This window comes from Bombina bombina, chromosome 8 (assembly GCF_027579735.1).
Source record: "Bombina bombina isolate aBomBom1 chromosome 8, aBomBom1.pri, whole genome shotgun sequence".
NCBI lineage: Eukaryota > Metazoa > Chordata > Amphibia > Anura > Bombinatoridae > Bombina > Bombina bombina.
In genome coordinates this window covers 320,078,916-320,151,004 of record NC_069506.1, presented here as the reverse complement: position 1 = coordinate 320,151,004, position 72,089 = coordinate 320,078,916, and the positions used below count along the sequence as shown (strand labels likewise).

The 72,089-nt window shown below is 40.2% G+C and overlaps 1 protein-coding gene and 5 non-coding genes across 6 annotated transcripts; all 6 read left to right on the top strand.

Annotated features, from left to right (window-relative positions):
- The first annotated feature begins 44,800 nt into the window (after nucleotides 1-44,800).
- Nucleotides 44,801-53,036, top strand: HSPA8 (heat shock protein family A (Hsp70) member 8). Its single transcript, XM_053691527.1, has 9 exons — nucleotides 44,801-44,947; nucleotides 47,226-47,435; nucleotides 47,520-47,725; nucleotides 47,939-48,091; nucleotides 49,848-50,403; nucleotides 50,706-50,908; nucleotides 50,990-51,188; nucleotides 52,085-52,317; nucleotides 52,629-53,036. The coding sequence occupies exons 2-9, from the start codon at nucleotides 47,231-47,233 to the stop codon at nucleotides 52,812-52,814; spliced, it is 1,941 nt and encodes a 646-aa protein (XP_053547502.1). The 5' UTR covers nucleotides 44,801-44,947; nucleotides 47,226-47,230; the 3' UTR covers nucleotides 52,815-53,036.
- LOC128639287 (small nucleolar RNA SNORD14) lies at nucleotides 47,044-47,138 on the top strand. Its single transcript, XR_008399157.1, has one exon. It is a non-coding gene; the product is annotated as a small nucleolar RNA SNORD14 (small nucleolar RNA).
- LOC128639353 (small nucleolar RNA SNORD14) lies at nucleotides 48,121-48,216 on the top strand. Its single transcript, XR_008399201.1, has one exon. It is a non-coding gene; the product is annotated as a small nucleolar RNA SNORD14 (small nucleolar RNA).
- LOC128639288 (small nucleolar RNA SNORD14) lies at nucleotides 50,535-50,627 on the top strand. The gene has a single exon (XR_008399158.1). It is a non-coding gene; the product is annotated as a small nucleolar RNA SNORD14 (small nucleolar RNA).
- On the top strand, nucleotides 51,220-51,315 carry LOC128639284 (small nucleolar RNA SNORD14). The gene has a single exon (XR_008399155.1). It is a non-coding gene; the product is annotated as a small nucleolar RNA SNORD14 (small nucleolar RNA).
- LOC128639286 (small nucleolar RNA SNORD14) lies at nucleotides 52,341-52,436 on the top strand. Its single transcript, XR_008399156.1, has one exon. It is a non-coding gene; the product is annotated as a small nucleolar RNA SNORD14 (small nucleolar RNA).
- Nucleotides 53,037-72,089: the final 19,053 nt, after the last annotated feature.

Sequence of the window (72,089 nt, the reverse complement as noted above, 5' to 3'; positions counted from 1 at the left end):
CAATGGTGTGAAAGGGATGTGTTTACTAATCAGGATGCTCACCCCATTTTTTTTTCAGATCTGATGAGCTGTGGAAATGTTGTGTGTATAAGGGGCCCATGTATTTGGGTTCTTTTGATTTTTGAAAATGAGTCTCTTGTAAAAAGAGAACATCCCCCCTTTTTTTATGCAGGTCTGTAAGGGCCAAAGATCTTTTCTGAGGCGAATTAAAGCCCTTTACATTTTGGGTTATGAAAAATAAATGTTTATCCTTAGTGTTTGGATCCATTTATTTGTTGCTTATTGGGTTTGCAGGCATAGTTTAAGGCTCTTTTTGATCTTAGGATAGTAAACAAGTGTACTTCATAACATTTCAACAGTAAATAAAACATTAACAATAACAAAGACAACAAAGAAAAACTGACCATCCGGCCGATCAAACTTCCCAAACAGCTTTCGGGAGCACAAAGTGCGTGCATTGTGACCTGAGTATTAAGAAAAGTCACAATCAGCTTGACCAGACAGGTGGTGAGATGTGGTAACCGGCTCGTCAAATTATATAATTTAAAGCATTTTTCCTATCGCTGGTATCCCTGCCTCCCTCCTAAACAATACTCAAAAAGGTAAAAGTCTTTCATTATCTTACCATCCTGTGCCAATTGGAGTGTCGGGATGATAACAAGACCTTAAGCAGAGGTATGAGTGTTCTAAAGTAGGTAACTAAGGTCAGGCTCTAGTGAGAAAAAGTTATCAATTTTCCATCTGTAATTTCTGCTTCGCCTGAGTTGCTGAGTAGGTCGTGGCTGCCTTTTTCCTTGGCGGCAATGAGTGCTGTGCTTGAGTTTGATCTTTTTTGGCTTGTTGTATCCGTTGCCACTTTTCTTTTGGCTGTGAGGGCAGTCTCTTGTCCGTGCCATTTGGCATTGATGTTTGTGTCTCGCAGTTAGGGGGGTCCATATCCAATGCCCTGCAGAAATTAGGGATATCTTCCAATGTTCTACAAGAAAGTTTCTGATTCTCGTGCAGGACATATAAATGGAATGGGAATCCCCATCTGTATAAAATCCTCTTTTGTCTCAGGAGTGTTGTAAGAGGGCCAAGTTCACGGCGTCTTTGGAGCGTGCGTGAGGAGAGGTCAGTGTAAAATTGCAGGACGGTACCCCTAAAGCGTACCGGTTGATTCTTTCTAGAACAATTCAGCAATTCTTCTTTCTCTCTGAATTGGCGAAATTTTATAATTATGTCCCGTGGCGGGGCTGCCTCTGGTGGCTTAGGCCTCAATGCCCTGTGAGCCCTGTCCCATTGTATGTTTTCAGCAGCCGGAGTCCCAGTAAGACGTTGAAATAGGGCCGGTAAAAAAGTGGGGAGATCCTTTGGGAGGACAGATTCAGGGACACCCCTTATCCGTAGGTTTTTCCTTCGGCTGCGATTTTCAAGATCCTCAATTTTATCATTCAAGGTGTCAATGAGTGTTGAATGCAGAGAAGATTGATCTTGAAGAGCATTCACATCTTCTTTAATTAGGTCTGAGTTGTCCTCAAGTGCTTCAATACAAAATCCTAAGGTGTGTATTTCTTGCTTGAGTTCAGCCATTTCTTCTTTCATACAGGTTTTAATTATCTCAGCAATGTCTTGCTTTGAGGCGAGGGATGACAATAGGGAGGTTGGTATTTGCGTGGTTGAATCTTGCGGAGGTGTGATGGAGCTGGAATAATTAAGCTCCCTATCAGGAGTGTCTGGGAGACCGGGGTCTGAAGATTGTGATAACCTGGCCTGTGCGTTAAAAAAGTTACTGACTGTAGAATCTTTTGCAGACATATGCTTAGTGATTTTAAGTGGCTTGATCTGTTTCTTTGCAGCCATCATTGAGTGCTATAAATGTATGCTGTGGCGCCAGCTGTCAGCCTTAGTTATCTCCACAGAGTGTGTATTCTCAATTATCTCCAATGTGCACTGTCTTTAAGTGACAGGTGTAAGTGTTTATGTGAGGTTTGCAGTGTATTGTATTTACTTTGAATCTTCAGAAATCTCAAGCCTACACAGTCAGTATCCTCACAGATTACTGGTAACCTTTATAAGTGCACTGATCAGGTAGTATTGATGCTGTGGCCCCTTTCTGGTATTGCCCCCGGTGTTAGATGGCTTCACTATTCTCCCCCGTTAACTTTAGTTTGCTGTGCTTAACCAGGGGTTTAATGTGCTTGCTAGCGGAGCCTGTTTGTTGAATTTGTTGTCGGTATCTGGGATATTTTGTGCTCCGTTTGGCTAACCAGTTCACACAGTTTTTATAGCCCCGCTGATTATCTAGTAGGGCCGCCTATGCTTACCGCGTGGAACTAGATCAGGCTGTCTGTCGTCTTTTCTTTTTCCTCAAAGATGGCGCCCGGAGTCCCTTCTGTGTCTGATGCGTAGCGGTATGATTAAACTCATTCACCTTTGCGAGTGGGCTGCTGCTCCTCTCCGCCTTTTCTCTACTGCTTCATGTACTCATCTAAGTAGTTTTGTGGCATATTAGGGAGGTTGTGCAGGCCCCAGCGATTCTTTTATTGAGCCGGTGTTACCGAGCTAAGGAATTATGCAACCATCTTAGTCGCGTCCAGGCTCCGCCCCCCTTGGATTCTAATTTTTTATCCATGGGCTCTTTGAATGACGAACTATTCTCGAGTGGCATAGTTGTATGCTTAGCAATCGTGGAGATAGCTCCATCCACCTTAGCAATGGCCCCCCACAGCTCAAGATGAGACTGGAATGGGGAACAGTTTTTTAAAAGAAGTAGAGGGAGAAAAGGACAAACCAAGTTTCTCCCTTTCGTTCTTAATAATATTAGCCATCTTAACGGGAACCAGGAAGGTCTGAGGCACCACCCTGTCCTCGTAGACCCTATCTAGCTTAGGGATCGAAGGTTCCTCCGGATGTTTCAGTTCTGGAACCTCCAACGTAGAAAGCAACTCTTTCAACAAGAAGTGCAAATGCTCTATTTTAAACTTAAAGTCAGGCTCCTCCACAGTCGGAGGTCTAGATGTCGCCGATTCCGACCCAGAAAGAGCGTCCTCCGAGGATAATCTGTCAGAGACATCCAACGGAGTAGATGACCCCTGGGATAGATAGATATTTTTCACCTTTCGCTTGCACTTAGCAGGGTGTGGTAAGGCATTGAAGGCCGCAGAGACCGCTGTTTGCAAGTGATCAGCAAAATCTGGCGGCCAAAGGGCCCCTCCCGCGGGAGGATTAGTAGTGCCCTGGGGAGCTGCATGTGTAATCGGTGATGAATATAGGGAAAGCACCATGCGGGGCAGAGAACCCTCAGCGGTGGACGGCTCAGTTGTACTAAATATCTTATTCTTTTTAGATATTGCAATTTTATCAAAGCATGTGGAACATAGTTGAGCAGGTGGATCTACCGGAACCTCCTCACAATAAACACAGCTAATAGATTTGGATAAAGAGGGAAAACCCTCTAATATAGAAGAGTCCTTCATAGCTTGTACCTTTATTACAGACTAGATAGAATTAAATGGCACCTTTATATCCCAATGGCCGGGGCACTCAGCACCTCCTATGGCCCGGACCACAGAGAAACCGTTTCCTCTCCTGTAACCACCAATCAAGAAAGAGGAAGTTAAAGAGGCCACACCCGGTCACATGGAGTGCCATGCAGGACCACCCTTGCATTATAGAGAAAAACGCGCCAAAAAGTACTGACTGGCAAATCTTTCTCCAGACCATCCTGAAAAAAAGATAAAATTCGGGGAATCCTCACCCGACTCCAAGAAAAACCTTTAGCTTCACACCAAAAAATGTATTTACGCCATATCATATGGTAAATCCTACGAGTAACAGGTTTACGAGCCTGAAGCATAGTATCAATGACTGCCTCTGAAAAACCACGTCTAGAAAGGACTCCAAGCAGTCAGCTTCAGAGAATCTAGATTTGGATGGAGGAATAGACCCTGAATTAGAAGGTCCTTCCTCAGAGGTAAACTCCAAGGTGGAAAAAATGACATCTTCACCAGATCCGCAAACCAGATCCTGTGAGGCCAGGCAGTAGCTATAAGAATCACAGACGCTCTCTCCTGTTTGATACGAGCAATGACTCGTGGAAGGAGAGCAAACGGAAGAAACAGGTATGCTAGACCAAAATCCCAAGGGACCACCAGAGCATCTATCAGGGTGGCCTGAGGATCTCTTGACCTTGAATTGTACTTTGGAAGCTTGGCGTTTTGGCGAGATGCCATCAGATCCAACTCTGGAACCCCCCCACCTGAGGGTTATCCTGGAGAACACTTCGGGATGGAGAGCCCAATCCCCGGCATGAAAAGTCTGTCTGCCCAGAAAATCCGCCTCCCAATTGTCCACTCCTGGAATGTAGATGGCAGATAGGAGACAATAGTGAGCTTCTGCCCACTGCAAAACACTTCTTTTATGTTCCTTTCTGGTGGTTGATGTTTACCACTAAGGTGATGTTGTCTAACTGGAATCTGATAAACCAGACTTAAAATAATTTAGGCCAAGCTGTGGAAGGCATTGAAGATTGCTCTCAACTCCAAGATTTTTAAGTGAAGACTCTTCCCGAGACCACAGGTCCTGAGCTTTCAGAGAACCCCAAACAGCTCCCCAGCCTGACAGGCTGTTGTCCGTAGTCACAACCACCCAAGAAGGTCTCAGGAAGCAAGTGCCCGAGACAGATGTTCTGGTAAAATCCACCACAAGAGAGAGTCTCTTGTTAGGTGGTCCAGATTTATTCTCTGTGATAAATCTGAATGATCTCCGTTCCACTGACTGAGCATGCAAAGCTGCAGCGGTCACAGATGGAACCGAGCAAAAGGAATGATGTCCATGGAAGTCACCATCAGACCAATCACCTCCATGCATTGAGCTACTGATGGACGAAAAGCAGACTGGAGGGAAAGGCAAGAAAAAAGAAGTTTGCAGTTTCTGACATCCGTCAGGAAAAACATAAATTATGCTTACCTGATAATTTAATTTCCATCTGTACGAGGAGAGTTCAATGCTTCATTCATTACTTGTAGGAACACAGAACCCAGACACCAGGAGGAGGCAAAGACACCCCAGCCAAAGGCCCAAACACATCCCCCCTCATCCCCCAGTCATTCTGCCGAGAGAACAAGGAACAGTAGGAGAAATATCAGGGTATAAATGGTGCCAGAAGAAAAACAAAAGAAATTTAGGTCCGCCCAACGGAGAACTGGGCGGGAGCTGTGGACTCTCCTCGTACAGATGGAAATGAAATTATCAGGTAAGCATAATTTATGTTTTCCATCTTAATACGAGGAGAGTCCACGGCTTCATTCATTACTTGTGGGAAACAAATACCCAAGCTCTAGAGGACACTGAGTAAAAGCAGGAGGATAAAAAGGAGGCAGAACCTAGTCTGAGGGCACCACAGCCTGAAAAACCTTTCTCCCAAAAGCTGCTTCACCTGAAGCAAAAATGTAAAATTTGTAAAACTTTGAAAAAGTATGTAAGGAGGACCAGGTAGCCGCCTTACAAATCTGCTCCATAGAGGCCTCATTCTTGAAGGCCCAAGAAGAAGCCACAGCTCTAGTTGAGTTAAAGGTAATTCTCTGAGGAGGCTTATGTCCCACTGTCTCATAAGCCAAGCAAATCATGCTCCTCAGCCAAAAAGATAGGGAAGTGGAAGAAGCCTTCTGCCCTTTGCGCTTCCCTGAATAGACAACAAACAATGCTGAAGTCTGTCTGAAATCCTTCGTAGCCTGAAGATACAATTTCAAAGCTCGAACCACATCCAAGTTATGAAGTAACAGTTCCTTTGAAGAAGAAGGGTTAGGACACAAGGAAGGAACTACAATCTCCTGATTAATGTTGCGATCAGACACAACCTTAGGAAGAAATCCCAACCCAGTGCGAAGGACAGCCTTATCGGCATGAAAAACCAGGTAAGGAGGCTCAACATTGAAAGGCCGCAAACTCAGAGACTTTGCGTGCTGAAGCAATAGCAAGTAGAAAAAAAAATTCCAAGAGAGTATCTTAATGTCAAGAGAATGCATAGGCCTCTATTTATCAAGCCGTCGACTTTCTTGCATTCAACGGCACCAATACACTCGCCTCAGATCACCTAACATCACCGCCGCGGACCTGAATATGTTCTCCAAAATTATCAAAAAAGCTGTCAAAAAGCTGAGCACCAAGTATGGAGTGATGAGCAGCGGACTGTTGATAACTAACAGTCATCGATCTCGCTGCTCTTCGGCTTTTTCACAGCTTTCTTGCTATACTGTCACTAAGCTCCCACACTATACTAAACTGTTTTACCCCCTAAACCGCCGCTCCTGGAGCCCCCCGCAACTAAATAAAGTTATTAACCCCTAAACCGGCGCTCATGGACCCCGCTGCAACTCTAATAAATGTATTAACCCCTAAACCACCGCTCACGAACCCCGCCGCCACCTACATTATACCTATTAACCCCTAATCTGCCGCCCCCTACACCACCGCCACTTACATAAAGTTATTAACCCCTATCCTGCCGATCCCAGACCCCGCCGCAACTAAAAATAAATTATTTAACCCCTAAACTGCCGCTCCCAGAACCCACCTCCACCTACATTATATTTATTAACCCCTTATCTGCCTCCCACTACACCGCCGCCACTATAATAAAGTTATTAACCCCTAACCCTAAGTCTAACCCTAAACCTAACACCCACTAACTTAAATATAATTTAAATAAATCTAAATAAATATTCCTATCATTAACTAAATTATTCCTATTTAAAACTAAATACTTACCTATAAAATAAACCCTAAGATAGCTACAATATAACTAATAGTTACATTGTAGCTATTTTAGGGTTTATTTTTATTTTACAGGCAACTTTTTATTTATTTTAACTAGGTAGAATAGTTATTAAATAGTTATTAACTATTTAATAGCTACCTAGCTAAAATAAAGACAAATTTACCTGTAAAATAAAACCGAACCTAAGTTACAATTACACCTAACACTACACTATAATTAAAATAATTAAATAAATTAACTACAATTAAATTAAATTAACTAAAGTACAAAAAAAACACACTAAATTACAGAAAATAAAAAATAATTACAAGAATTTTAAACTAATTACACCTAATCTAATCCCCCTAATAAAATAAAAAAGCCCCCCAAAATAAAAAAAGCCCTACCCTATACTAAATTACAAATAGCCCTTAAAAGGGCTTTTTGCGGGGCATTGCCCCAAAGTAATCAGCTCTTTTATCTGTAAAAAAAATTACAATACCCTCCCAACATTACAACCCACTACCCACACACCCAACCCTACTCTAAAACCCACCCAAACCCGCCTTAAAAAAACCTAACACTACCCCCTTGAAGATCACCCTACCTTGAGACGTCTTCACCCAACCGGGCCTAAGTCCTCAACGAAGCCGGACAAAGTCTTCATCCAACCGGGCAGAAGAGGTTGTCATGTCTCTTATCATATGCTCCTTTTTCATCTCCTTCTGCATTGTATAATTAACATTGTCTGGCCCTTTAAGGATTCATTCTCTCAGGCTTCGCTATTTAAGGCTCAAGCACACCTACCAAAGTGCTTGGTATTGTAGCCACTCCCTGCTTCAGTTCCTACACAAGTCTAACCTACCTGCAGCCTGTCAGACTTTGAACTGTCAGCCTCTCTCTCTCCATATCGCGTGCAACGCTCCCCAGCTGTTCTACCTGACTGGAGCCCTCTCAGCTTCCTGCGGTGACGTCACACGCCAACCGGCTGCCGCCTCTCAGCTGTTCAGTTGCTCCTGTGTACTCCTCCAGACTGCTACCGCTACTCCTCTCCACTAAGAGCTGTGTTTGCTCTTAAAAGGTACACGCTGCACATATCTCCTATATGCTGCAATTATACCTCCATGTAAACTGCCTGTAATTTTCACTATATAATATTGATGTGCACACTAATTTCTCACCTATACTGTTGCAACTTGCCACTGTTTATATATGCTGTGTTAACACCTCCTGGGTTTGTTCAAAAGATTGACCTGCTGCAATATTTCAGTGCTTACACAGGTGGCAGCTATAGCTCAATTTACCAAAACAAACCCCCTACTAATTTTGCTTAAGAGGATCTCTTGGATTTCACATTACTAAAACTTAGTAATTGAAGTAATTTCCCTTGTGTTCTCTGTGCTACAAAATAATAATTAACTGTTTACACATCTCAGCAGCTGTGGTCCAACAAAACATTACTTTTCTTACAGAGCCTCTGCTAGACATCACAGAATACCAAGCCCATATATACAATGGACCCAGCTGAGATGACCTCTCATATGCAGACGCTTAACCAGAGAGTGGATTTACTCACTGATGGCTTGAATACATTGAAAGCTGAAAATGATGCAATGAAGCTTATATAAAAGACTTTGTAGAAAGCAAAAGTCATTTTCCAGAACCACAAGTTAGCCCTCCTGACACTTTTAGTGGTGATAGAAAACATTTTAGGGATTTTAAAAATTCCTGTCCTGTTATTTTCCTTAAAACCTTATACCTATCATAATGACAGAATTAAAGTTATGACCACAGTTTCATATCTTAGAGCAGAGCCAAGAAGTTGGGCAAACAACTTCCTTGAAACTAACGATGAGATCCTCAACTCCCTAGATTCATATTTTTCTGCTTTGGGGCAGTTATATGATGATCCTTTTAAGCAGCTAACTGCTGAAAATGCTATGAGATGGTTAAAACAAAAGAAAAGGGATGTTGAGGATTACATAGCGGATTTCAAGAGGTGGGATAAAGACACACAGTGGAATAACTTATCACTCAGAAATCAGTTCCGCCTCGGCCTTTCTGAGGCAATTAAAGATGAATTGTCCCGCATTGAAATACCTCCTACTCTTGAGGAATTTATAAACCTTAGTATAAGCATAGACAGATGACTCAGAGAGAGATTACATGAAAAGTCTTACCATGTCACTACTACCAAAAATCACAGTTACTCCAGTCTCACATATAGTCAACCCAAAAGCAATAGTGAATCAATGGAAATAGCTTTTCTTAAAGGACCACTTAGTAACCAAGAGAAGGTTAGAAGACGCACACAAAACCTGTGCATGTACTGTGCCTCAGACGAACATGTTGTAAAAGCCTGTCCCATACTCCTACAACAGAACAAGGGTAAGAACAACATTACTCGATACTGTTTAAATACTGATTTTAGTGACAGAAATTATTGTAAATTACCCCTTATTTTACAGTGGGATCAGCTTCGGGTGAACGTAACCGCGATTCTTGACTCAGGAGCATCCGCCTCTTACATTGATTTGTCTTTCACCAATAAAAATAATAAGCCTCTCCTGTTCCTTTAAGGGGTATAGATGGGAAGATTTTATGTTCAGGCCCCGTACTGTACGAGACTGTCCCTCTGCTTGTTACAACTCATGACCATCATAGAGAATACATTGTCTTTGATGTTATTCCTTCAGCTGCATTTCCACTCATTTTAGGTTTACAATGGCTTAGAACTCACGACCCACTTATATCTTGGTCATCTCTCTATGTACAATTTCCCTCTCCATATTGTAACACTAGATGTTTCCCTACACTCCTCCTCCAACCACCTCTAAGTCCTGTTGAGACCATTATCCCCAAAGAATATCTAGATTTCTTGGACGTATTCAGTAAGAAAGAATCAGAAAACTTACCTCCACATCGGAAGTATGATTGCCCTATAGACTTATTACCAGGTGCAACCATACCTTGTGGGCATATTTTTCCCCTATGGGTAAAAAATATATATTTTCTGAGAGTCAACATATATTACAGTTCTCCAGTAGATGGTGCTCTTTCACAAAAAACACCCAAAAAACAGTGAAACCTCAACACTGTAATGTGTTAATTCTTAGGAAAAAGTTTTAATTTGAGTGCGCCTAAAGTAAGAAATTACTCAGTCTTAATTTGTGTATTATTATCAGGCAATATGTTATAATAAAGAAGGGTTAACGTTAGGGATATACTTGGATTAGTTGCTGTTATAATTAAAACTGTATGTGAATAAAAGATATATAAACTATAAAGTATAATGAAATAACACTCTCTAAGTCAAGAAGTGAATTATAATAATTGCTGTAATTTATTATAAATAAAAACAATTAGGTTGGTAACAAAAACAAGACTATTAAAAAACGTTTGTTAATAAATCAATCGTTAAATATAAAACAATGATAAGAATAAATTAAGGTCAACTACTAGATTTATGTATTTAGTTGGACCAAAAGAATTTATGAAACATAAAAAATGCGTTTGATCTATTGTTTTAAAAAAACATATATGTCTTAGTGCATAAGAAATTTAAGAGCGATGTTAGAAAAGTCCTCATAATTGGATTTTCTAAAAGATTAAAACAGTGTCCAGAAATGAATTGCCCGGGACTTATCTCTTTATGTCCTTTGTTGAAGGTGTTGTTTTTAGTGCAGCAGAATATACCGGTATATGTGGTTGTTGGTCTTATCTAGGATGTTTTTACCTTACAGCTGTTTAGTTGATTTTTATAGTGATAGGATCTTCACTTTGATGTTATGTTGAACTATGACCGTTCTGTGTGGCCAAAGTAATGTACCTCCTGCTGGTATTCTTCTTCTCTTGCTACAGTATGCAAACCGTTCTCCTCGCAGCGTCTGTGTGAAATTTTTGCGGCTTCGCGTCCTTCCAGGTAACGATGACCTATTCTCGGTCTTTGTTAGGCTTCGTGTCTCTCCAGGTAGTGGTTATATGTTTGCGGTCTTTTGTTGGATACTTGTCTTTGAGGTCACAGAGACCGTGTCCTTGTTGCTTTACAGGGCGTTGATTTTTTTCTACCAGTATGCCCTCCAGGTAACGTTTACCTTTCCGCGATCTTCAGCAAGTATTTATCATTTGCAATGGCGGTCACCAACACCGTATCTTTGTTCCTTTTATGGCTTTCAGTGGGTTGATTATTGTGAGCAATACGAACGCGTTTCGGCTGTCGTCTGCAGTCTTTTTCAAACGTAATGCTCATCTTGATTTTCCCGGTCTTTTTAAACTGTTACTGACCGTATTTCATTGGTTGAATGGTTCAAATGACATTGTTATTGGATAATAGACAGTTCATTTAATTCAACAGCGCTTACTTATGTATATACAATGTTTATTTATATTGGTTAGTAATTTATATAGTTTATGCATTTTAAAACCAAAACATTTTTGAAAACCAAAACATTTTAAAACCAAAATGTTTTTTTTCTTATCTATTTATATGTAACGAAATTAGTTTCAGGTCCTAAAATTAAATATTTATTGAAAAGGTATTTAAATTTATTAATTCCATTTGACTTAGGGGTGTTATTCGTTTCTAACAGACCACAAAAATTCAATTTCGTTAAACTCAGTGTATATAACAATGAAGTTATTTCAATATATATTTCAGAAAGAAAGCTGTATTTTATACACCTTAACTTAGTGGTGGTACTTATTCCTGGCATACCATACCTCCTTGCGTTCAGAACATCTGTAGTGACGTAACCATCGATCTGTGTCGGACTGAGTCCGGCGGATCGTATGTTACGTCACTATATTCTACTTTTGCCGGTCTGTAGGGTTTGATAACTATGGCGAATCAGGCTCGCCACACATACGCTGCGGAATTCCAGCGTATTTGCGGTTGACAGCTTGATAAATAGAGGCCATAAGCTCAAACGGAGCCCACTGCAAAACCCTAAGAACCAGATTCAAACTCCAAGGAGAAGGAGAATGTCTAAATACAGGCCTGATCCTGGATAGAGCCTGAACAAAAGACTGTATATCAGTAAGCTCAGCAAGCGTCTTGTGTAACAACACAGATAGAGCCGAAATCTGTCCTCTTAAGGAACTGGTGGCAAGTCCCTTCTCCAAGCCGTCCTGGAGGAAGGAGAGCATCCGGGATACCCTGACCTTATGCCAGGAATATCCACGAGACTCACACCAGAGTAAGTAGGTCCTCCACACCTTATGATAGATGCGTCGGGTGACCAGCTTCCTGGCTTGAAAGAGAGTATCAATCACACTCTCAGAAAACCCTCTCCTGGCTAAGACTAAGCGTGCAATCTCCACACAGTCAGCCCTATACCAGCAGATCCCTGCAACAGGGCAACCTTCATGGAGGAGATGATGACATCCCCACCAGATCCGCAAACCATATCCTCCGCGGACACGACAGAGCAATCAGAATAGTTGATGCTTGCTCCTGCTTGATGCGGGCCACTACTCGAGTGGTAACGGTGGAAATATGTAGACTAAGCTGAATCCCCAAAGCACTGATAAGGCATCTATCAGTTCGGCCTGGGGATCCCGGGAACGCAACCCGTATCTGGGTAGCTTGAAGTTGAGTCTAGACGCCAGGAGAACTATCTCCGGAGTCCCCCATCTGTTGCAAATCTCTGCAAACACTTCGGGGTGAAGAGGCCATTCCCCCGGATGAAATGATTGTCTGCTGAGAAAATCCGCTTCCCACTTGTCCACACCGGGGATGTGGATCACTGACAGTGATCAGTTGTGGGTCTCCGCCCACTCCAGAATCCGAGATACTTCCCTCATGGCTAGGGAGCTTCTCGTTCCCCCCTGATGGTTGATGTAAGCCACTGAGGTAATGTTGTCTGACTGGAATCTGATGAACTGGGACGAATCCAGAACTGGCCAAGCCCTCACAGCGTTGAAGATCGCTCGAAGTTCCAGGATGTTGATCGGAAGAAGCTACTCCTCCTGATTCCAACTGCCCTGTGCCTTCCTGGCACCCCAAACAGCTCCCCATCCTGAAAGGCTCGCGTCCATAGTCATAATCTCCCAGGATGGTCTCAGGAAGGATGTCCCCTGCGACAGCTGATGTGGACGGAGCCACCAAGAGAGGGATTCCAGAGAGATCTGTTGGGATAGAACCGAGTGATCGCCATTCCATTGCCTCAGCATGCACAACTGTAGAAGTTGTAGATGGAACCTGGCGAAAGGAATGACATCTGTACTGGATACCATGAGCCCAATCAGCTCCATACACTGGGCCACAGATGGCCTTGAGGAGGTCTGAAGGGCAAGACAGCTGGAGGCAATTTTGCAACGTCTCTGGTCTGTCAGGAATATCTTCATGGATATGGAGGCTATTATCGTGCCCAGGAGCTCGACTTTGGTATTGGGAAGCAGAGAACTCTTTCCTGAGTTTATCTTCTATCCATGAGATCGAAGAAGAAGAAGGGCTTTCGAATAGACCTTATCGTCTGCATCTTGAATGATGTGGGACCAACAGAAACTTTGGGTCTAGAATCGAGCGAAACGTGCCTTCCTTCTTTGGGACCACAAAAAGGTTTGAATAGTACCCTAGACCTCTTTCTGCTAGAGGTACCGTTACACTTACTTCCAGAGAGGAGAGATCCCTCATGCACTCAAGGAAGGCATCCCATTTCTCTGGTCTTGACAATAGATTTGACAAGAGGAATCTGCCCCTGGGAGGGTGAGTCTTGAAACCTATCCTGTAACCATGGGCAATAACCTGCAGAACACAAGGATCCTGCACGTCTCTCATCCAAGCCTTCGTGAAAAGAGATAGTCTGCCCCCTATGAGATCCAGAGACCGATCGGGGGCCGCCCCTTCATGCCAATTTTGTCTCGGCAGGCTTCTTGCTCTGCTTTATTCCAAGACTGAGATGGTTTCCAAGATCCCTTGGACTGCTCGGGCTTCGCAGCAGGCTGCTGTCGTTGGGACTTGTCCGAACAAAAGGGATGAAAATTAGGACCCTTAGGTTTATTCTTCTTATCCTGCAGTAGAAAGGCACCCTTTCCCCCCCGTGACTGTGTATATGATAGAGTCCAGGCCTGGACCAAAAAGAACCTTTCCCTTAAATTTCAGCAGACCACGACTTCAACCACAGGGCCCTCTGGGCCAGAACAGAAAAGGCTGATGTCTTCACATTCTAGCGAATAATCTACATATTTGTATCACAGATAAACAAATTAGCTACCCTCAGGGCCTTAAACCTTTCCTGTATTTCATTAAGGGGAGTCTCTACCTTGATCATCTCTGACAGACAGTCACACCAATAGTAAGAAAAAGGAAAAGAAAAAATGGCACTACTTATGTTGTGAACCCTTCTAGGTCAGTACGTTCCCCTGTAAGAATAATAGGAGTTGATATGAAGTGGAAATGAGGGAACTGGGTGCTGTACATCTAATAGAAACAGAAACTAGGCAACTTACTAACTGAAAACCAGCAGTAAAAAGTATGTACATGAATAGCACTCCACAACATGTGAATTACTGAATAGTAGATTTCCCAGGGAACATAAGAAATCCACCAGTGTGGGGGTAAAACATAACTTTTATTATTACCATTAAAATAAAATAAATGTGTGCATTAAAAACACAGAATAATACATAAAATACCTCTTTATACAGGGAGTGCAGAATTATTAGGCAAGTTGTATTTTTGAGGATTAATTTTATTATTGAACAACAACCATGTTCTCAATGAACCCAAAAAACATAATTTATGCTTACCTGATAAATTCCTTTCTTCTGTAGTGTGATCAGTCCACGGGTCATCATTACTTCTGGGATATTACTCCTCCCCAACAGGAAGTGCAAGAGGATTCACCCAGCAGAGCTGCATATAGCTCCTCCCCTCTACGTCACTCCCAGTCATTCGACCAAGGACCAACGAGAAAGGAAAAGCCAAGGGTGAAGTGGTGACTGGAGTAAAAATCAAAAAATATTTACCTGCCTTAAAAACAGGGCGGGCCGTGGACTGATCACACTACAGAAGAAAGGAATTTATCAGGTAAGCATAAATTATGTTTTCTTCTGTTAAGTGTGATCAGTCCACGGGTCATCATTACTTCTGGGATACCAATACCAAAGCAAAAGTACACGGATGACGGGAGGGATAGGCAGGCTCTTTATACAGAAGGAACCACTGCCTGAAGAACCTTTCTCCCAAAAATAGCCTCCGATGAAGCAAAAGTGTCAAATTTGTAAAATTTGGAAAAAGTATGAAGCGAAGACCAAGTTGCAGCCTTGCAAATCTGTTCAACAGAGGCCTCATTCTTGAAGGCCCAAGTGGAAGCCACAGCTCTAGTAGAATGAGCTGTAATTCTTTCAGGAGGCTGCTGTCCAGCAGTCTCATAAGCTAAACGAATTATGCTACGAAGCCAAAAAGAAAGAGAGGTAGCGGAAGCTTTTTGACCTCTCCTCTGCCCAGAGTAAATGACAAACAGAGAAGACGTTTGTCGAAATTCCTTAGTTGCCTGTAAGTAAAATTTTAGAGCACGGACTACATCCAGGTTGTGCAGTAGACGTTCCTTCTTTGAAGAAGGATTTGGGCATAAGGAAGGAACAACAATCTCTTGATTGATATTCCTGTTAGTAACTACCTTAGGTAAGAACCCAGGTTTAGTACGCAGGACTACCTTATCCGAATGAAAAATCAAATAAGGAGAATCACAATGTAAGGCTGATAATTCAGAGACTCTTCGAGCCGAGGAAATAGCCATTAAAAATAGAACTTTCCAAGATAACAACTTTATATCAATGGAATGAAGGGGTTCAAACGGAACGCCCTGTAAAACATTAAGAACAAGGTTTAAACTCCATGGTGGAGCAACAGTTTTAAACACAGGCTTAATTCTGGCCAAAGCCTGACAAAAAGCCTGGACGTCAGGAACTTCTGACAGACGTTTGTGTAACAGAATGGACAGAGCTGAGATCTGTCCCTTTAATGAACTAGCAGATAAACCCTTTTCTAAACCTTCTTGTAGAAAAGACAATATCCTAGGAATCCTAACCTTACTCCAAGAGTAACCTTTGGATTCACACCAATATAGGTATTTACGCCATATCTTATGGTAAATCTTTCTGGTAACAGGTTTCCTAGCCTGTATTAAGGTATCAATAACTGACTCAGAAAATCCACGTCTTGATAAAATCAAGCGTTCAATTTCCAAGCAGTCAGCTTCAGAGAAGTTAGATTTTGATGTTTGAAGGGACCCTGTATCAGAAGGTCCTGTTTCAGAGGTAGAGACCAAGGTGGACAGGATGACATGTCCACCAGGTCTGCATACCAAGTCCTGCGTGGCCACGCAGGTGCTATTAGAATCACTGATGCTCTCTCTTGTTTGATTCTGGCAATCAATCGAGGAAGCAACGGGAAGGGTGGAAACACGTAAGCCATCCTGAAGTCCCAAGGTGCTGTCAGAGCATCTATCAGGACTGCTCCTGGATCCCTGGATCTGGACCCGTAACGAGGAAGCTTGGCGTTCTGTCGAGACGCCATGAGATCTATCTCTGGTTTGCCCCAACGTCGAAGTATTTGGGCAAAGACCTCCGGATGAAGTTCCCACTCCCCCGGATGAAAAGTCTGACGACTTAAGAAATCCGCCTCCCAGTTCTCCACTCCCAGGATGTGGATTGCTGACAGGTGGCAAGAGTGAGACTCTGCCCAGCAAATTATCTTTGATACTTCCATCATAGCTAGGGAGCTTCTTGTCCCTCCCTGATGGTTGATGTAAGCTACAGTCGTGATGTTGTCCGACTGAAACCTGATGAACCCCCGAGTTGTCAACTGGGGCAAAGCCAGGAGGGCATTGAGAACTGCTCTCAATTCCAGAATGTTTATTGGCAGGAGACTCTCCTCCTGACTCCATTGTCCCTGAGCCTTCAGAGAATTCCAGACGGCACCCCAACCTAGAAGGCTGGCGTCTGTTGTTACAATTGTCCAGTCTGGTCTGCTGAATGGCATCCCCCTGGACAGATGTGGCCGAGAAAGCCACCATAGAAGAGAATTTCTGGTCTCTTGATCCAGATTCAGAGAAGGGGATAAGTCTGAGTAATCCCCATTCCACTGACTTAGCATGCACAGTTGCAGTGGTCTGAGGTGTAAGCGTGCAAAGGGTACTATGTCCATTGCCGCTACCATTAAGCCGATTACCTCCATGCATTGAGCCACTGACGGGTGTTGAATGGAATGAAGGGTGCGGCAAGCACTTTGAAGTCTTGTTAGCCTGTCCTCTGTCAGGTAAATCTTCATTTCTACAGAATCTATAAGAGTCCCCAGGAAGGGAACTCTTGTGAGTGGAACGAGTGAACTTTTCTTTTCGTTCACCTTCCATCCATGTGACCTTAGAAATGCCAGCACTAACTCTGTATGAGACTTGGCAGTTTGAAAGCTTGAAGCTTGTATCAGAATGTCGTCTAGGTATGGAGCTACCGAGATTCCCCGCGGTCTTAGTACCGCCAGAAGAGCACCCAGAACCTTTGTGAAGATTCTTGGAGCTGTAGCCAATCCGAATGGAAGAGCCACAAACTGGTAATGCCTGTCTAGGAAGGCAAACCTTAGGTACCGATAATGATCTTTGTGAATCGGTATGTGAAGGTAAGCATCTTTTAAATCTACAGTGGTCATGTATTGACCCTCTTGGATCATAGGTAAAATTGTCCGAATAGTCTCCATCTTGAACGATGGAACTCTTAGGAATTTGTTTAGGATCTTTAAGTCCAGGATTGGTCTGAAAGTTCCCTCTTTTTTGGGAACCACAAACAGATTTGAGTAAAACCCCTGTCCCTGTTCCGATCGTGGAACTGGATGGATTACTCCCATTAACAAGAGCTCTTGTACGCAGCGTAGAAACGCCTCTTTCTTTGTCTGGATTGTTGACAATCTTGACAGATGAAATCTCTCTCTTGGAGGAGAGTATTTGAAGTCCAGAAGGTATCCCTGAGATATTATCTCTAGCGCCCAGGGATCCTGAACATCTCTTGCCCAAGCCTGGGCGAAGAGAGAAAGTCTGCCCCCCACTAGATCCGATCCCGGATCGGGGGCCCTCAATTCATGCTGTTTTAGGGGCAGCAGCAGGTTTCCTAGTCTGCTTGCCCTTGTTCCAGGACTGGTTAGGTTTCCAGCCTTGTCTGTAGCGAGCAACAGCTCCTTCCTGTTTTGGTGCAGAGGAAGTTGATGCTGCTCCTGCTTTGAAATTACGAAAGGAACGAAAATTAGACTGTCTAGTCTTGGCTTTGGCTTTGTCCTGAGGCAGGGCATGGCCTTTACCTCCTGTAATGTCAGCGATAATCTCTTTCAACCCGGGCCCGAATAAGGTCTGCCCTTTGAAAGGTATATTAAGCAATTTAGACTTAGAAGTAACATCAGCTGACCAGGATTTTAGCCACAGCGCCCTGCGTGCCTGAATGGCGAATCCTGAATTTTTCGCCGTAAGTTTAGTAAGATGTACTACGGCCTCCGAAATGAATGAATTAGCTAGTTTAAGGACTCTAAGTCTGTCCGTAATGTCGTCCAGAGTAGCTGAACCAATGTTCTCTTCCAGAGACTCAATCCAGAATGCCGCTGCAGCCGTGATCGGCGCAATGCATGCAAGGGGTTGCAATATAAAACCTTGTTGAACAAACATTTTCTTAAGGTAACCCTCTAACTTTTTATCCATTGGATCTGAAAAAGCACAGCTATCCTCCACCGGGATAGTGGTACGCTTAGCTAAGGTAGAAACTGCTCCCTCCACCTTAGGGACCGTTTGCCATAAGTCCCTTGTGGTGGCGTCTATTGGAAACATTTTTCTAAATATCGGAGGGGGTGAGAACGGCACACCGGGTCTATCCCACTCCTTAGTAACAATTTCAGTAAGTCTCTTAGGTATAGGAAAAACCTCAGTACTCGTCGGTACCGCAAAATATTTATCCAACCTACACATTTTCTCTGGTATTGCAACTGTGTTACAATCATTCAGAGCCGCTAACACCTCCCCTAGTAATACACGGAGGTTTTCCAGTTTAAATTTAAAATTTAAAATATCTGAATCCAGTCTGTTTGGATCAGAACCGTCACCCACAGAATGAAGTTCTCCGTCCTCATGTTCTGCCACCTGTGACGCAGTGTCTGACATGGCCCTAATATTATCAGCGCACTCTGTTCTCACCCCAGAGTGATCACGCTTACCTCTTAGTTCTGGTAATTTAGCCAAAACCTCAGTCATAACAGTAGCCATATCCTGTAATGTGATTTGTAATGGCCGCCCAGATGTACTCGGCGCTACAATATCACGCACCTCCCTCTGAGCGGGAGATGTAGGTACTGACACGTGAGGCGAGTTAGTCGGCATAACTCTCCCCTCGTTGTTTGGTGAAATTTGTTCAATTTGTACAGATTGACTTTTATTTAAAGTAGCATCAATACAGTTAGTACATAAATTTCTATTGGGCTCCACTTTGGCATTGCAACAAATGACACAGGTATCATCCTCTGAATCAGACATGTTTAACACACTAGCAAATAAACTTGCAACTTGGAAATACAATTCAATTAGAATAATATTAAAATGTACTGTGCCTTTAAGAAGCACAGAAGATCTATGACAGTTGAAAATTAATAAATTGAAACAGTTATAGCCTCAATCCTTGTAAACAACACAACTTTAGCAAAGGTTTAATCCCATTAGCAAAGATAACAAATTCTGAAAGCAGGAAACAAATTACAGAATAAATTTTTTTTATCTCAGTCAAACTATAATTCTCACAGCTCTGCTGAGAGAAATTACCTCCCTCAAAATAAGTTTTGAAGACCCCTGAGCTCTGTAGAGATGAACCGGATCATGCAGGGAATACAATGAGTTGCTGACTGAAATATTTGATGCATAGAAAAAGCGCCAAAAAACGGCCCCTCCCCCTCACACACAGCAGTGAGGGAGAACAGAAACTGTCAGAAAAACAGATTAAGCAACTGCCAAGTGGAAAAATAGTGCCCAAACATTTATTCACACAGTACCTCAGCAAATGAAAACGATTTTACATTCCAGCAAAAACGTTAAACATAATCTCTAGTTATTAAACAGCTTTATGTATTTCTTACAGTGTAATTCTAGTGAAGTACCATTCCCCAGAATACTGAAGTGTAAAGTATACATACATGACATTATATCGGTATGGCAGGATTTTCTCATCAATTCCATTGTCAGAAAATAAAAACTGCTACATACCTCTATGCAGATTCATCTGCCCGCTGTCCCCTGATCTGAAGTTTACCTCACTCCTCAGATGGCCGAGAACAGCAATATGATCTTAACTACTCCGGCTAAAATCATAGCAAAACTCTGGTAGATTCTTCTTCAAACTCTGCCAGAGAGGTAATAACACACTCCGGTGCTATTTTAAAATAACAAACTTTTGATTGAAGATATAAAACTAAGTATAATCACCATAGTCCTCTCACACATCCTATCTAGTCGTTGGGTGCAAGAGAATGACTGGGAGTGACGTAGAGGGGAGGAGCTATATGCAGCTCTGCTGGGTGAATCCTCTTGCACTTCCTGTTGGGGAGGAGTAATATCCCAGAAGTAATGATGACCCGTGGACTGATCACACTTAACAGAAGAAAACTCATTAATATCAAAGCTGAATAGTTTTGGAAGTAGTTTTTGGTTTGTTTTTAGTTATAGCTATTTTAGGGGGATATCTGTGTGTGCAGGTGACTATTACTGTGCATAATTATTAGGCAACTTAACAAAAAACAAATATATACCCATTTCAATTATTTATTTTTACCAGTGAAACCAATATAACATCTCAACATTCACAAATATACATTTCTGACATTCAAAAACAAAACAAAAACAAATCAGTGACCAATATAGCCACCTTTCTTTGCAAGGACACTCAAAAGCCTGCCATCCATGGATTCTGTCAGTGTTTTGATCTGTTCACCATCAACATTGCGTGCAGCAGCAACCACAGCCTCCCAGACACTGTTCAGAGAGGTGTACTGTTTTCCCTCCTTGTAAATCTCACATTTGATGATGGACCACAGGTTCTCAATGGGGTTCAGATCAGGTGAACAAGGAGGCCATGTCATTAGATTTTCTTCTTTTATACCCTTTCTTGCCAGCCACGCTGTGGAGTACTTGGACGCGTGTGATGGAGCATTGTCCTGCATGAAAATCATGTTTTTCTTGAAGGATGCAGACTTCTTCCTGTACCACTGCTTGAAGAAGGTGTCTTCCAGAAACTGCCAGTAGGACTGGGAGTTGAGCTTGACTCCATCCTCAACCCGAAAAGGCCCCACAAGCTCATCTTTGATGATACCAGCCCAAACCAGTACTCCACCTCCACCTTGCTGGTGTCTGAGTCGGACTGGAGCTCTCTGCCCTTTACCAATCCAGCCACGGGCCCATCCATCTGGCCCATCAAGACTCACTCTCATTTCATCAGTCCATAAAACCTTAGAAAAATCAGTCTTGAGATATTTCTTAGCCCAGTCTTGACGTTTCAGCTTGTGTGTCTTGTTCAGTGGTGGTCGTCTTTCAGCCTTTCTTACCTTGGCCATGTCTCTGAGTATTGCACACCTTGTGCTTTTGGGCACTCCAGTGATGTTGCAGCTCTGAAATATGGCCAAACTGGTGGCAAGTGGCATCTTGGCAGCTGCACGCTTGACTTTTCTCAGTTCATGGGCAGTTATTTTGCGCCTTGGTTTTTCCACACGCTTCTTGCGACCCTGTTGACTATTTTGAATGAAACGCTTGATTTTTCGATGATCACGCTTCAGAAGCTTTGCAATTTTAAGAGTGCTGCATCCCTCTGCAAGATATCTCACTATTTTTGACTTTTCTGAGCCTGTCAAGTCCTTCTTTTGACCCATTTTGCCAAAGGAAAGGAAGTTGCCTAATAATTATGCACACCTGATATAGGGTGTTGATGTCATTAGACCACACCCCTTCTCATTACAGAGATGCACATAATCTAATATGCTTAATTGGTAGTAGGCTTTCGAGCCTATACAGCTTGGAGTAAGACAACATGCATAAAGAGGATGATGTGGTCAAAATACTCATTTGCCTAATAATTCTGCACTCCCTGTAATAGTGGAGCACTCCAATATGTAAGGTAACAATGTACCTCAGGTTATTATGATAGAGGAATAGCTAGCATGGACTGGCCAGTGTGAGGGGATAGCATAGAATATTTAACTTCTTGTCGCGATCGCTCAGCTGATCGCTCTCTCTGCCTTGTTTTTCCGGCGCTGTTGCGCTTCCCTTGGTTGCCTAGCAACCCTATATGCCACCGGCCCCTTCTGCTGACGTCAGAAGGGCTTCTTATTCCGGCGTCTCCTCTCCTCGGTGCCTGTTTGTTCTCATTTCTCGGCTTGTGAGTACTATTTTGAACTACTTGTTATATTTGAATCGCTGGCTTGCTTGACTTCAACCCTGCTTAACCCCTACCTTCCTGATACCTGATAACTGGATTTTGTTTGCTAGACTATTCTACTGGTTAACCCCAAACTGCCTGATTACACGTTGCTGGAACTTTGCTTGCTAGACTATTCTACTGATTAACCCCAAACTGCCTGATTACACGTTGCTGGAACTTTGCTTGCTAGACTATTCTACTGGTTAACCCCAAACTGCCTGATTACACGTTGCTGGAACTTTGTTTGCTAGACTATTCTACTGGTTAACCCCAAACTGCCTGATTACATGTTGCTGGACATTGCTTGTTTGATAACTCTATTGGTTAACCCTTATCTGCCTGATTACACGTTGCTGGACATTGCTTGCTTGATTACTCTACTGGTTAACCCCTACCTGCCTGATTACACGTTGCTGGATATTGCTTGCTTGATTACTCTACTGGTTAACCCCTACCTGCCTGATTACTCGTTGCTGGATATTGCTTGTTTGATTACTCTTTTGGTTAACCCTATCTACACGAAGTTTCTTCTCCTGAGTATATTACTGTAGCTGTCGCAGGGTCAGGCCCTGGTATATACTCACAGTGCTAGGGTGTTACAAACCTCATTCTAGCATTTGGGTCTAACTCTGGACTTAACCTATCCTGACATTACAAACAGGCCATATAATGGACCCTGGTGAGTTATCCAGAGCTGTGGCTCTACAGGGACTGCTTCTTGGAACCCACTCTGCACACCTGCAATCCCTGGATTCTAAATTGGATCAAATTACTGCTCTTTTGCATAATCTCTCTCCACCTTCACAAGTCTCAGCAACTCCTGTTCTTCCTGCGGCCAGTTCTAACCCTGCATATAACCCGCCACAACCTGCAGAACAGTTAGTTCCCAGAATCCCGCTACCTGATAACTATGACGGCAACCTTAAAGACTGTCGAGGATTTCTTAATCAGTGCCGCCTTCACTTCAGAAATAATCCTCTGATGTTTGTTTCCTCTTCCTCCAAGATCACCTTTTTGATTTCTCTTATGAAAGGTAAATCCTTGGCTTGGGTTTCTCCACTGTTGGAAAAGGATGATCCTTTGCTCCATGATATTGAGACTTTTGTATCCATATTCTCTTCTGTGTTTGATAAACCTGGAAGGTCTGCGGCTGCCGAAACAGAACTTTTAGATTTAAGGCAGGGTTCTCTTTCTGTAGCACAATACGCTATAGAATTCCGGACTTTAGCTGCTGAAACTATGTGGAATCATGGGGCCCTGCGTGCAGTGTTTCGTAAAGGTCTTTGTGATTGTTTAAAAGACGAACTGGTTTATAGGGATCTTCCTTTTTTTTTATTATTATTTTTAATGATTCCAGCAGAAAAAAAATAAACATATATCAGGATACATTTCAAATAGCCCCAGCGGGCATTCATATATGAATTAGTACATTGAAAAAAATAATTCACAGTACAATAGATCAGACAAAATAAGTACTAGAACCTGACATTCATAATATAGCTGAGTACGTCACTGGAGTTTTTATATATAATAAACAAACAACCAAAAGGGAAAAGAAAAAGGAAGAAAAAAAAGAAGAGAAGAAAAAAAAAAAAAAAACAATAAAAAGAAAATATATTTTTCTTTTCTTATCCCCCCTCCTCCGCCTCCCAGCATTATTACACGTAACCATCGGTCTTAATATTTATTGTCTTATCTCTGTCTTAACTCCCTTCTTCTTTCCCTTACTTCTTTCCTTCTCTTACTCGTTCCTTTCCTCTCCTATTTCCCCTAATCTTATTTTCTTTCACTATCCTTCTCCCCTTCCCATTCCCCTTCTCTCCCCCTCCCTTTCTCTCCAAAGTATTCCTTAAATCCTATCTCATGTAGTAATCTCCCGGAGACCAGATACCCATAATGGGGGAAACAGTCCTAATATAACCAATTCTAAAAAAGCTATCGTATTTAAAAAAGGCTGTAAAATACGCCTTTGAACCTGAAGCGGATAAGATATAATTAGCCGAAGCCAATCCATGAGAAAAACTCTGATTCTACTGTCCGTCAGAGATTTAGTGTGAAAAGATTCAAATAAAATTTGAAACTGAATTTCTTTAAGGAACTCTGAGACCCTGGGAGCTATATGGTCTTTCCAGCCCTTGACAATTAACTGTCTTGCAGTTAAAATAATAGTATTTAATATTTTTATCACACGTTTAGTACGTAAATCAGCATTAGTTAAAAAAAATATCTCCTCAGCAGCAAACAGAATCATATCTTTATAATGTTTACTATACCAATATCTTATCTTTTGCCAGTATTGTTGAATCTTAGGACAAGACCAGAATATATGAAAAATATCAGCCCTATCCAGAGTACACCGTGAACAAACATACTTTTGGGTGGGAAAGAATCTAGCCATTTTATCGGGAGAAAGATAGTAATTATTAACTAATTTTAAATGTGTTTCTCTCCATGATATAGAGATTTGTAATTTTACTAACTCTAGGAAGCTGCGCTCTATCCTATTCTCCTCCAATTGAGGGAAGTATCTCTTCCAGTAATTATATAATTTATCCATATTGAGTTCCCCCTGTTTAGCCAGGAGAATATCATAAATCAAAGATATTGAGGAGCGACCCAAGGAAAATTGACGAATTATATTCTTAATATCCATCCAATCCACAAACACCTCTGTATTCCACTTTTGCGAGAATATATAATGACGTAGCTGGAAATACGCAAATAAATTTGAGTGGGGTAGATTAAACTTATGGAATAATAGTTCTGAGAATAATAACTGATTAGAATCAAATAACTGGTAAACATATATCAGTCCTGTCTCCGCCCACAATCTAAACACTCTCTGGTTTAAACCCGAAATAAATTCGGGATTACCTATTATCGGGAGAAATTCAGAAAATAATGGAGAAATTTTTAATACTCTGCAAATTTTATGCCAGGCTATAATAATGTTTTTAAAAGAGATCAATTTATTGAGATTCGAAGGCAATTTTTTTACCGGACAGTGGAGAATGGCTTTTAGAGAGAAGGGAGAAATCAAAAATGTTTCCAAACCTACCGAAACAAATTTATATATCCCTGTAATCCAATCAAAGGCCAATTTAACTAGACAGGACCAATTATATAACCTCAAATCTGGCAATGCGAGCCCTGCCTGAGAACGTTTCTGCATTAACCTGTTCAGACTAATCCTAGGCTTTTTATTGCCCCATATAAATTTAGATTACCAGGACTGTACATCACTAATATCTTTATTAGTCATTAGTAACGGGAGATTCTGAAGAAGATATAAAACTCTAGGGAAAACAATAGTTTTAATCAAATAGACTCTTGCAGATAATGAAATTGGTAAAGAGGACCAGTTTTCTAGATCATTTTTAATTTTCGACAAGACTGGTGGGAAATTTAATTTGTACCAATTTGCTGGATTTCTATGAAGAGTAATACCTAAATACAGAAAGGACTCAACTACTTTAAAAGGATGATCTCCCCAATTGAGACCGTTCTTATGTAACCATAGGAGTTCACTCTTATCAAAATTGATTTTATATCCTGAAAAGGAGGAGAAAGCCTTAAATAATTGTAACACTATAGGAATATAATGTTGAGCCTTATCCAGAAATATTAACAAATCATCGGCATACAAAAGCGTTTTTAGTCTAGTGGGACCCAATGGGATTCCTGGCAACCTATCCCGTAATAGAATAGCAAATGGTTCCAACGCCAAGTTAAAAAGCAAGGGGGACAGGGGGCACCCTTGCCTAGTTCCTCTTTTGAGTGATATATACGGAGAAGAGTGACCGTTGATGCAGAGAAAGGAAATCGGATTTTTATATAAATTTTTAACAAATTCAAGAAACTGGTTCTTAAATCCAAAATGCTCTAAAGCCGTAAACAAGTAATTCCAATTCACTGCATCAAAGGCTTTCTCGGCGTCTACTGTCAGAATAGCTGCTTCCCTGATCTTCTTAAATTCTTCATTTTTAGGATCTAAGTTCCAGGCATAGTCAAGAAATGTAGTAACTTTACGGATATTCTTAAGGGAGTTCCTGTCCTTCATAAATCCAGTTTGATCTGGATGTATGATCCCATCTAATAATTTAGCCAGTCTTGTCGAAACAATAGCCGTCAGCAATTTGTAATCCGCATTAAGTACAGATATAGGTCTATACGACCCAGGATCGTCCGGATCCTTACCTTTCTTTAGAATCAGAGATATGCGTGCAGCAGAAAAATAATTAGACATTGAATTACCGGAAGAAAAATAATAATTAAACAAACTAACTAGCGATAGTTTGATTTCTTCCTTCAAAATTTTATAAAACTCTACAGGAATCGCGTCTGGTCCGGGAGATTTATTAATATTAGCTGATTGTATAGCCTCCAAAACTTCCTCCTCTGAAATAGGTCTATTAAGATCTAACAGATTCTCTTCCGTGACACCAGGGAGTTTCACACCAGTCCAAAAATTTGATGCATTATCCGAATTTACCTCTGATTCTGAGTACAGCCTTTCAAATACCTTAAAGAAAGCTTGGCTAATATCCTCTGTATTAGAATACTTCACATTATTAAATTTAATAGCCGAGATTAGATTCTTGCTTTTCCTAACTTTCACTACACTAGCCAAAAATTTGGCGGAGTTCCCATGATGACCTCTAAACTGATAATTTATTTTTAATTCTTCTTCTTGGGACCTTTGTTTCCCTTTTTAATTTACAGTATCTATCCCAATTATCCTTTATCTTGTCTTTATAGAATTTCCCGAGCGCATTTCTGACTTGAACAGCTAATTGTAATTCCTGCTCCAAAGTTTTCTTCCTCCACGTGGCTAAATAAAGTTTAATTCCCCCCCTCAAAACGGCTTTTGCTGCTTCCCAAAAAACCTCTGGTTTACTAAATTGCCCGACATTGAACGTAACATAATCCTTCCACCTTTGTTTTAACCAATTGCCAAACCTAGGACTGTCAGCCAAATACCGCGGAAAAAAAAAAGATGTATTAGGGATCTTAGGGGGGGAGATAGCCATCAGTGTGAAAGAGATTACTGCATGGTCAGAAATAACAATATCATAGATATTAGCTTCAGATCTGCAAAGAGCAAGTGATTAATTCTAGAAAATGTCATATGGGATTTAGACTCACAGGTAAAACTAAGTTGTTCTGGATTTTTAAATCTCCATATATCAATTAATCTTAATTCATGACAGAAAAGTTTAAAATATTTTGCCAATTTGGCGTTTTCACGTAAATTTTTTGCCGATAATCTATCCAATATAGGGCACAATGTCATATTGAAATCTCCCCCTAAAATTAAATTAGCTGCTGAGAATAAAAATAGTTTGCTTCTAATAGTGTCCCAAAAAAACGGTGAAAAAGAATTGGGGCCATATAGATTACCTATAACAAAGTTACAATTATTAAGCTGGATATGTAGAATCAAAAATCTTCCCTCTGGATCAGCCTCCGTTTTTACAATATTATAAACTATGGCCTAGATTTGGAGTTCGGCGGTAAAAGGGCTGTTAACGCTCCGCGGGCTTTTTTCTGGCCGCACCATAAAATTAACTCTGGTATCGAGAGTTCAAACAAATGCTGCGTTAGGCTCCAAAAAAGGAGCGTAGAGCATTTTTACCGCAAATGCAACTCTCGATACCAGAGTTGCTTACGGACGCGGCCGGCCTCCAAAACGTGCTCGTGCACGATTCTCCCATAGGAAACAATGGGACTGTTTGAGCTGAAAAAAAACCTAACACCTGCAAAAAAGCAGCGTTCAGCTCCTAACGCAGCCCCATTGTTTGCTATGGGGAAACACTTCCTACGTCTGCACCTAACACTCTAACATGTACCCCGAGTCTAAACACCCCTAACCTTACACTTATTAACCCCTAATCTGCCGCCCCCCCCTATCGCTGACCCCTGCATATTTTTTTAAACCCCTAATCTGCCGCTCCGTAAACCGCCGCAACCTACGTTATCCCTATGTACCCCTAATCTGCTGCCCTAACATCGCCGACCCCTATATTATATTTATTAACCCCTAATCTGCCCCCCTCAACGTCGCCGACACCTGCCTACACTAATTAACCCCTAATCTGCCGAGCGGACCTGAGCGCTACTATAATAAAGTTATTAACCCCTAATCCGCCTCACTAACCCTATCATAAATAGTATTAACCCCTAATCTGCCCTCCCTAACATCGCCGACACCTACCTTCAATTATTAACCCCTAATCTTCCGAGCGGAGCTCACCGCTATTCTAATAAATGGATTAACCCCTAAAGCTAAGTCTAACCCTAACACTAACACCCCCCTAAGTTAAATATAATTTTTATATAACGAAATAAATTAACTCTTATTAAATAAATGATTCCTATTTAAAGCTAAATACTTACCTGTAAAATAAACCCTAATATAGCTACAATATAAATTATAATTATATTATAGCTATTTTAGGATTAATATTTATTTTACAAGCAACTTTGTAATTATTTTAACCAGGTACAATAGCTATTAAATAGTTAAGAACTATTTAATAGTTACCTAGTTAAAATAATAAAAAATTTACCTGTAAAATAAATCCTAACCTAAGATATAATTAAACCTAACACTACCCTATCAATAAAATAATTAAATAAACTACCTACAATTAACCTAACACTACACTATCAATAAATTAATTAAACACAATTCCTACAAATAAATACAATTAAATAAACTAACTAAAGTACAAAAAATAAAAAAGAACTAAGTTACAGAAAATAAAAAAATATTTACAAACATAAGAAAAATATTACAACAATTTTAAACTAATTACACCTACTCTAAGCCCCCTAATAAAATAACAAAGCCCCCCAAAATAAAAAATTCCCTACCCTATTCTAAATTAAAAAAGTTACAAGCTCTTTTACCTTACCAGCCCTGAACAGGGCCCTTTGCGGGGCATGCCCCAAGAATTTCAGCTCTTTTGCCTGTAAAAGAATAAATACAATACCCCCCCCCAACATTACAACCCACCACCCACATACCCCTAATCTAACCCAAACACCCCTTAAATAAACCTAACACTAATCCCCTGAAGATCTTCCTACCTTGTCTTCACCATCCAGGTATCACCGATCCGTCCTGGCTCCAAGATCTTCATCCAACCCAAGCGGGGGTTGGCGATCCATAATCCGGTGCTGAAGAGGTCCAGAAGAGGCTCCAAAGTCTTCCTCCTATCCGGCAAGAAGAGGACATCCGGACCGGCAAACATCTTCTCCAAGTGGCATCTTCGATCTTCTTCCATCCGGAGCGAAGCGGCAGGATCCTGAAGACCTCCAGCGCGGAACATCCATCCGGACCGACGACTGAACGACGAATGACTGTTCCTTTAAGGGACGTCATCCAAGATGGCGTCCCTCGAATTCCGATTGGCTGATAGGATTCTATCAGCCAATCGGAATTAAGGTAGGAATTTTCTGATTGGCTGATGGAATCAGCCAATCAGAATCAAGTTCAATCCGATTGGCTGATCCAATCAGCCAATCAGATTGAGCTCGCATTCTATTGGCTGTTCCGATCAGCCAATAGAATGCGAGCTCAATCTGATTGGCTGATTGGATCGGCCAATCGGATTGAACTAGATTCTGATTGGCTGATTCCATCAGCCAATCAGAAAATTCCTACCTTAATTCCGATTGGCTGATAGAATCCTATCAGCCAATCGGAATTCGAGGGACGCCATCTTGGATGACGTCCCTTAAAGGAACAGTCATTCGTCGTTCAGTCGTCGGTCCGGATGGATGTTCCGCGCTGGAGGTCTTCAGGATCCTGCCGCTTCGCTCCGGATGGAAGAAGATCGAAGATGCCACTTGGAGAAGATGTTTGCCGGTCCGGATGTCCTCTTCTTGCCGGATAGGAGGAAGACTTTGGAGCCTCTTCTGGACCTCTTCAGCACCGGATTATGGATCGCCAACCCCCGCTTGGGTTGGATGAAGATCTTGGAGCCAGGACGGATCGGTGATACCTGGATGGTGAAGACAAGGTAGGAAGATCTTCAGGGGATTAGTGTTAGGTTTATTTAAGGGGTGTTTGGGTTAGATTAGGGGTATGTGGGTGGTGGGTTGTAATGTTGGGGGGGGGGTATTGTATTTATTCTTTTACAGGCAAAAGAGCTGAAATTCTTGGGGCATGCCCCGCAAAGGGCCCTGTTCAGGGCTGGTAAGGTAAAAGAGCTTGTAACTTTTTTAATTTAGAATAGGGTAGGGAATTTTTTATTTTGGGGGGCTTTGTTATTTTATTAGGGGGCTTAGAGTAGGTGTAATTAGTTTAAAATTGTTGTAATATTTTTCTTATGTTTGTAAATATTTTTTTATTTTCTGTAACTTAGTTCTTTTTTATTTTTTGTACTTTAGCTAGTTTATTTAATTGTATTTATTTGTAGGAATTGTGTTTAATTAATTTATTGATAGTATAGTGTTAGGTTAATTGTAGGTAATTGTAGGTAGTTTATTTAATTATTTTATTGATAGGGTAGTGTTAGGTTTAATTATATCTTAGGTTAGGATTTATTTTACAGGTACATTTTTTATTATTTTAACTAGGTAACTATTAAATAGTTCTTAACTATTTAATAGCTATTGTACCTGGTTAAAATAATTACAAAGTTGCCTGTAAAATAAATATTAATCCTAAAATAGCTATAATATAATTATAATTTATATTGTAGCTATATTAGGATTTATTTTACAGGTAAGTATTTAGCTTTAAATAGGAATCATTTATTTAATAAGAGTTAATTTATTTCGTTAGATGTAAATTATATTTAACTTAGGGGGGTGTTAGTGTTAGGGTTAGACTTAGCTTTAGGGGTTAATCCATTTATTAGAATAGCGGTGAGGTCCGCTCGGCAGATTAGGGGTTAATAAGTGTAGGCAGGTGTCGGCGACGTTGTGGGGGGCAGATTAGGGGTTAATAAATATAATATAGGGGTCGGCGGTGTTAGGGGTAGCAGATTAGGGGTACATAGGGATAACGTAGGTGGCGGCGCTTTGCGGTCGGAAGATTAGGGGTTAATTATTTTAAGTAGCTGGCGGCGATGTTGTGGGGGGCAGGTTAGGGGTTAATAAATGTAATATAGGGGTCGGCGGGGTTAGGGGCAGCAGATTAGGGGTACATAAGTATAACGTAGGTGGCGGTCGGCAGATTAGGGGTTAAAAAATTTAATCGAGTGGCGGCGATGTGGGGGGAGCTCGGTTTAGGGGTACATAGGTAGTTGATGGGTGTTAGTGTACTTTAGGGTACAGTAGTTAAGAGCTTTATGAACCGGCGTTAGCCAGAAAGCTCTTAACTCCTGCTATTTTCAGGCGGCTGGAATTTTGTCGTTAGAGCTCTAACGCTCACTTCAGAAACGACTCTAAATACCGGCGTTAGAAAGATCCCATTGAAAAGATAGGCTACGCAAATGGCGTAGGGGGATCTGCGGTATGGAAAAGTCGCGGCTGAAAAGTGAGCGTTAGACCCTTTAATCACTGACTCCAAATACCAGCGGGCGGCCAAAACCAGCGTTAGGAGCCTCTAACGCTGGTTTTGACGGCTACCGCCGAACTCCAAATCTAGGCCTAAATTTTTATGTAACAATATTGCTACTCCTGATTTTCTTTTAACACCTGACGCTGCAACGCATTCGCCTACCCATTTACACTTCAATTTGGCAGCTTCAACCATATTAAGGTGTGTTTCCTGTAGCATCACAAGATCAGGATTAAATTTAGCAAGATATTTGATAATTAACTTACGTTTTCTAGGAGACGTGATGCCCCCCACGTTCCAAGAAAGTATATTAATCTTGGATGCCATCAATCCTCAACATAAGATAATATTCCATATCTTTTAGGCTGGGCGTATAACAAAGGGCGGGAGGAGGGGAGAGAAAAAAAAACAAACAAAAAAACAAAAAACAAACAAACACAACATAAGTAAAAAAAAAGGAAAAATCTGCCATCCTGTACCGACATACTGAACCTAAGAGGTATTTAAACTTAGAATAAAAAACATTCAGTTCAAAAAAAATTTTTTTTCCCCTTTTAAAAATATTAATAAACAGTGTGTCCAACCAAGCTATAACTAAAACAATATAACAAATCAAATAACACATCAATCTTGTTCAAAACAGATTTTCATTCTGGTAAGAATTAATTCTCCTAAGATGCTATAGGGTACTGATAAACTCATGGGCCTCTTGGGGATTATTAAAAACTCGCCAAACACCATTCTCTTCCATTACAATCTTTGCAGGGTATACCACCCAAGCTTTAAACCCTTTATCAATAATCTTGGTGCATAACGGGATAATTTGTTTCCTTTTAGTGGACGTTTCTATTGAGAAATCTTGAAACATCAACAACTTGTTTCCTTCAAATACAAATTCCCCTATCTTTCTATATGCTTTTAATACGTCTACCTTATCCTGATATCTAAGAAGTTTGAAAATAGACATTCTACTTCTATTACCCATAGATGTACTTGTTCTACTATATCCAGCTCTATGGGCTCTTTCGACTGCAAGAGGGAGTTGTTGTTCAGGAAAACCTAATGCCTTAGGGAGTAATAAAGAGGTAACTTTAATAAGATCCTCATACTCGGGGGATTCGGGGAGTCCGATAATTCTAATGTTATTCCGCCTGGAGCGATCCTCCAGACGGAATTGTAAACTTGAAATTTTAGCTTCATGGTCTTGCATAAGTTTATCTTGAATATTAACCCGGTCCTCCAAGTCAGAGATCCTATTTTCTGCCTCCCCTATTCTTGAGGCAAATTGCTTAACCTCATTTGACAATGAAACAATGTCTGTAGATATACTGCTAAGCTCTTTCTTAATAATATCAAACTGAGGAGTGAATATGTTGGTTAGTTGCGATACTAAATTACCTGTGTCTAAATGGGCCATACCCCCCTTCACAGAGGGGTCCAATGAGGTGTCTGCACTCCAAACCTTTCTGTCCTTACTTTTTGGCGGCATTATGGGGGAACTCTGTTTCGTATGTATAACAAATCTTTCCATATACCCTGTGATTACAAACAATGGCCTAGATTTAGAGTTCGGCGGTAAAAGGGCTGTTAACGCTCCGCGGGTTTTTTTCTGGCCGCACCATAAATTTAACTCTGGTATCGAGAGTTCAAACAAATGCTGCGTTAGGCTCCAAAAAAGGAGCGTAGAGCATTTTTACCGCAAATGCAACTCTCGATACCAGAGTTGCTTACGGACGCGGCCGGCATCAAAAACGTGCTCGTGCACGATTCTCCCATAGGAAACAATGGGGCTGTTTGAGCTGAAAAAAAACCTAACACCTGCAAAAAAGCAGCGTTCAGCTCCTAACGCAGCCCCATTGTTTCCTATGGGGAAACACTTCCTACGTCTGCACCTAACACCCTAACATGTACCCCGAGTCTAAACACCCCTAACCTTACACTTATTAACCCCTAATCTGCCGCCCCCGCTATCGCTGACCCCTGCATTACACTTTTAACCCCTAATCTGCCGCTCCGTAAACCGCCGCCACCTACGTTATCCCTATGTACCCCTAATCTGCTGCCCTAACATCGCCGACCCCTATGTTATATTTATTAACCCCTAATCTGCCCCCCACAACGTCGCCGACACCTACCTACACTTATTAACCCCTAATCTGCCGAGCGGACCTGAGCGCTACTATAATAAAGTTATTAAGCCCTAATCCGCCTCACTAACCCTATCATAAATAGTATTAACCCCTAATCTGCCCTCCCTAACATCGTCGACACCTACCTTCAATTATTAACCCCTAATCTGCCGACCGGAGCTCACCGCTATTCTAATAAATGTATTAACCCCTAAAGCTAAGTCTAACCCTAACACTAACACCCCCCTAAGTTAAATATAATTTTTATCTAACGAAATAAATTAACTCTTATTAAATAAATAATTCCTATTTAAAGCTAAATACTTACCTGTAAAATAAATCCTAATATAGCTACAATATAAATTACATTTATATTATAGCTATTTTAGGATTAATATTTATTTTACAGGCAACTTTGTAATTATTTTAACCAGGTACAATAGCTATTAAATAGTTAAGAACTATTTAATAGTTACCTAGTTAAAATAATTACAAATTTACCTGTAAAATAAATCCTAACCTAAGATATAATTAAACCTAACACTACCCTATCAATAAAATAATTAAATAAACTACCTACAATTACCTACAATTAACCTAACACTACACTATCAATAAATTAATTAAACACAATTGCTACAAATAAATAACATTAAATAAACTATCTAAAGTACAAAAAATAAAAAAGAACTAAGTTACAGAAAATAATAAAATATTTACAAACATAAGAAAAATATTACAACAATTTTAAACTAATTACACCTACTCTAAGCCCCCTAATAAAATAACAAAGCCCCCCAAAATAAAAAATTCCCTACCCTATTCTAAAATACAAATATTACAAGCTCTTTTACCTTACCAGCCCTGAACAGGGCCCTTTGCGGGGCATGCCCCAAGAATTTCAGCTCTTTTGCCTGTAAAAAAAAACATACAATACCCCCCCCCAACATTACAACCCACCACCCACATACCCCTAATCTAACCCAAACCCCCCTTAAATAAACCTAACACTACCCCCCTGATGATCTTCCTACCTTGTCTTCACCATGCCAGGTTCACCGATCCGTCCTGGCTCCAAGATCTTCATCTAACCCAAGCGGGGGCTAGACATCCACTGAAGAAGTCCAGAAGAGGGTCCAAAGTCTTCCTCCTATCCGGCAAGAAGAGGACATCCGGACCGGCAAACATCTTCTCCAAGCGGCATCTTCTATCTTCTTCCATCCGATGACGACCGGCTCCATCTTGAAGACCTCCAGCGCGGATCCATCCTCTTCTTCCGACGACTAGACGACGAATGACGGTTCCTTTAAGGGACGTCATCCAAGATGGCGTCCCTCGAATTCCGATTGGCTGATAGGATTCTATCAGCCAATCGGAATTAAGGTAGGAATTTTCTGATTGGCTGATGGAATCAGCCAATCAGAATATAGTTCAATCCGATTGGCTGATCCAATCAGCCAATCAGATTGAGCTCGCATTCTATTGGCTGTTCCGATCAGCCAATAGAATGCGAGCTCAATCTGATTGGCTGATTGGATCAGCCAATCGGATTGAACTATATTCTGATTGGCTGATTCCATCAGCCAATCAGAAAATTCCTACCTTAATTCCGATTGGCTGATAGAATCCTATCAGCCAATCGGAATTCGAGGGACGCCATCTTGGATGACGTCCCTTAAAGGAACCGTCATTCGTCGTCTAGTCGTCGGAAGAAGAGGATGGATCCGCGCTGGAGGTCTTCAAGATGGAGCCGGTCGTCATCGGATGGAAGAAGATAGAAGATGCCGCTTGGAGAAGATGTTTGCCGGTCCGGATGTCCTCTTCTTGCCGGATAGGAGGAAGACTTTGGACCCTCTTCTGGACTTCTTCAGTGGATGTCTAGCCCCCGCTTGGGTTAGATGAAGATCTTGGAGCCAGGACGGATCGGTGAACCTGGCATGGTGAAGACAAGGTAGGAAGATCATCAGGGGGGTAGTGTTAGGTTTATTTAAGGGGGGTTTGGGTTAGATTAGGGGTATGTGGGTGGTGGGTTGTAATGTTGGGGGGGGGTATTGTATGTTTTTTTTTACAGGCAAAAGAGCTGAAATTCTTGGGGCATGCCCCGCAAAGGGCCCTGTTCAGGGCTGGTAAGGTAAAAGAGCTTGTAATATTTGTATTTTAGAATAGGGTAGGGAATTTTTTATTTTGGGGGGCTTTGTTATTTTATTAGGGGGCTTAGAGTAGGTGTAATTAGTTTAAAATTGTTGTAATATTTTTCTTATGTTTGTAAATATTTTATTATTTTCTGTAACTTAGTTCTTTTTTATTTTTTGTACTTTAGATAGTTTATTTAATGTTATTTATTTGTAGCAATTGTGTTTAATTAATTTATTGATAGTGTAGTGTTAGGTTAATTGTAGGTAATTGTAGGTAGTTTATTTAATTATTTTATTGATAGGGTAGTGTTAGGTTTAATTATATCTTAGGTTAGGATTTATTTTACAGGTAAATTTGTAATTATTTTAACTAGGTAACTATTAAATAGTTCTTAACTATTTAATAGCTATTGTACCTGGTTAAAATAATTACAAAGTTGCCTGTAAAATAAATATTAATCCTAAAATAGCTATAATATAAATGTAATTTATATTGTAGCTATATTAGGATTTATTTTACAGGTAAGTATTTAGCTTTAAATAGGAATTATTTATTTAATAAGAGTTAATTTATTTCGTTAGATAAAAATTATATTTAACTTAGGGGGGTGTTAGTGTTAGGGTTAGACTTAGCTTTAGGGGTTAATACATTTATTAGAATAGCGGTGAGCTCCGGTCGGCAGATTAGGGGTTAATAATTGAAGGTAGGTGTCGACGATGTTAGGGAGGGCAGATTAGGGGTTAATACTATTTATGATAGGGTTAGTGAGGCGGATTAGGGCTTAATAACTTTATTATAGTAGCGCTCAGGTCCGCTCGGCAGATTAGGGGTTAATAAGTGTAGGTAGGTGTCGGCGACGTTGTGGGGGGCAGATTAGGGGTTAATAAATATAACATAGGGGTCGGCGATGTTAGGGCAGCAGATTAGGGGTACATAGGGATAACGTAGGTGGCGGCGGTTTACGGAGCGGCAGATTAGGGGTTAAAAGTGTAATGCAGGGGTCAGCGATAGCGGGGGCGGCAGATTAGGGGTTAATAAATATAACATAGGGGTCGGCGATGTTAGGGGTAGCAGATTAGGGGTACATAGGGATAACGTAGGTGGCGGCGATTTGCGGTCGGAAGATTAGGGGTTAATTATTTTAAGTAGCTTGCGGCGACGTTGTGGGGGGCAAGTTAGGGGTTAATAGATATAATACAGGGGTCGGCGGTGTTAGGGGCAGCAGATTAGGGGTACATAAGTATAACGTAGGTGGCGGTCGGCAGATTAGGGGTTAAAAATTTGAATCGAGTGGCGGCGATGTGGGGGGACCTCGGTTTAGGGGTACATAGGTAGTTTATGGGTGTTAGTGTACTTTAGGGTACAGTAGTTAAGAGCTTTAGAAACCGGCGTTAGCCAGAAAGCTCTTAACTCCTGCTATTTTCAGGCGGCTGGAATCTTGTCGTTAGAGCTCTAACGCTCACTGCAGAAACGACTCTAAATACCAGCGTTAGAAAGATCCCATTGAAAAGATAGGCTACGCAAATGGCGTAGGGGGATCTGCGGTATGGAAAAGTCGCGGCTGAAAAGTGAGCGTTAGACCCTTTCCTGACTGACTCCAAATACCAGCGGGCGCCCAAAACCAGCGTTAGGAGCCTCTAACGCTGGTTTTGACGGCTACCGCCGAACTCTAAATCTAGGCCAATATGTGCAAAGCTGCAAATGCAGCGAGAGAGAAAGAAAAAAAGAAAAAGAAATAACATGTGCAATAAAACCAAAAAAGAAAAGAAAACTCTGTGTAGTCTCTGTGTATTCAAATCCAAAGAGAACAAATGACTCTTTGAGTGAGAGCAAAAATAAAGAAAAAAACCCAGTATTAGTACAGTTTCAGCTGTGAAGGTGGTTTTTTTTTTTTTTTTTGTGTGACTTTTTAACCGATGTGTAGAGAATAGGTTAACAGTGATATTAGGGCCTGTTGGCTTTAACAATTATGGTTATGGGAAGCGAGCACCAGTGTAATTAAATAATTATAGTATGCAGATAGATATTAGTATGGAGTAAACCCCTTTCTCTAAAGAGATTTTTACCAATATATTTTTGACAGAATAATGTATTATCTCTCAAGCTAGACACTGATCTAGACAAGAAGAGAAGGAAAGACCCCTAGGAAAATCTATAATGAAAAAAAACAAGCAAACATCCATTTACATTAGCCAACATTAAGCAGTCCTTTGATAGACATTAAATCTTTTTTCTCCTCCTCTCCTTCTCCTCTCCAGCCTCTCCCCTCCTATCTCCTCTTTCTTCTTCTTACTCTTGGTCTGCAAATAAACATACAATCCACAGAACAGGTAAAGTGGGGAACAGAGAGTCAGAGGATACCAAAGTCCTGCAACAAGTACGCTGCACAAAAGGCCTCCAAATGACTTAGACGAGATCAAGTAAAACAAAGTTACCACAACCAAAGCAAAAGTCAAGTAGAATGCTGATTCTCCTTATATCTCAGGATTCACTTTCATGCATTAATAAGGGCAGTGATAGGTATAACCAGCTCCGTCATGCTGTAGTATCAGGTACCAGAATACCCCATATTCATTCTTGTAAAGCACTTCCCCCAGATATTACCCAGAGACTCAGGTAGGAATAGGCCTAAGTTAGCAAGTGCAATATAGGTAATCAATGAGGGTTTCTTGTCACTGGCTCACTTCGGGTCAAAACCCCTTTAACAAAAAAAGTCAGTGCCTCAGCTTAAATGCAGATCTCAACCCCCAAAGCACAAGATGTACAGGGAGTATATGCCCATAGGCTAGGTATGCCTTACCAGCAGCTTATAAACTTTTGGCAGTCCGCCTGGGAAAAACAGCAAAGGGGAAAGTCGGCGTCTCCTCACACCTTCAATCAACCAGGTGAGACACTCTTCACCGCGAGGAGGGAGCGCTGCCCGCCGATCTCTCAACGGACAAACTACCCCCTCCTACCAGTGGCTATTCCAAACAGTGAGTCCGACCGCTTCACGGGCAAAGATCCAGCTTACCCGCCTTTGACGCCCCTCTTCTCCACTCTGCAGGGCTCCTCTGAGGTGATTGCGGTATCCACCGCCGGGCTTTACCGCCAGTACCAGGGCTTCCTCTGCACAGGCGTAGACGCCGCCTGTTAGCCTGCAACGGACCCCAGCGATTCTGGGTCACGCAGGCAAGTAGATGCTGTGGGAGATTTTCTTGCTCCTATTCTCCAGAGCACCCGAGCTGTGCAGTAACAGCGTGTCTAACAGCTCCGCCCCCACCGGAAGTCTCCAGTCTAGAATTCTATATGATCGCCTTATAGGGATCTTCCTGATTCTCTAGAAGAACTCATCAATTTATGTATCAAGTTAGATGCTCGTTACTCTGAGCGTCTCCATGAACGTGACCGTAACAGAAGATCCTTTATCAAACCAACTTTCCGTCCTATGTCTCGTTCACCAAACCTTCCTGCTCCGAGTACCTCTATCTCTGAATCAAGTGAACCCATGGAGGTTGGTGCAATTAAGTTATCTGAAGCTGAACTTCTCAGAAGGCGTAATCTTGGACTATGTCTTTACTGTGGTATTAAGGGGCATTTGTTAAAAGATTGTCCAACCCGTCCAGTAAAAGCCAGGGCTTAACTCCAGAAAGAGGGACTGAATTAAGCCAAAGATCTTTTCCTACCCTCAATCCCAAGCTGTTTGTTCCAGTCACCTTCCGTTTTGGCAACACCAAGTTCCAGGTTCAAGCACTCATCGATTCTGGAGCTGCAGGAATGTTTATGGATTCGGATTTTGTCAATTCCTTTTGGCTTCCTTTGCTTTCCAAGAGCCAAGTAATTAAGGTCACTACTGTCAGTGGTCAACCCTTAGGTTCTGGAATCATTCAATATTCTACGATACCACTTCTTATGTCTGTAGGAGTACTTCATTCAGAAACCATCTGTTTTGACATCATCTCCTCTCCTCAGTTTCCTTTAATTTTGGGACTTCCTTGGCTACAACTTCATGATCCGGTTTTCTCCTGGTCTAAAGGGGAACTTGTTACTTGGGGATCTTCTTGTTTCAAACAATGTCTTCAGAATACTCCCAAACCTTCTAGTACTGTTGTGGCAGTTTTGGACATTCCTGATTCTTTGCCTGTACAATATCATTCTTTTTGTGATGTCTGGACATTGCTTGTTTGATAACTCTATTGGTTAACCCTTATCTGCCTGATTACACGTTGCTGGACATTGCTTGCTTGATTACTCTACTGGTTAACCCCTACCTGCCTGATTACACGTTGCTGGATATTGCTTGCTTGATTACTCTACTGGTTAACCCCTACCTGCCTGATTACACGTTGCTGGATATTGCTTGTTTGATTACTCTTTTGGTTAACCCTATCTACACGAAGTTTCTTCTCCTGACCCTGCTGTGCCAACTTCCAGTCTATTTCAGTGAGTATATTACTGTAGCTGTTGCAGGGTCAGCTCCTGGTATATACTCACAGTGCTAGGGTGTTACAAACCTCATTCTAGCATTTGGGTCTAACTCTGGACTTAACCTATCCTGACACTTCTGTCCAATAGGTACTATAAAATATACTGAACAATATATACCCAGTGGGTTAAAATAAGAGTGGTAAAGTTCAGTTTATTATTGTGGTGATTAGTACACTGTAGGAATAATGCTAGTAGAGAATATAATAGTATTAATAACCAATGTACTAGTTGGATAATGGAGCAACCAAGTGAGCCCACTGTATAATACAGCTACACTAGATATAACCCATCATAACTATCAAGTACAATTATTGTATTGCTGAATAATATAGAGAGCAAGAACAAATGTGGGATATTTATAAAAATACACAATACACTATCTATTAGGTGTATAAATATTCTTGACTACAAACAGTGAATTCCTACAGTTGGATTTACTTAATAGGTATATATGGATGTACGTAATGGTAATAACTTCGGATATCCTATACCTTGGAAATAGAGGCTTATTTTCCCTTTCAGTGTCTTACGCTTAAAGTGGTGCTCATATCTGGAGAATCACCACAAATAATTCTAGAGTAATACGGACTGCACCAGGGTGCTGAAATTACCAGAATAAATTAATGTGGCTTTAAATGCAACAACTATATGTTTTACAACAGACACTTTACACAGTAATATATAAATAATCTATTGGATTGTACATATTGTCTCATGGTAATAAGCGCCGGTCTATTTGGACCAAGTAATAGGTTATGATATTCTATTCTCAATTGTTATTACTCATACCTATGAGGATGTTTAATAAAAGTAGTATTCTAAATGCTTCACGTTTTTCTTAACAATGGTATTGAGCCAGTGCATATAATAATGGTTACCTGCTGAGACAACCACTTATAAGCTATCCGTAATACTATTAGCTTAGAATTGCATTAAAGTTTGTTCCGGATATTTGTGGGTTAATAATATGGCAACATAATAGCCCCCTAGCAAATCACCACTTTAATTATATACCATGAGTACTAGTTTTATTTTACGGTTAGCAACATATTTCTATAGAGAGGCAAGTTAAAGTATATTCTGCTATTAAAAAAAGGAGATCACACATCCCCAGCCTCCCTGACATGTTTCGCCTTTTTGACAAAGCCGGAAGGCGAAACATGTCAGGGTGTTTGGGGATTATATTTTTTATATTTTTGCATTTTTGTCCTTGGTTGAAATATTTTTTTACTTCTCTTTCATTTTATTACTATTCTTTCACCAATTCAAATCATTATTTTGGAGGGATCACAACTATATTGGACTCTATTTAAATAATCACTTGGATCTTCACTTGGATATTTTACACTATAACCTCACTGAATCTGGAATTACAAGTTACTCTCTACTCACAGGAACATTTTGTGACTTTTCAAAGGATCACGGCCACGACCCTGCTGGGTGCCGATTGCTGTATTTGAGAACTGATAAGGTGTAGTACTGCTTTAGTGGTACTCTCTTCGTACATTTATATAGTATATATATAGATTTATTCTCATCATACCAGCCTTTGTACACTGTGCTGATACACATGGATCCATGTTAATGTACGATTATTGTTTTATTGTCTAAACTGTTTTTATTTATTGTTTTATTGCCAACATTTTATTGTCATTTATTAAACATTGCTACTACCTATTCATATCCTAGCCCACTCAGTTGAGGCACTCATGCTACATTCATATAATCTTAGTGTTCTTTACATATGAACACACATGTGTACACCTTTGAGCCCTTCCCAGTCCAACACCATGTCATTTACCATATCCCTTTAAATTACTAATAAAAAAACCTTTACATTACATTCATTATGTATGTATGTGTGTGTGAAATACATTATTTTGTTATATTTTACGTATTTTGCTATACTTTTATACTAGCCATAACACTACTTTAGGTCTCCAGGTGCTCTAACTTTTTAAGCGTTATTATTGTGCTTGTACGTTACACATAACTCAATGCCTGTAATATAAGTGATATTAGCTTGGCCCCTCTATCCATTGAAAGTACAAACACCTGATGATAATAATAATAATAATAAATTTTCCCCCAAAAAAATGTTGGTTGTGCTAACATTTTCTGGTTAATATCTTTAAACAATGGGGCCCATTTATCAAGATCAAACACAAAATTCTCACTCTGACATACAAAGCCCTCAACTGCACTGCTCCCCCCTATATCTCAGATCTTGTCTCCAGATACTCTCCCTCCCATCCCCTTTGCTCTGCTCAAGACCTCCTACTCTCCTCCTCTCTTGTCACCTCATCACACTCCCGTTTACAGGACTTCTCCAGACTGGCTCCCATCTTGTGGAACTCTCTGCCTCATTCCACAAGACTCTCTTCTAGTTTTAAAAGCTTCAAGTGCTCCCTAAAGACTCTACTGTTCAGGGATGCATACAACCTATGCTAACCTTACTTTATACCAGTTCCTCTCCTCCATTGCTATCCCCTGAACCCCCCTAGCATGTAAGCTTAAGAGTCCAGCTGTTTGTTGATCACCTTCTCAAGAGCTGACTACAACAGTGCAACTCTTGGCAGGGCCCTCTACCCATTTGATCCCTATAACTGTTTTTTTTTTGTACTCCGCCTTTGTTAATAGCGCTGCGGAATACAAGCGAATCCATTCGCTTGTATTATCAGAATGATCACTATTCTTAGCGTAGGGTAAGGTTGACACCCAGACAGTATTTTACTGGCATGGACAGTATTTTTAAGGTTCAGGTCAAACTTAAAAATAAAGATTAAATATAGAAATAAGATGCTATCATGGAAAAAAACTATTCTGTGTTAAAATCCAAGTATAAACCATTGTACTAGATCTGATTAGTCTATGTTTCTGGATCTTATCAAAAACCCTAATATTCCACCAAATATTCAGAAACTGTTCATCCCATCAACCTGATACATCCCATTAAAATAGTAAGTAGTTATTGGTGTTATTAAACTTTTTTTTAATTCTTGTACATACTTACTGTTACTTGTAAATACATTTAGTTATTATATAATTTATGTATGTGTCTGTATCTCTTAAAACAAGTTAATTTAACCTCCTGTTTGCTAGTGCAACTGAATTACTGTGTTGTGAAATGATGTAGGTCTAAAAAGTGTCACCAACATGAAAAATGTGGAAAGCTCTGCCTTAAAGAAACACTTTTCCAGATTTGGGCCACATTGGATCATGATACTTGGAGTTTCAGGGAGATTGCAATCCATTTGCTGGCATCAGGGAGCCGCTATTACAATCAGGGAGACCCCCTGAACTTCAGGGAGAGTTGGGATGTCTGACACTGGGACAATTACCTCTGTCCTTCAGGGGTTAACAATACACATTGCAATGGGGGTTTAATTTTAGAATTGACATGCTTTACAGCAGCATTTTTCAGGTTAAACAAATTTCATTTGGAATAAATAAAGCAAGAGAAGGCATCTGGAACTCATGGGCAAAATACAATAGATAATTAGGAAGAGATAAAGACTGGCACACAGAGAAGTAGAGTTTCGCCTTTTTACAATTATTTATTCATAAACACATTTGACCTCATATGGTATTGCTTAGTTCAGTGATTCAGTTGACAAAATCACAAGAGCATTGTATTAAGCATTTTCCATACTGTAACAAATTTGTTATTTTGTCAGCTGCATATAAATTACTTGATTCAATACCATTTACTTACTTGATCAAATTCAATGTTTTTCATCAATTCTTCATTATTATATTAAACCTTATGGTTGTGTATTTGCACCAAGTAATAGTTTGGGGTTTCTGTTAATTGAACTGACTAGATAGCAGCAATAGGGGATATTGAAGGTTATTATATTTTCTGCAAAATGCACATTGTACGGAGAGATGTTCAAAAAACAAAATGGCGGCCACATGACATTATTCCCTCATCAGCAAAACAAAGCAATTGCACGTTTTTACTAAAGCATAAGGTATATGCAGAGACATAATAGTAACACGCGCGCTCAGCTACAGCAACAACTGACTTCTAACTGTGCCCTATAGCGTCTGAGAAACCTTCAGCGACATTTTTATTTGGGGCAAAGGTTTCGAGCCATTAATTATACCAGAATATCCATCAATCACACATAGACTGTATGGTTAAACAAATACATACAGGACGATTATTATAAGAGAAATACATTACTGTTCCAATATAGTTAATAAAAACACTTAGTGGAAAGAGAAATAATAATTATTTTGCCCAATTCAAAAATGGCCACATGACAGTCGCATTATGCTGCAGTACAACCGCCTTTGTATGCAGAAGATTCCAGAAGGCCGTGGTCGTTTCCATGAGACGTCAGTGATGAGTGCTGTGATTGGTCTATTTGCTGTGACGTAGCGGTCTTCACGACGCCGGATTCTGGAAGCTTCTCAAGCTGTATATAAACTCGCCGGCTTCTTTTTCCTTTCTCAGTCACCATCAGCAACTCGGAGGCGGCGAACAGTTCAAGTAATCCTCATCCTAACGCCCTTCACGCAGAACAGGTACAAAGGGGGGTAAATGGTCTTTTAAAATATACAATAGAGAGGTTTGAATATAATATGTTCCTAGAACTAGTTTTATAGTTTGTGTTGTAGTGTTTGCATGCCTATTAAAATAGATTTCCCCCCCAGATAGTTGTAGGTGAATTTATACAGGCAAACGTGTGTGTTCGTATTTTTATATATAATTAACTCTGTATGTGTATGTTCGGTTAATTATTTAGATAGAGATATATATGTACTTTTTTTATTTTTTCCATTGCGTGAAAACCCTTAAGGCGTAGTCCTATATATTTTTTGTTTTTAAACAGTGTTTTACACTCCTAATACTACACCAGGGCCTATTGAATACGTCTTAATGGGTATTTCTACTCCCCGCCGCAATTTTAGCTCCTACGGTCACGTGTCCTTCAGTACAAGATGGCCGACCACCCTCATGGTGGAAACAAAATGGCTGAAGTGTGGTAGCCTACGCCTATGTGCTGTATTTAATTTTAAGTGGGCTGCAAGAAATATTAATTAGTATGGATGTTATGGCAGATTCTTTAATTTTTTTTCATGTTAACTAATGGCTTTTTTTTTTGAAGATGAGCATTGGATTACTCTATTGTGAGTAAACTGTAACCTCAAAATTAAACTTGCATAGTTCCACATGCAGTTTTTAAATGTATTTTCAATTTTCTTAAATTACCTGATTTGCTTTGTTCTTATGCTTGTTAAGAAGCATATGCTAAGCAATGCACTACACATCTTTGCCCCTTGTTATTGGCTCTCCTAATGTGTTCAGCTAGCTTCCAGCAGTGCATTGCTGCTCCTTTCTTGAAGGAAATTGTGAATGAGGATATATGGATATATATATAAATATATATTTAAAACGTTATGCTGTCATGTCCCTTTTAAGCATATGAGAACTCTATCTAATGTATTCTAAGTTTATGGATGTAGTGCCTTGTTTGCAAACATCCTCCTTTCACTGGCTTGATCTAGAACAGGATGTTTGCCTGTTTTTCAGTGTTAAATGTTTCCTTGTGGCGTCAATAGCCAACTATGCCACCAATGTGTGCATAAATTGGTATTTCTTCCACTAAGTATTAGATTCAGAATCTGTTTATAATGGTGTACTTGGGCACATAGAATACGGTTTTATAATTTTAGGTTGTGACTGCATGATCAAGCTCGGCAAACCAAAATGCTTATGAGACATCTCTTGGTTAATAGGTATATGAAATGATGTAATTCAGTTTTGTAGTGCCGTTTGCACTATAATACAAAACGTAATGATCAATGTCTTTAAATCTTACCGTTTTTGATGCTTGCTTAGATACTAACGTTTTTTATTATTATTCAGAGCATGTACTTTTCTAATTCCTATTTTTATTCATTCTCACTATCTATTTGACAACAGGAATGTAAAGCTTAGACAGCCCATTTTTGGTTGAGCACCTGGGTAGTACTAGCTGATTGTTGGCTAAATATCCAGAGTGCTGAACCAAAAATGGACTGTCTCCTGAGCTTAAAGGGACATTCCAGTCAAAATTTAAATGCATATAGATTAATTGCATCTTTGAATAGAAAGATATTTGCAATATACATATATTGGCAAGAATGCTTGCAGTAAGTTATCGCTATTTCAGTGTTACCATTTTTCTGTGCACGTGAAGCATTGCTAGATATTATCAATGCACCAGCATTTTAAGTACTGCAGGTGCTCAGAACATTGGTGGGGCTTTTATCATGTCAGCAATTGCAAAAGTGAGTCATTGCCAGATGGTATAAGCATCATATCCTCTCTGCAAGTGCTGTGTTTAAAATGCTAGTGCATGGTGCATACTTAAATACACTTTTGAAACTGCTATAACTTATTAGTAGCATTTTTGTTAAAACATGTATATTACAAAATGCTTCTATTCAATACTTAAGCACGAGCATGTGGATTCCAATTTTGGCTGGAATGTCCCTTTAACATTCCTGGTTTTTAAATAGATGGCAAAAGAACAAAAAATGGTGATGTGAGTAAATTAGAGCATGAAACTCAATCTGACTCATGAGAGAAACTTGGGTTTAGTGTCACTTTAATCTGATATAATGCTACATAACTGTCGCAATGATGAATATGATTCCAAAGCCATTCGTAGTTTCCACCAGATGTTACACAACATATGATGGTTAGTACCTTCCTTGGATGTCTGAGCGACTAAACTGCTTATCTTTGAATAAGGCAAGATCTGCATTGAAAGAAATGTATAGCAGTCTTAAATTATTTTATATTTTTTTGTCACAGAAACCATGTCTAAGGGACCAGCAGTTGGAATTGATCTTGGAACCACATACTCCTGTGTGGGTGTCTTTCAACATGGAAAGGTTGAAATCATTGCCAATGACCAAGGCAACAGGACAACACCAAGCTATGTGGCCTTCACAGATACTGAAAGGCTGATTGGAGATGCAGCCAAGAATCAAGTTGCCATGAACCCAACAAACACAGTTTTTGGTAAGTTTAGTTTACTAGTAGCTCTTTGTGACTGATGTCAAAATGGTGGGAAGATTTTGTATTGCTAACTCAAATTTCTTTTAGATGCCAAACGTCTCATTGGTCGCAGATTTGAAGATACTGTTGTACAGTCTGATATGAAGCACTGGCCATTCAACGTTATTAGTGATGGTGGAAGGCCCAAGGTCGAAGTAGATTACAAAGGAGAGTGCAAATCTTTCTACCCAGAGGAAATCTCTTCAATGGTATTGACAAAAATGAAGGAGATTGCTGAAGCTTATCTTGGCAAGGTAAGTCTTGATTGCTATCAATTGGATTTAAACTCCCTTTGTGTGTCTGCCCCACACACCCTAGAGCCTAAGCAAATGCTTCACGTCAAATTTGGCAGCATTCCGAAATCCTTATTTACAGGATTTGAATTTAGGTAGCATGTGGTAAAGCCACAAGGTGGCTAATGTCCATTTAATAAAATTGTTTTTTTTCTTCACAATCTTTATTTGCAGACAGTGTCAAATGCAGTTATTACTGTACCAGCCTACTTCAATGACTCCCAGCGTCAAGCTACAAAGGATGCTGGCACAATTTCTGGCCTCAATGTATTGAGAATCATTAATGAGCCAACTGCTGCAGCTATTGCTTATGGCTTGGACAAGAAGGTAAGTACAGTAACAGTTAGCTCTGTGGGTCGCTATGATGAACATGATTCCAAAGCCATTCGTAGTTTCCACCAGATGTCGAAAGACACATGATGGCTTATTACCTTCCTTGGATGTCTGAGCGATCTTTCAGTGCTATTAAAAGCTAAATTTTATTTGGCGCAGATCTAGAATTAGGATATAGAGAATCAGTGCATGCATGTGTAACTTACAATTAAAAATGTGTTCAGGCCATAAATTGCTCCATTGCTTGCCTTACTGAAATTTGTCAAGACAAAAATCTACTACATATTTCAAATATCCAATTCTGTTGGTCGTTTAAAGGATTGACTCAATTTAATGATTCAGGCATACAATTTGAAATAACTCAATATAATCTGATATTGCTTCATTATCTTGATATCCTTTATTGAGCAGCTATGCACTATTTTGAGCTAACTGAACATTAAAGGTACATGAAACCCAACATTTCTTTAATGAATCAGATTACAATTTTCTAATTTACTTCTATTCGTTGAAGGAGCAGCACTAATGGTTTCTAACTGTATATATATATATATTATAAAAAAATAAATCTTCCAATCGGCTAGAACGTAGGTTCTCTGCTCCAGCGCTTGCCTAGACACTTCTTTCAGTACATAAGAGAAGGAAGCACATTGAATAAAAGTAAATTGGAAAGTTGTTTAACCCTTGAGTGCTAAGCTGATTTAAGTTTACCTTTCCAATGGTGGGTCTTGGGGGTCTGTAGATGTTTCTAAGCAGCATGCCCCCTTTCCCTATACTTTATTATAAATTGTTAGTTGAGCGGTGACATCATGGTGCAAAATGGGAAGCCCCAGCGATGCCTGATTGCCGGGGTGGGAGCCCCTAGATCTCAATTTTAAAAGGGACAGTAAACCCCAAAATTCTTATATTGAATACTTTTTTTTTTTTTTTTTAGTTTCCAGTTTACTTCTATTAAATTTGTATCGTTCTCATGTTTTGTTGAAGGGATACCTAGGTATGCACATGCCTGAAGCCCTACATGACAGGAAATAGTGCTGCCATCTAGTGCTCCTGCTAATGTATAACAGCTGCCATATAGGGTTGTGCACACCCATGAGCTTACATCCTGTCTCCAACAAACAAAACCAAAAAGAATGTAATAAAAGTAAAATGGAAAGTGGTTTAAAATTGCATGCTCTTATCTGAAGCAGAATTTTGGGGGGTTTCTGTCCCTTTAAGCCAATAGTATGTGCAGTTAGCTCCTGAGCCTACCTAGGGATACCAAGATAATTAAGCAAGCTGTCAAATTGTATGCTATCTGAATCACTAAATTATTGGGTTTCCTGTCCCTTAATGGGACACTGAACACTATTTTATTTCAGAGCACGCAACTTTCTAATTTACTCCTATTCTCGCTATCTGTTCAGCATACTGGACAGCACTTTGGTGCATACATTCACCCACTAACAATCAGCAAGAACCCAGGTTGTTCACCACAAATGGGCCAACATCTAACTTTCTTGCTATTCAAATAAAGATACCAAGAGAATGAAGAAAATGTGATAATAGGAGTAAGTTAGAAAGCTCTATCTGAATAAAAAAAACCCATTTTGGTTCAGTGTCTCTAAGAGTACCCCCGACGCCTGTGTTATTGTGAAGTTGTTAATGCAACCTTTCTACAAAACCTTCACAATGGAGATAGTAACAATATACAAGGCTAGGAAATGTGGATTAGTACTATATGGAATAAGTGTACTGAATTTTATTCTAGGTTGGAGCAGAAAGAAATGTGCTGATCTTTGATCTTGGTGGTGGCACTTTTGATGTTTCCATACTTACTATTGAGGATGGTATCTTTGAAGTAAAATCTACAGCTGGTGACACCCACTTGGGTGGCGAAGACTTTGATAACCGCATGGTAAATCACTTTGTTGCCGAATTCAAGAGAAAGCACAAGAAAGATATCATTGACAATAAGAGAGCTGTTCGCCGTCTCCGCACTGCCTGTGAGCGTGCAAAGCGCACCCTGTCCTCCAGCACTCAGGCCAGCATTGAAATAGATTCTTTGTATGAAGGAATTGATTTTTATACCTCAATCACCAGAGCTCGATTTGAAGAACTCAATGCTGATCTTTTCAGAGGCACTTTAGATCCTGTTGAAAAATCACTTCGTGATGCTAAACTTGACAAGTCTCAGATTCATGATATTGTGTTGGTTGGTGGGTCCACTCGTATACCTAAAATTCAGAAGCTTCTCCAGGATTTCTTCAATGGAAAGGAGCTAAACAAGAGCATTAACCCTGATGAGGCTGTGGCTTATGGTGCAGGTATGTATCATGACATCTTGTAGCACTTAACTGTAAAGTCTTAAATTGTAAGTGATCACTAATTACAGATCACTCCAGGGAAACACTGTTTCACTCCATTGCCTTTAGCACATTAGGTCCAGTTGACTTGGTTGCTATGATGAATATGATTCCAAAGCCATTCGTAGTTTCCACCAGATGTCGCAAGACATGTGATGGCTTACCTTCCTTGGATGTCTGAGCGACTGAAGTTCAAGGGACTTGTTTTGATTGGAAAAGTTACACATTGAACCATAATTGAATTTTTTTTTTTCCCCTTGCAGCTGTCCAGGCTGCCATCTTGTCTGGTGACAAGTCAGAGAATGTGCAAGATCTCCTTCTACTTGACGTCACCCCTCTATCGCTGGGTATTGAGACTGCTGGTGGTGTGATGACCACATTAATCAAACGTAATACAACCATTCCCACAAAACAGACACAGACCTTCACAACTTACTCAGATAATCAGCCTGGTGTCTTGATTCAGGTAAATATTTGCATCTTGTTTTGAGGCGCTTGTCTCACTGGTCAGTATATGGTTTAACTTACGAGATGTCTGTCTCTATAGGTATATGAGGGAGAGCGTGCCATGACAAAGGATAACAATCTTTTGGGAAAATTTGAGTTGACAGGCATTCCTCCAGCTCCACGTGGTGTTCCTCAAATTGAGGTGACATTTGACATTGATGCCAATGGTATCCTGAATGTGTCTGCTGTAGATAAGAGCACTGGAAAGGAAAACAAGATCACAATCACAAATGACAAAGGTAATTCAATTTACAGAAATTCCCCTATTGGTCGCAATGATGAACATGATTCCAAAGCCATTCGTAGTTTCCACCAGATGTCGAAAGACACATGATGGCTTAGTACCTTCCTTGGATGTCTGAGCGACTGTTGCGTTGTAATGAATTATGTTAATTAAAGTACACTAAAATTGTATTTTCAATGACTTGTTATACCAGCTGCAGAGTATAAAAGCAATTTTCTGGTTTAGTTGTGTTTATGAAGCAGCTGCGTTTTTTTTTTTTACACCACAGCCTATTACAGTTGGTTGAGCTTCAGGTAATGTCATAGCTCATTATGTTATCACTTTGTGTACACACTTGCTTCCTTGTCTTTGTAAAACTAAAGCTCAATACACGGAACCATGGAACATTTTATCTTATTACTTAACTATCCTGCACCCCACTGAGTTTAATTTCTTCTGCTGGCTGTTTCCTTAGGCTATTCAGTAGCTGAGACCCAAGTATCAAAACTTTCAGTATAGGTTGGGGAACTAAGCGAAAATTACACTCAGCCGCTAAAACAATCTGAATGGGAGTATTTTTTGGGGGGGTGAACTGTCCCTTTAAGTGTTAAAGATTGGCACTGACTTATGGACCCATTTCTGTCTTAGTGTTTTTTTAAAAAAAAACAAAAAAAAAACAAAGTGGTTGTGAACTCTCCCTTTTATAATTCAGATCCAGACATTTCAAATGAAGTTTAAATTATATTATGCATTACAACTGATAAATTATAGATTTAAAATTCCCCACTCAGTTGCCCACTTATTTTTTTTTTTTTTATCACTGGCTCATGTTAAACTATTGTGAGTAGTTTTGCCAGAAGACAAGTTTCAGTCTTAACTAGTCAAATTATAAACAAATGCCGTTGTCAACAGGTCGTCTCAGCAAGGAAGACATTGAGCGTATGGTTCAAGAGGCTGAAAAGTACAAAGCAGAAGATGAGAAACAGAGGGACAAAGTTTCATCCAAGAATTCATTGGAGTCCTACGCATTCAACATGAAAGCAACCGTTGAAGATGAAAAACTACAAGGGAAAATTAGTGATGAAGACAAACAAAAAATACTGGATAAATGCAATGAGGTCATCAGCTGGCTGGATAAGAACCAGGTGAGTAAGGCAATAACTCAAAGTCGCTATGATGAACGTGATTCCAAAGCCATTCGTAGTTTCCACCAGATGTCGGAAGACACATGATGGCTTACTACCTTCCTTGGATGTCTGAGCGACATGCTTCTTAAATGCACTAAATTATTGAAGTTACAAAAAACTAAATTTTTAACTTAGCTAAACAGGCTAATTTTTCACTAACTAGCATGAGCTTATAGGCTCTAACATTTAGTGATACAAATATTCCCTGAGCCTTGTGAAACATGGAAGTTGAGTTTTTTTTTTTTTTTTTTTTTTTTTTTTTCTCCCAGACTGCTGAGAAGGATGAATTTGAGCATCAACAGAAGGAGCTGGAGAAGGTGTGCAACCCAATAATCACCAAGCTGTATCAGGGTGCAGGTGGCATGCCAGGAGGAATGCCAGGTGGCTTCCCAGGTGCTGGTGGTGCTCCATCAGGTGGTGCATCATCTGGCCCCACCATTGAAGAAGTTGACTAAAGTTGGATGCATTCTTTATGGGTCCATCTAATTAAACCTAGGATGCAAGTTTCTATCAATGGCTGTTCAAAAGTTTTTCCATGTAATTTATTGTTTAAACTTTTTAAGGGCATTGTTAATACTTGAATTCACTCCATAATGTTGGTTAAAAGAACACCGTTGCACTTTATCTGTTCTGAAACAAATTTGGGTCCAAAAGAATAAATTTATTTAATTGGCTGACTTTGACTTGTGGTTTCTTAAATTACGTTTATATGAAACTTTAAAAACATCTAAATGTCTGTCATGGTAACTGCATGCATTGTATAATACTGTATTGGTGATCAGAATGTGCTTCAAGCCTTAACCACCTTATGTACAAATCCATGTGTATAATTTCTCAGCTTCCTTCCTAGAGGCAGCAAAAAAATAAGTGTGTGTGTATATATATATATATTCTATCCGCTGTCACTTTTCTAGTTTGGCTTGTCTTAAAACTGAGGCATTGCATAATGGATACCCCAGGTTAATTACAAGGGCATTGTGTCACTAAGTGATCAGGGTCAAGTGCCTCCATTTTATAAGATTCCTGATGTGTTGCATGTGCTGGCATCTAGTTGGTCATGCTACACTTTCTAGAAAATAAAGCTTAGATACTAGCATGCTGGTAACGGGCTCACTGGATGCCTCAGGAGTAAGGCAGTCCAGCAAATAACCAAAATAGTGCCCCAATGTCATGTGATTGCTGAGCCAGTCAGTGTGGCATGTTAAATGCGCCCATACATTTCACACACTTTAAGGATGGTAACTGAGGTAAAACCTTGGTCCATTGAGCATCAGTTCATGAATTTACCCGTGGCACCAATTTTTTTTTTTTTAATTGCAGAATTAAACAAATTCAGATAATGCATGTATCTAGTTTTGTCTTTCTAATAAGTTGTCTAATATAAAATATCACCTCCCTTCCCTCCATCCACAGTCATTCTTTCTCTACGTTAGAGCAAGGAAGTGGTAAGGTTTAGGTGTTAAAAGAAGATTCCTCAAGCAAGATTTTATTTTTCAGCAGTGCAAGATTGTTCTGCTTTGTCCTAGGGTGTAGCCGTAGTCCATATCGCTCTTCAGTAGAGCAGTGGTGGCTTTCAAGCATTGGGAACTTGTGGGGGTAAAATCCTCAATGAGCCTCCCATGTAGTTATTGCTACCCTAATGCTGAAGCCTGAGTAAGATTACTCAGCCTTTCTCTTTTCTTTATGCACAATGAGTCCACAGATCATCTTAATTACTAATGGGATACTCACCTCCTGGTCAGCAGGAGGTGGCAAAGAGCAGCAGAGCTGTTAAATAGCTCCTCCAAGCCATTCTTTGCCTACATATAATTCTCACTGCGCCTCCTATACATTTATGCTGCCCTTATCCTGATGGCCTAAGCACACTTAAAGGGTTATGAAACCCAAATTTTTTTTTTTCATGAGTTAGAAAGCATGTCATTTTAAAACCCTTTCTAATTTACTATTTTGCTTCATTCTCTTTATCACTTGCTGAAAAGCATATCTAGATATGCTCAGTAGCTGCTTATTGGTTGCTGCACATAAAGGCCTTGTGTGATTGGCTCACACATGTACATTGCTATTTCTTCAGCAAAGGATATCTAAAGAATTGAGCAAATTATATAATAGAAGTAAATTGGAAAGTTGTTTAAAATTGCATGCCCTATCTGAATCATGAAAGTTTAATTTTGACTAGACTGTCCCTTTAACTAAGGCTTTATCATTTTCCACAGGGAGGGAGAGGACCTGCTGAGCTGCCCTGCAGAATACAAAGGTAAGTGCTAAAAAAAATGTATTCTGGTCTGTAGCACACAGAGGATTCAGGACAGGAAGTATAGCACTTTACTGGGACATATCTCCTATAGTTTAAAGAGGATTATCTGGCAGCATTTTAATGGCAGGCACTGGGGCCGAGGAGAGTGGCTTTCTGGGGGCACTTAATCCGAGCTGGATACAAGAGGGATATGCCCTAAAACAGAGGGCTGAACCTCTTAAGATATGTGAGCGCCTTCAGCAAGTTTTAACTGGCTTCAGTCTGGGTTTCTAATTTTACTGTTTAAAATTTAGAGACAGTAATATTTTATCTGTTCTTCTTTATAACAAGAATGTCACTGTTTTATTTGTTTAACCCATCCTTTGTGTTTTAGGATGGAACAAGAACACACAAAAAATTAGATACTCTTTTAATTTAAAGAGACTGTAACGTTGGTCAGTTTTTATTACTAATAAATCCTATGGACAGGGAGTACACCAGGGCTTTCAATGGCAACTAGCTGTCTACTTTGCTACAGTCACTAGTGCGACAGCATATTGGTCTGATGCTACTAGTCAAACTCCCCTGGATAAAGATCTAGGATAATAGCTTTCGAGTTGGCTAATTCCTTTCAAATTCTTCCTTTCAAGTTATCAAATTAGGAGCATAGGTTTCAGGGTTCTGTTCCAGCTCAGTTTTATGGTTATACCTTCTATGGATGTATGCTCTGAGTTTAAGCTTTTAGCGATTCCTTATAAGGGTAAGACCTTGTTTGTATCTGGCTTGACAAAAATATCTTTTGGAATTTATAGAATTTCAACAAAAAATTAAACACCGCATGAAGGACATACCCCTGATTCGGGGATCGGATCTTGTAGAGGGCAGAATTCCCGTCTTCACTCAGGCTTGGGTTTATGTTCAGGATCCCTGTGCAATAGAAACAGTGTTCCAGGGACACAAATCAGAGATCAAAGAGTTTTCCTCTCAGACAGGTTTCTGTTTTCAAGATTATCTGCAGATCAGATGAGTTCTTACACTGTGTAGGAGACCTCTCAGACCTGGGAGTGATGAAGATTATTCTATCAGAGTATCGATACTTGTCTAGTCATTCAATCCATTCCTCGGCCTTCAGTGGCTCAGTGCATGGAGGTATTTGGGCTGATGGTGGCGGCAATGGACATCCCATTTGCTCGGTTTCATCTCAGATCTCTGCATTTAAGCATGCTCTGGCAATGGATCAGATTAAGAGAATCTCATCTCCTGCTCCATTAGTATTCGAGAAGACAAATCTGTATAAAGGACCAGTCAACACAGTAGATTTGCATAATCAACAAATGCAAGATAACAAGACAATGCAATAGCACTTAGTCTGAACTTCAAATGAGTAGATTTTTTTTTTCTGACATTTGAGTTATGTCTTTCTACTCCCCCTGTTCCATGTGACAGCCATCAGCCAATCATAAATGCATACACGTACTATGGTGACTAAGTTTAAATATAAAGGCTGTGCACATTTAGTTAATGGAAGTAAATAGGAAAGTTGTTTAAACTTTCTTTATTCAGATAGAGCATACCATTTTGATTGAGTGTCCCTTTTAAAATGGTGTCTCTGGATAATCTGTCCCAGGGAACCTGCTTTCACAGACCATCTTAGGTGATTGTGACTACAGACGCCAGCCTTCTAGGGTGGGGAGCAGTCTGGGGCTCTTTAAGGGCTCTCAAGGGGTTTTCAACTCAGCCAGAGCCTGTTCTTATAAACATTCTGGAACTGAGAGCGATCTATGTTTTTCTCGCCTGGCCTCGGTCCAGTTTCTCAGGTTCTAGTCCAACAAATAAACTATCAATAGTCAGGGAGGAATGTGGAGTTCCTTGGCTATGATAAAGGGGTCAACAATAATTCAGTAGTCTAGTTTGTACAGATGTTAGTGTAACAATCATGTTGTCGAGCCTGTGTTCATACCATTTACTCCTCCATGGAGTCTGAATTTAGTTCTCAAGGGCTCAGGTTGAGTCTATGCTTTCCTTTGATATTAAGTAGTTATCTTGGAAAGACTGCTCGGAGAGTGTCATAGCTATCAAAATTACAGTTTGAGTTTCTTTATCTTATTTCCATTCATATAATGTAGTTTTTATATACTAAATTAGGATTTCTTCCGAAGATTGTTCTGATCGGAACATTATTCAGGAGGTTGTTGTTCGTTCCTTATGTACTAGTCCATCTTCTCAGAAGGAAAGACTTCTGCACAATTTGGATGTGGTGTGTGCTTTAGTTTTTACCTGCATGCGACTAAGGACTGTCGTCAGACTTCTTTGTGGTTTTCTCAAGCAAACGCAAGGGTCAGAAAGCTACGGCTACTTTTCTTTCTGGCTGAAGAGTATTGTATGTTTTGCATATGAAGCTGCTGGACAACAGCCTCCAGAGAGAGTTACGGTTCATTCCGTTAGGGCTGTTTCTTCATGGGCGTTCAAAAATGAAGCTTCTGTGGATCAGATTTGCAAGGCTGCAACTTGGTCCTCTTTTTCAAGGTCCTATAAGTTTGTCCCTTTTGTTTCGGCTGAGGCTATTTTTTTTTTTTTTTTTTTTTTTAGAAGGTTCTTCAAGCAGTGGTGCCTTCCGTTTCGGTTCCCTGTCTTGTCCCTCCTGTATCATCTGTGTACTCTAGTTTGGGTATTGAATCCGATTAGTAATTAAGATGATCCGTGGACTCATCGTGTCTTAAAGAAAATTTATGCTTACCTGATAAATTTATTTTTTGACATGAGTCCACGGCCGCCCTGTTTTTGTAGACAGGTTGTGGGTTATGTAAACTTCAGACACCTCTGCACCTTGGCTTTTCCTTTCTCTTCCTAACTTCGGTTGAATGACGGGAGTGATGGGAACAACTATTGAACTGCTCTGCTGTGGTGCTCTTTGCCTCCTCCTGCTGACTAGGAGGTGGATATCCCATTAGTAATTGATGTGACGTCTTTGCCGGGCCATTGCTGTTTTAAATATTTTTATATTTACATTACTGTCCATAAATTCTTTTAGCTACTTGTTGAGCTCTGTGCAGATCAGGGACCATATCATTGAGAACTGGAGGGTTCAGCATAGACAGGGGAAAGAACTCGGGCCTACTAGCTAACGCTGCAGGGGGTACAGGCTGTGTGATAAAGACAAGGAGCTCTTATTAAGAAGCTAGAAATACCATATGCTGGATTATAACTCTAAAAGTATAGACTGATTTAGGTGCTACATATACAGGGAGTGCAGAATTATTAGGCAAGTTGTATTTTTGAGGATTAATTTTATTATTGAACAACCATGTTCTCAATGAACCCAAAAAAACTCATTAATATCAAAGCTGAATATTTTTGGAAGTAGTTTTTAGTTTTAGCTATTTTAGGGGGATATCTGTGTGTGCAGGTGACTATTACTGTGCATTATTATTAGGCAACTTAACAAAAAACAAATATATACCCATTTCAATTATTTATTTTTACCAGTGAAACCAATATAACATCTCAACATTCACAAATATACATTTCTGACATTCAAAAACAAATCAGTGACCAATATAGCCACCTTTCTTTGCAAGGACACTCAAAAGCCTGCCATCCATGGATTCTGTCAGTGTTTTGATCTGTTCATCATCAACATTGCGTGCAGCAGCAACCACAGCCTCCCAGACACTGTTCAGAGTGGTGTACTGTTTTCCCTCCTTGTAAATCTCACATTTGATGATGGACCACAGGTTCTCAATGGGGTTCAGATCAGGTGAACAAGGAGGCCATGTCATTAGATTTTCTTCTTTTATACCCTTTCTTGCCAGCCACGCTGTGGAGTACTTGGACGCGTGTGATGGAGCATTGTCCTGCATGAAAATCATGTTTTTCTTGAAGGATGCAGACTTCTTCCTGTACCACTGCTTGAAGAAGGTGTCTTCCAGAAACTGGGAGTTGAGCTTGACTCCATCCTCAACCCGAAAAGGCCCCACAAGCTCATCTTTGATGATACCAGCCCAAACCAGTACTCCACCTCCATCTTGCTGGCGTCTGAGTCGGACTGGAGCTCTCTGCCCTTTACCAATCCAGCCACGGGCCCATCCATCTGGCCCATCAAGACTCACTCATTTCATCAGTCCATAAAACCTTAGAAAAATCAGTCTTGAGATATTTCTTGGCCCAGTCTTGACGTTTCAGCTTGTGTGTCTTGTTCAGTGGTGGTCGTCTTTCAGCCTTTCTTACCTTGGCCATGTCTCTGAGTATTGCACACCTTGTGCTTTTGGGCACTCCAGTGATGTTGCAGCTCTGAAATATGGCCAAACTGGTGGCAAGTGGCATCTTGGCAGCTGCACGCTTGACTTTTCTCAGTTCATGGGCAGTTATTTTGCTCCTTGGTTTTTCCACACGCTTCTTGCAACCCTGTTGACTATTTTGAATGAAACGCTTGATTGTTCGATGATCACGCTTCAGAAGCTTTGCAATTTTAAGAGTGCTGCATCCCTCTGCAAGATATCTCACTATTTTTGACTTTTCTGAGCCTGTCAAGTCCTCCTTTTGACCCATTTTGCGAAAGGAAAGGAAGTTGCCTAATTATGCACACCTGATATAGGGTGTTGATGTCATTAGACCACACCCCTTCTCATTACAGAGATGCACATCACCTAATATGCTTAATTGGTAGTAGGCTTTCGAGCCTATACAGCTTGGAGTAAGACAACATGCATAAAGAGGATGATGTGGTCAAAATACTCATTTGCCTAATAATTCCGCACTCCCTGTACATTGGATGCCCTAATAGGGGTTTTCATGAATCTGATATATAAGCCACAAAGAAATTTCTAAGGGTTATTATAAATAGGACGTGAATAGAGGTGTCCTTTGGAGACAGACTGTGTACAGACACTCAAGAACATATAGCCAGAACTACAACATGGCGCAGAAAAAAACTGGCATTAATGAGAAGGGAACTAAGACCAGAAACATGAATCACTATCTCAAAGGGATAGATGCTCATGCATCAGAAGTCTCTGTTACCCAACCTGAACATACTCTGACTGACTTTGATGGTGTATCTACAGATTCAATTTTACCTACGCATTATGTCACAAAGGAGGATTTGAAGTCTCATCTAAAGAGGATATGAAAGTTTGAAGTCTTTCATCGAAAGAGGATATGAAAGTTGTGTATGAGATCAAGAGTTTGTTTGGGGAGTTACGCAGAGATGTGACAGAATTAACTCAAAAGGTCACAAATGTCGAGACCAGCCAGAGCTCTCTGTACAGGAGAAATTGAAGGAAATAATGTCTCACGTACAATATAATTCCAATATGGTGCAAAGTCTGATGGAAAGAATAGAAGATTTAGACAATCGAGGAAGGCGAAACAATCTACGTATACGAGGAATTCCAGAGACTATCAGTCCTAATGCACTACAGGGATATCTGCAGGATCTTTTCAGGGTAATAAAAGGTAGGTACCCCATGTCGCCGGAAATCACCATCGAAAGAGCACATAGAGCCATACGCCCTAAACCAACTGCAAAGGCACCTCCAAGAGATGTTATTCTTAGACTGTGAAACTACAAAGATAAAGAAGAGATTCTCCGCACAGCAGAAACAAACATCCGATCCAGCATGTAGGCAATACTATACAGTTGTTTTCCGACCTCTGTCCAGCAACCCTCTAAAAACAAAGAGAATTGAGATTCCTTACTTCAACTTTACAAAACAATAAGATTGAGTACCGATGGGGCTTTCCTACTTGTATCGTGGCCACCAATGGTGGGAAGACAGCTCTATATCGGACACAGGAAGATCTAGCCCCCTTTTGTACCAAACTGGGGATAGAGGCTCCTACTTTGGAAATTCCGCAGCAGCTTGACCCAGCACCTGAAGTCTCCCAGCAACAGTCATAGGCTACCCAGCCTTCTCGCTCAACCTGACACTTTTTTTTCCTCTCTTTTTACATATAAGGTATAAAGACACCGTGTAATATGGAGTCTCCATGGATTGTATTGATACTGGCCTATTGTCCCTACACAGATCTGTAACCTCCTTGACAATGTAAATGTATAAATTGTGTTCCTCTTTTATGGCATTTGGAAACCTATCTTAGCCGGTATTCACAATGCCACCCAATTACCCCCTAGAACCGGTTGCTACCCTTGGAACTGGATCATCTAGCAAGGGGCCAACAGACAGTTTCTCAACGGCATATGTAAATGGAATGCAAGAACCTTCAGGTTTTCTAACGCCCCTATGTAACCCCCTTCTAGGTTCATACTCCATTTGGAGTTATATTTCTCTTGTAAGGTGTATCCAGTCCACGGATTCATCCTTTACTTGTGGGATATACTTCCTAACAGGAAGTGACAAAAAAAGCACACAGCAGAGCTGTCCATATAGCTCCCCCTCTAGCTCCACCCCCCAGTCATTCTCTTTGCCAGCTCTAAGCAATAGGGTCCCTCTCGGGAGGGTAAAGAGATGTGGTGTTAGATTTGTAGCTTCTTTGTTCTACAAGCAAAAGTTTGTTATTTTAAATGGTACCGGTTTGTACTATTTACTCTAGCAGAAAAGAGATGAAGATTTCTGCAGAGAGGATGATGATTTTAGCATGTTGTAACTAAAATCCACTGCTGGAGTACCAGAAAACTTCAGAATTAGAGGTTTTTTGGGGGGGATAATTGGAGTTAAGTAATAACAGAAATGGTCCCTTATATTAGAATTACAACACATATATATGTACCTATATGTTATATAAAATATTACCAAATGGGATCCATATCTGGTGTGGGATCTCAGAGACAGAACTAAACAACTAGAAAAACTAATTGTATAAGGAATACAATAGGATTCACAGCAGAGATTACCACAGATTTAGTATCATATAAACTCCAAATAGAAGATTCAGATAAGGATTATATCAAATATTTTTTAAAAAGTTCCATGTCATTCATACCTTAATATCTTTATTAATATACCTAGGAACCAACATTCACACAAAAGTAGCGAAAAAAAAGTTTAACCCCTTAATGACCACAGCACTTTTCCATTTTCTGTCCGTTTGGGACCAAGGCTATTTTTAAATTTTTGAGGTGTTTGTGTTTAGCTGTAATTTTCCTCTTACTCATTTACTGTACCCACACATATTATATATCGTTTTTCTCGCCATTAAATGGACTTTCTAAAGATACCATTATTTTCATCATATCTTATAATTTACTATAAAAAAAATTATAAAATATGAGGAAAAAATGGAAAAAAAACACACTTTTTCTAACTTTGACCCCCAAAATCTGTTACACATCTACAACCACCAAAAAACACCCATGCTAAATAGTTTCTAAATGTTGTCCTGAGTTTAGAAATACCCAATGTTTACATGTTTTTTGCTTTTTTTGTAAACTATAGGGCCATAAATACAAGTAGCACTTTGCTATTTCCAAACCATTTCTTTTCAAAATTAGCGATAGTTACATTAGAGCACTGATATCTTTCAGGAATCTCTGAATATCCATTGACATGTATATATTTTTTTTTTAGTAGACAACCCAAAGTATTGATCTAGGCCCATTTTGGTATATTTCATGCCACCATTTCACCGCCAAATGCAATCAAATAGAAAAAATCGTTCGCTTTTCACAATTTTTTTTCCACAAACTTTTGGTTTCTAACTTAAATTATTTACAAACAGCTTGTGCAATTATGGCATAAATGGTTGTAAATTCTTCTCTGGGATCCCCTTTGTTCAGAAATAGCAGACATATATGACTTTGGTGTTGCTTTTTGGTAATTAGAAGGCCGCTAAATGCCACTGCGCACCACACGTGTATTATGCCCAGCAGTGAAGGGGTTAATTAGGGAGCATGTAGGGAGCTTTTTGGGGTAGTTTTAGCTTTAGTGTAGTGTAGTAGACAACCCCAAGTATTGATCTAGGCCAATTTTGGTATATTTCATGCCACCATTTCACCGCTAAATGCGATCAAATTAAAAAAAACGTTAATTTTTTCTCAATTTTAGGTTTCTCACTGAAATTATTTACAAACACCTTCTGCAATTATGGCACAAATGGTTGTAAATGCTTCTCTTGGATCCCCTTTGTTCAGAAATAGCAGACATATATGGCTTTGGCATTGCTTTTTGGTAATTAGAAGGCCTCTAAATGCCGCTGCGCATCACACGTGTATTATGGCTAGCAGTGAAGGGGTTAATTATGTAGCTTGTAGGGAGCTTGCAGGGTTAATTTTAGCTTTAGTGTAGAGCTCAGCCTCCCACCTGAAACATCAGACCCCCTGATCCCTCCCAAACAGCTCTCTTCCCTCCCCCACCCCACAATTGTCCCCGCCATCTTAAGTACTGGCAGAAACTCTGCCAGTACTAAAATAAAAGGTATTTGGCCCTTTTTAAAAAAAAAAAAAAAAAAAAGCATATTTACATATGCTGATGTGTAGGATCCCCCCTTAGACCCCAACCTCACTGATCCCCCACCAAACTGCTCTCTAACCCTTCTCCTCTGCAATAAAGGGCGCCATCTTGGGTACTGGCAGCTGTCTGCCAGTACCCAGTTTTGTAACAAAATGTGCCTTTTTTTTTTTTTTAAATTCCCTTTTCTGTAGTGTAGCTTTCCCCCCCCACCGAGACCAACCCCCAACCCCTTCCAGGACCCTTAGATTGCATTTTAGTGGGGGTTTTTTTTCAACTTTTCAACTTTTTTTTTTCTGTAGTGTAGCGGTTCCCACCCGCTCCCGCCCCGTGCACGCGCCCGCCCACCACCCCCGTGCACGCGCGCGCGCCCCCGTAGCTCCCGCCCCCGATCCCGCCCCCCTCCACTCCACATAGCGCACCGATGGCCGCCACCCACCAACGATACCGGCCATCGATGTCCGGTGCAGAGAGGGCCACAGAGTGGCTCTCTCTGCATCGGATGGCCAAGGGGGGTTATTGCAGGATGCCTCCATATCGAGGCATCACTTCAATAACCGGAAAGCAGCTGGAAGCGAGCAGGATCGCTTCCAGCTGCTTTCCAGACCAAGGACGTACGCCACACGTCCTCGGTCATTAACTGACTTTTTTTTTAGGACGTGTGGCGTACGTCCTTGGTCGTTAAGGGGTTAAAAGCACTTAAACCCAGTCTTGTAATAATTAATATGCTGAGAGATCATGTAATTAACGAGTGCCTGCTGGCCAATATCTAAAGTAAGCTAAGCCCTTACAATCCGAGGGCTGATTTAACTTTTAACTTATATTCTAAGCAGGCACCCAAAGAGAGCTATTATTTGAGAACACTGTCAGTTAGACAAGGGTAAGCAAGTTAAAAACAGCAGACAGGAGAGACGGAGCTACTCCTGCTGGACCCCTGACGAAACGCGCGTCAGGGGTCCAGCAGGAGTAGCTCCGTCTCTCCTGTCTGCCGTTTTTAACTTGCTTACCCTTGTCTAACTGACAGTGTTCTCAAATAATAGCTCTCTTTGGGTGCCTGCTTAGAATATAAGTTAAAAGTTAAATCAGCCCTCGGATTGTAAGGGCTTAGCTTACTTTAGATATTGGCCAGCAGGCACTCGTTAATTACATGATCTCTCAGCATATTAATTATTACAAGACTGGGTTTAAGTGCTTTTAAACTTTTTTTCGCTACTTTTGTGTGAATGTTGGTTCCTAGGTATATTAACCCCTTAGTGACCAGACCACTTTTCAATTTGTTGACCATCTGGGACCAAGGCTATTTTTGCATTTCTGCGATGTTTGTATTTAACTGTAATTTTCCTCTTACTCATTTACTGTACCCACACATATTATATACTGTTTTTCTCGCCATTAAATGGACTTTCTAAAGATACCATTTTTTTCATCATATCTTATAATTTACTATAAAAAAAAATATAAAATATGAGGAAAAAATGAAAAAAAATGCACTTTTTCTAACTTTGAGCCCCAAAATCTCTTACACATCTACAACCACCATAAAATACCAATGCTAAACAGTTTCTAAATTTTGTCCTGAGTTTATAAATACCCAATGTTTACATGTTCTTTGCTTTTTTTGCAAGTTATAGGGCAATAAGTACAAGTAGCACTTTGCTATTTCAAAACCATGTTTTTTCAAAATTGGCGATAGTTACATTGTAACACCAATATCTGTCATGAATCCCTGAATAACCCTTCAAATGTATATATTTTTTAAAAGAAGACAACCTAAGGTATTAAACTTGGGGTATTTTGACTTTTTTCATGCAACCATTTTACCACCAATCTATGCCAAAGTTTGGGGGGGAAAAAAAAATAATTTGATTTTTTGACAAAATAGCAATTTAAGAATACATTTACTGATAATATTAAGGGTTACTGCCAAATAACACCCTCATATGTCTTCAGCAGCATCTCCTGGGTACAGTGATACCACCCATGTATAGGTGTGTCGGGTTCTCGGGGGGCTAAAAGCTCTTATTTTTAGGGAGCGCATTCCAGTTTTTCAACTTGGAATTTTCACATCGGTCATCATGCACCCATTTCCTATTTGGGACATTTCTGAAGCTGGTCAATGGAATTTACCCCCATCAAACCATATATTTTTGAAAAGTAGACACCCTAGGGTATTTCAAATGCTTGTATTTTAACACTTTCCATGCACTAATTCAACCACCAGTCTTTGTCAAACTTTTGGGTAGTCATTATTTTGTGTTATTTTTCACACACATTGTACTTTAGGCATGGATTCTCAGTTCCTGTTATGTGTTACTGCCAAAAAGCACCTCAATATGTGTTCAACATCTCCTGAGTACAGCGATACCACCTATGTATAGGTGTGTTGGGTTCTCTGGGGGCTAGAAGGCCTTATTTTTAGGAAGCGCATTCCAGTTTTTCAACTTGGAATTTTCACATCGGTCATCATGCACCCATGTCCTATTTGGGACATTTCTGAAGCTGGTCAATGGAATTTACCCCCATCAAACCATATATTTTTGAAAAGTAGACACCCTAGGGTATTTCAAATGCTTGTATTTTAACACTTTCCATGCACTAATTCAACCACCAGTCTTTGTCAAACTTTTGGGTAGTCATTATTTTGTGTTATTTTTCACACACATTGTACTTTAGGCATGGATTCTCAGTTCCTGTTATGTGTTACTACCAAAAAAACCCTCAATATGTGTTCAACAACATCTCCTGAGTACAGTGATACCACCCATGTATAGGTGTGTCAGGTTCTCTGGGGGCTAAAAGGCCTTAATTTTAGGAAGCGCATTCCAGTTTTTCAACTTGGAATTTTCACATCGGTCATCATGCACCCATGTCCTATTTGGGACATTTCTGAAGCTGGTCAATGGAATTTACCCCCATCAAACCATATATTTTTGAAAAGTAGACACCCTAGGGTATTTCAAATGCTTGTATTTTAACACTTTCCATGCACTAATTCAACCACCAGTCTTTGTCAAACTTTTGGGTAGTCATTATTTTGTGTTATTTTTCACACACATTGTACTTTAGGCATGGATTCTCAGTTCCTGTTATGTGTTACTGCCAAAAAAAACCTCAATATGTGTTCAACAACATCTCCTGAGTACAGTGATACCACCCATGTATAGGTGTGTCGGGTTCTCTGGGGGCTAAAAGGCCTTAATTTTAGGAAGCGCATTCCAGTTTTTCAACTTGGAATTTTCACATCGGTCATCATGCACCCATGTCCTATTTGGGACATTTCTGAAGCTGGTCAATGGAATTTACCCCCATCAAACCATATATTTTTGAAAAGTAGACACCCTAGGGTATTTCAAATGCTTGTATTTTAACACTTTCCATGCACTAATTCAACCACCAGTCTTTGTCAAACTTTTGGGTAGTCATTATTTTGTGTTATTTTTCACACACATTGTACTTTAGGCATGGATTCTCAGTTCCTGTTATGTGTTACTGCCAAAAAAAACCTCAATATGTGTTCAACAACATCTCCTGAGTACAGTGATACCACCCATGTATAGGTGTGTCGGGTTCTCTGGGGGCTAAAAGGCCTTAATTTTAGGAAGCGCATTCCAGTTTTTCAACTTGGAATTTTCACATCGGTCATCATGCACCCATGTCCTATTTGGGACATTTCTGAAGCTGGTCAATGGAATTTACCCCCATCAAACCATATATTTTTGAAAAGTAGACACCCTAGGGTATTTCAAATGCTTGTATTTTAACACTTTCCATGCACTAATTCAACCACCAGTCTTTGTCAAACTTTTGGGTAGTCATTATTTTGTGTTATTTTTCACACACATTGTATTTTAGGCATGGATTCTCAGTTCCTGTTATGTGTTACTGCCAAAAAAAACCTCAATATGTGTTCAACAACATCTCCTGAGTACAGTGATACCACCCATGTATAGGTGTGTCGGGTTCTCTGGGGGCTAAAAGGCCTTAATTTTAGGAAGCGCATTCCAGTTTTTCAACTTGGAATTTTCACATCGGTCATCATGCACCCATGTCCTATTTGGGACATTTCTGAAGCCGGTCAATGAAATTTACCCCCATAAAACCATATATTTTTGAGAAGTAGACCCCCTAGGGTATTTGAAATGCTGGTATTTTCACACTTTCCATGAACTTATTTAACCACCAGTCTTTGTCAAACTTTTGGGTAGTCATTATTTTGTGTTATTTTTCACACACATTGTACTTTAGGCATGGATTCTCAGTTCCTGTTATGTGTTTACTGCCAAAAACACCTCAATATGTGTTCAACAACATCTCCTGAGTACAGTGATACCACCCATGTATAGGTGTGTTGGGTTCTCTGGGGGCTAGAAGGCCTTATTTTTAGGAAGCGCATTCCATTTTTTACACTTCCCATTTTCACATCCCATGCACCCATGTTCTATTTAAGACATTTCTGAAGCCGGCCAATGTAATTTACCCCCATAAAACCATATATTTTTGAAAAGTAGACATCCTAGGGTATTTCAAATGCAGGTGTTTTAACACTTTCCATACACTAATTCAACCACTAGTCTTTGTCAAACTATTGGGCATTCATTTCTTTGTGTTATTTTTCACATACATTGTACTTTAGACATGGATTCACAGCTCCTGTTATGTGTTACTACCAAAGAAGACACCAATATGTGGTCACCAACATCTCCTGAGTTCAGTGATACCACCTATGCATAGGTTTGGTGGCTTGTTTGGGCGGTGCAATGCCAAATGTCTGACATGTGTTTGTGATTTTTTTTCACATTTAACATATTTTCTTTGCCTATCGTCTTTTTTTGGGGGTCTTTTAACATACCCCAATTTATTTGTTTTCCATAAATGTGATTATATTTAAAAAGTTGACCCCCCAAGGTATTATACATGGAGTGGTTTGATGACTTTGATGCAACCGTTTTAGCCCAAAAAATTGGAGAAAGTATATGGTGGTAATTTTTCAATTTTCATTGTTACAGACACATTGCTTTTTTACTATGATTTAGGAGAGACTGTTGTAAGTTATTGCAAAAGAATACTTTAGGTTGTTTTCTGCAAGGCACCCTGAGTACACCTATGCCCCCCATGCATAGGTTTGCCAGGATTTTGGGAAGGTTATGTTACATGATTTTAGTTATTAAAAATGAGAGTATTTCTTCTGATAGGCCTATCTTTAGTTTGGGGCCTATCACATACCCCACTTTTATTTATTACATTCAAAGTGTATATTTTTTAAATGTTGACACCCCAAGGTATTGTATATGGTGTGCTTTGATGCCTTTGAAGCAACCGTTTTAGCCCAAAAAATTGGAGAAAGTATATGGTGGTAATTTTTCAATTTTCATTGTTACAGACACATTGCTTTTTTACTATGATTTAGGAGAGACTGTTGTAAGTTATTGCAAAAGAATACTTCAGGTTGTTTTCTGCAAGGCACCCTGAGTACACCTATGCCCCCCATGCATAGGTTTGCCAGGATTTTGGGAAGGTTATGTTACATGATTTTAGTTATTAAAAATGAGAGTATTTCTTCTGATAGGCCTATCTTTAGTTTGGGGCCTATCACATACCCCACTTTTATTTATTGCATTCAAAGTGTATATTTTTTAAATGTTGACACCCCAAGGTATTGTATATGGTGTGCTTTGATGCCTTTGAAGCAACCGTTTTAGCCCAAAAAATTGGAGAAAGTATATGGTGGTAATTTTTCAATTTTCATTTTTACAGACACATTGCTTTTTGACTATGATTTAGGAGAGATTGTTGTAAGTTATTGCAAAATAATACTTCAGGTTGTTTTCTGCAAGGCACCCTGAGTACACCTATGCCCCCCATGCATAGGTTTGCCAGGATTTTGGGAAGGTTATGTTACAATTTTATGACTTGTGATTTTAGTTATTAAAAATGAGAGTATTTCTTCTGATAGGCCTATCTTTAGTTTGGGGCCTATCGCATACCCCACTTTTATTTATTGCATTCAAAGTGTATATTTTTTAAATGTTGACACCCCAAGGTATTGTATATGGTGTGCTTTGATGCCTTTGAAGCAACCGTTTTAGCCCAAAAAATTGGAGAAAGTATATGGTGGTAATTTTTCAATTTTCATTTTTACAGACACATTGCTTTTTGACTATGATTTAGGAGAGATTGTTGTAAGTTATTGCAAAATAATACTTCAGGTTGTTTTCTGCAAGGCACCCTGAGTACACCTATGCCCCCCATGCATAGGTTTGCCAGGATTTTGGGAAGGTTATGTTACAATTTTATGACTTGTGATTTTAGTTATTAAAAATGAGAGTATTTCTTCTGATAGGCCTATCTTTAGTTTGGGGCCTATCGCATACCCCACTTTTATTTATTGCATTCAAAGTGTATATTTTTTAAATGTTGACACCCCAAGGTATTGTATATGGTGTGCTTTGATGCCTTTGAAGCAACCGTTTTAGCCCAAAAAATTGGAGAAAGTGTATGGTGGTAATTTTTCAATTTTCATTTTTACAGACACATTGCTTTTTGACTATAATTTAGGAGAGACTGTTGTAAGTTATTACAAAAACATACTTCAGGTTGTTTTCTGCAAGGCACCCTGAGAACACCTATGTCCCCCATGCATAGGTTTGACAGGGGTTTTGGTTAAAAAAAAAACAGGCCCAATTTTAGAAAAAAATAGAGTAGTGAAATGTAAAAATCTGGCACAGTAAAAGTAAAAAAAACAAAAAAACATCTAACTATAAACATAACCAAAAAAAATATATATATATGTAACAGCAAATGTATTTATTTTTTTTAAAAATTGACCATTGTATGGTACCGCTTGAAGCAGTCCCCAATGCAGAGTGCAGGCTGTCCAGGGCAATCAGGACAGTAATATATGGTGTCCCTTCTCTTCCCCCTCTTGGTACAGACTCTGCATTTTTTTTGTGGTTTCTGCTTTGTGGCATTAGGGGGGATTTTAAAAATAAAATGGGTAGCCCCAACTCTGCTCTCTCCCATCACCGCCCGGGGAGCAGGTGCATCATGGTACAAAATCCCCGTAATAATCTGGAGCTGAAACTGTAAAAAAGTCTTTTTAACTCTGGGGTTTGCTTTTTTGAACAACAAAAAAGCGTTGTGGGTTGCAATCTGCATTAGGTAAATTGCAACCTTTTTGTACCAGGCCCTTGTCTTCCGCATAATTAGATAGGGCTGCAGCAGCTGATCAGCCAGATCAACCCCACCCATATGCCGGTTATAAGACTTGATGCACACTGGCTTCCTTATGATCTCAGCTCTGCCACGTACAGAAACCGCCACCGTCCTCTCTGTGTGGATGGTGGTAAGAAGGTATACATCCTTCTTGTCTCTGTACTTCAGTGCCAACAGCTCCTCTTGGCGCAGAGCTGAGGTCTCCCCCCTTCGTAGCCGGGTGCGTACAAGCTGTCCTGGGAAACCTGCGCGGTTCTTTTTAATTGTACCGCAAGCTACTGTATCAAAGCAATACAGTAGCTTGAACAAAAGGACACTTGTATAAAAATTGTCTAAGTACAAGTGATACCCTTTGTTCATTAGGGGTAATATCAGGTCCCAGACAATCTTGCCAGTGGTTCCCATATGTTCTGGGCAACCTGGAGGGTCAAGGTGGCTATCCTTTCCCTCATACACCCGGAAGGCCTGAGTATACCCAGTCTCGCTGTCACAGAGCTTATACACCTTTACCCCATATCTGGAGCGTTTGGAAGGAATATACTGCTTGAATCCCAGCCTTCCCTTATACTTCATTAGGGATTCATCAACGCATATATTCCTTCCAGGTGTATAAGCCTCTGCAAACCTGGCAGAAAAGTGGGTTATCAGGGGGCGGATTTTATACAGCCTGTCAAATTGGGGATGCTCCCTAGGGGGGCACAGGCTGTTGTCGCTGAAGTGCATGAAATGCAGAATCATTTCATACCTCTTCCTCGACATAGTCTGGGAGAAAATGGGGGTAGAGCAGATGGGGCTAGTACTCCAGTAGGAGCGAATGGAGGGTTTCTTTATGATGCCCATCAGCATAGTCAATGCCCAGAATTTTTTGAATTCTGGCACATTGATGGGGGCCCATTGCTGCTTTGCCAAATATGTTCCAGGCTTTGCAGCACGGAACTGATGGGCATATAAATTAGTTTGGGCGACAATGTTCCCCAATATATCATCGCCCAGAAACACTTCCAGAAACTGCTGGGGGCTAAAACCTGCCACATCTATATTTATGCCAGCATTTGCTGTGAAGGGTGGGATATCTGGCCTCTGGAGATGAGGCGTTACCCACTCTTCAGCAGCAATGGCAGCAACACGCCTCCTTCTGGCAGGGGGGCTGGCAGGGGGGCTGGCAGGGGGGCTAGCAGCCACAGATACATCACTATCAGTTGAGACTGCATCTAGTGATGTATCTGAGCACATGGCAGGGTCAAAATTGGGGTCTGAGTCAGAAATAGAGGCATCTGACTCTGACGCAAGGATGGCATACGCCTCCTCAGCACTATATCTTTTCTGTGACATTTTTGTATCACAGAAAACAATTACTAAAAAAAATTAAATTAACTAAATTAATTAACTAAATTAACTAGCAAAAAAGTACAGCTATGCTACTGCCAGTGATTTATAGCGATCACTGGCAAGCTAGAGGTTAATGGCTCTGAAAATTAAATTAAATTAACTAAATTAATTAACTAAATTAACTAGCAAAAAAGTGCACCTTTGCTACTGCCAGTGATATATAGCGATCACTGGCAAGCTAGGGGTTAATGGCTCTGAAAATTAAATTAAATTAACTAAATGTTTCTGAAAAGAGCCTTTGGGTTTTTAAAAAATTACAACAACAAAATTAACCCCTAAAAAAATGCACAGACAGCAAAATGCAGCAAAAAAAAAAGTGCACCTTTGCTACTGCCAGTGATATATAGCGATCACTGGCAAGCTAGGGGTTAATGGCTCTGAAAATTAAATTAAATTAACTAAATGTTTCTGAAAAGAGCCTTTGGGTTTTTAAAAAATTACAACAACAAAATTAACCCCTAAAAAAATGCACAGACAGCAAAATGCAGCAA

What these genes read in the sequence shown, in the direction of transcription:
- HSPA8 (XM_053691527.1), top strand. Translation starts at nt 47,231, where the DNA reads ATGTCTAAGGGACCAGCAGTTGGAATTGATCTTGGAACCACATACTCC. An exon ending in CTTATGGCTTGGACAAGAAG is followed by an intron (nt 48,092 to 49,847) that starts GTAAGTACAGTA and finishes ATTTTATTCTAG; the next exon opens with GTTGGAGCAGAAAGAAATGT. An exon ending in GCTGGCTGGATAAGAACCAG is followed by an intron (nt 52,318 to 52,628) that starts GTGAGTAAGGCA and finishes TTTTTCTCCCAG; the next exon opens with ACTGCTGAGAAGGATGAATT.